Source organism: Carassius carassius, chromosome 18, assembly GCF_963082965.1.
Source record: "Carassius carassius chromosome 18, fCarCar2.1, whole genome shotgun sequence".
Classification (NCBI taxonomy): Eukaryota; Metazoa; Chordata; class Actinopteri; order Cypriniformes; family Cyprinidae; genus Carassius; species Carassius carassius.
The window spans coordinates 22,481,301-22,540,444 of NC_081772.1; the positions used below are offsets into that span (position 1 = coordinate 22,481,301).

The following is a 59,144-nucleotide window of genomic DNA, read 5'->3' on the forward strand; positions in this document are numbered from 1 at the left end:
CGCTCCAGTTTTTTATCAACATTCCCGCCCAGGTGCCGGTATCCTATGACCATTTATACAGGAGCAAGAAAGCACATTACCTTTTTTTGTCCTTGGGGAATGAAAAGAATGACAGTCCATTCCCACTGTTGGAACAATTGCTGCACATCTACGAGGCATTTTCTTTATTTCTAATTTATGCTATGATCATTGAAATATTTTTGAGCGGGATATTGACTGGATTATTTAAGGTTGTCATACCATAACCTTACCATGTATATAAACACATTGAACACAAGAATAGAAAAAACACTCAAATTACATTTATTCCCATGTACTTTTTACAATACATTTATAACGATATGAAAATAAAATTGCCCGCAGCAAAATATAAATACAGTACACAAAAATTAACTTCGACAGAAAGTCCTCCTTAAGATAATGTCAGACATTCCAGAGCCCGTCTACATTAGACATTCTCTGGACATTCTCAGACGGGCTCGAGCTCTTTCTTCTGATTCTGCTTTAGCTTCAGGTGCCATCAAGTGTGGTCTGTGGTCGTAATCAGTCGCAAGTCCGTCACTGACCAATCAGCATTCATTAGCAGAATGCTAGCTTGTTCCGGCCAACAAAGGCCCCACCTGTAAGAAATCGAAAGGACATAAGTACTGGTTCATTCAACTTTCGACCTATAACCTATGTTGAACTTGCAAAGCCTACAATAAAATCTGAGATTTCTCAACGGCAATCGGGTGAAAGAGACACATTTAGCCGTATAGCCCCATTGACTCCCATTCAGTCTGCACTCGCTCGCGATCACCCCCAGTGGAATTCTAATGGAACTGCAACCAAAATCAATACAATGGGGCTGAATAGGGAGTGCCAAGGCTCTCCGTAGACGGGCTCTGGTAATACGAAGAAATTATCACTGAACGAATCAGTGAACGATTCTGAACGAATCATTTTGGTGAACGAACTGAAAATGAACGAATCTCTAGAAAGAATCATAATTTCCACCACTAAGCAACATTCAATTAAACAGAGCTTCGTGAATGAATCATTCGTTGATTCAAAACGCTGATTCAGTTTCAATAAAACGGTCTAAATGATTCGTTCACGAATCGGACTAAGTCCGTTCGCGCAATAGCGAGTCTATTTTTACTATTTTTAGAAATGCTAATTATATTATATTTAATGAGCTGGCTCAATGAAACATGAAAAAAAGAGGAATCAATGAGTCTTTTATTTGAACCGGATCTTTAAAACGAAATGTGTGAAAGAACCGATTCGTGGACATGAGTCGGAGGAGCATGTACCGGAAGAAAAAGCTATAACCTTCACTAATTACTTCCAAAGAGCTCTTCTGTACTCTTTGTTACTTCTTACAAGAGAAAGCAACAAACGTTTTTAAATTACAGTGGCGATATATGTAACAGTATACATTTTATAAAATAATTAACTCTGCTAAACTGTCTGAGATCAAGAGCAACTGGTGTAACAATCATGACTGACGGATTATTTAACCAATCAGAGAGGATGAAGACAAAAAGGAGACCCAATAGTTTTCATCCTTTCAGTGTTTATACTCGAAGGGGCGGAGCTTGTGTGCAGAGAGTTACTTCAGCGAGGCTCTATAGCGTTTGTTAAGAGAAGTGTCAAACGTATTTAAACCTCTTTTAATCTCTACCAAACCCTTCAGACTTGCACGATGAACAGCATTATGATAATGGCAGCACGGTGTCTTCGATCGGACGCGTACAGAACCGCGCAGAATAACGTAGAGCTGCTGTCTGGTTGGGCTCGCCTCATGTCCTCCTCTTCAGCGGCCCAGAAGACCCTGGAGGAGATGGTGAAGAAGGACAAAGTGGTGGTCTTCATAAAAGGCACCCCTACACAGCCCATGTGCGGCTTCAGCAACGCCGTCGTCCAGATCCTGAGAATGCACGGGGTCGACAGCTATGCTGCTTATAACGTGCTGGATGATCAGGATATCAGAGAAGGTCAGTGCCTGGTGATTGTGGCATGAAGGGTTTTGAGTTTTTACCAAACTGGAGTTTAATACTGGTTTGAATGACAGTATCTCATAATGACGATAAACTTCCTCATAATTCTCATAATATAACATTTAGAAAAAAAAAAAACGGCAAAACTAACAATTATGAGTTAAAAGTTGTATATATATATATATGACACACACACACTGTTGGGGGTAATACATTACAAGTAATGCGAGTTACGTAATCAGATTACTTTTTTCAAGTAACTTTTTCAGATAAGTAGCAAGTTACTATTTATTGATTTATTTAATGTAGTCCTAAAATAAATATTAATATCCATTAATTCATCTCACTCACAAAAAATAAAATAAAAACACGGATTCAGTATTCCTCAAAATTAATAAAAATAATGCAATTCAGAAAATGATGCAAACCTGCAATAATTAAATGTTAAACAACACAAATATCTTGTATGCATTTAATCCCATTCTATAAACCAATGTCTTTGCTTCTGACCTTCGATGATCCAGTTCAACCATACTAATATGCAAAAATTACTCTAGACAAAAATTTTTTACAATTGTGTTTACATTTCTTCTTCTGGATTCTACTGTACGGTCGTAAATTTACTTTCCCTTCAGCCAGAGGTGTGTTAATTTTACTTTTGGCGTGAAAGGGCTTTTATATTTGCCAAAACGTTTTTTATTTTAAAAACAAAAAAGCAAGCCCTATCCAGATTTAAAAAAGTAGTGTAAAAGTAGCGTAAGGCGTTACTTTCCATAAAACTAAGTTATAATTCATTACTTTTAAAAGTAACTTTCCCCAAACCTGTGTGTGTGTGTGTGTGTGTGTGTGTGTGTGTAAATATATCAAGTCAAGTTCAAGTTTGTTTATTTCTAGAGCACATTTACTTCCGGTTTTAAGCCGACCAAAGTGCTGTACAGTAATCACGACAAAATACATACTAACCAGCTACGTCACTATCAGCAATCAAATATAGTGCATTAAAAGTTAGTTCAAGTAAATACACATTAAAAGTAATCACGATAAAATACGTAATGTACCAACAACGTCACTATCAACAATCAATTAAAGTGCATAAAAAGATAAGTTCAAGTAAATTACACATTGAAAGCCACTCCAAACAAATATGTTTTTAGAGCTGTTTTAAACTCTGATAAAGTGGAAGCCATTTTAAGATGAATAGGAAGATTATTCCATAAAGTGGGGCCCACCACTTCAAAAGCTCTATTTCCCCTCTTTTTCAAGCGGGTTCTAGGTATACGAAGGAGGGATTTGTTTCCTGATCTCAGTTCTCGCTTTGAAGTATATGGGTGGAGTAAATCCGATAAATACGATGGTGCAAGATTATTTAAGGATTTATAGACTAATAATAAAATTTTATAGTCGATTCTATATTGGACAGGTAACCAGTGAAGGGATCTCAAAAGAGGTGTCACATGATCAAATTTTTTGCCACCTTTCAAAAAGCGTGCTGCTGCATTCTGAACAACTTGTAATCTCGAGATTTGATTCTTGGAAATCCCATAATAAAGAGAGTTGCAATAATCTAGCCTGGATGTTATAAAGGCATGAATAGCAACTTCAAGATAATCATTGGATAGGAAAGATTTAATTTTGGAAAAAGAGCATAGATGAAAGAAACTAGAGCCCACTACCGAGGCAATTTGCCTATCAAATTGTAAGTTGTTGTCTATTACCACACCTAAATTCTGAACCTTTGCTGAGATAGTGAAATTTAAAAGATCAAGGTTAGGTAAATATTTCCTTCTTATATATATGTGTGTGTGTGTGTGTGTGTATATATATATATATATATATATAACATTAGTTTCTCATTATTAGGTTTTAAGTTATTCCAAGAAGGTATTATTATTAGAACTTTTTTTTTAAATATCACACAGTAATCAAAAACTCCTTATTCCTTATAAAGAGAAAGTTTCTCATTAGCTATTTAGTCACCTTTATGAGATATTAATGAGAAACTAAGTTGTCCTTTTACGAAAGTATAGTTACAATGAGAAAATAATATGCAAATTGTAAATAATAACATTGTGAGGAATAATATAGTTTAGTAATTGTTATGAGACATGAAACATAGAAACCAAGTTATTTTATTTATTAATTGTAATACTGTTTTATTATAACAAGTTTTATCATAGTAATGACTTACTTATATGAACAATAATTTAACAATAATTTGAAACGTTATTATGAGTAAGTTTCTGTAAAGTCATTATAATAAGCAAGTTTCCCACTTTTTATGAGAAACCAAGGCATTGTTACATAGGTTTCTCATGATTGAGATGTTTAGTCACTATTTTGAGATAATAATGAGAAACAAGTTATTATTATAAGAAGGTTTCTAATTATGAGACATTTTACTCCCTTAATAACGACTTGACATCTATTATTATCAGAAAGTTTCTTATTATGAGACGTATTTCTATTAATTAATTTTCTATTTCGAGATGTTAAATAGATTAATTATTATGAGAACATTTTCCATTATTACAACAGTTTGTCATTGTTACAAGGCAATCACTTGACATCTCAAAACAGTAAGATGCATAATAAGACACAAGTTATTTTAATTTGATTTTTTTTTTATTATTTCATGAGAAACCAGGGCATTATTACATGAAAGTTTCTTCTTATTATTATATGAGATGTTTAGTCATTATTGCAAGATATATAATGACAGTTTCTCATTATATTTTTTCCTCATAATATTGACTTACAATTGAATTGTTACAATTGAGAAACTAAGTATATGAGAATGTTTCTCATCATAATTACAAATGTTCTCATTATTATGAGATGTTCGGATTTACTGATTTTTAACTTTACGTATAAAAACTGTGGAAGCCCATTTCTGCTACAGTTGAGTGAAACTCAGTGTAACTTTGAAATGTGTTAGTTTGGTCAGAACAGCAGTAGTAGGTTAATGGCACCAGCTGTCCAGTTCTGCCGGCTCTGATTGCCTTTATCAGTCCTGTGCAGCAGAAAGAAAGAGGTGTTAACCCTGCATGACTGAGGTTAGTTTCCAAACAGTAAAGCCTAGACTCTGACGTGCTTAAGTGGAATTAAAAAGAGAACAGTCATGCTAAATAACACTACTGACATGTGACTTTAATTTTCCCAAAAAAGGAGTAAAGACTTTGTCCAACTGGCCGACGATTCCACAAGTGTTCTTCAATGGGGAGTTTGTAGGCGGCTGCGATATTCTTCTTCAGATGCATCAGAGCGGAGATCTGGTAGAGGAACTTCAGAAGCTGGGAATCAAATCAGCTCTCCTGGATCAAGAAAAAGAGTCCAAGTAGGAGTCTAGTCAACTTTGGGATGATTGTTCATTGACGTAAACCTCCCAAAGGTTTGACTTGACATGCCGAGTCCAAACTGTCTTCAGATTGCTGAAGGAACTGATGTCAAACCTCCCAAATTCAGAAAAATCACTGTAAAAACACTTGACATAAATTACCGTATTACACACAATAATTGTATTTTAGATGTATCTCTTTTTTTTTTTTTTCGTCAATAAAATATTTTAAAGCACCCATTGTTTGAAACTAAAGCTGCTGGGTTGGGTGTGTCACAAGATTATGAATTCTGTGTATCTGATGTTATTACAAAGAACATGCTTGTTGATTCAGATGTAAGGTATATTTGTCAGGTGTTATTTCTTGTCTAAAGACATGATTAGAATTTGTCCTACCAGAGAAAGAGAGAGAGGGTAATTCTCAACACTTGTGTGCCAGTAACTTGTGTAAGATGTTCTAATCGTGTGGAGCAACAGTATCTATTTAACCTTAATGGTGAGGCATTTTTTAAGAGGTTTCCAAATGCAGTTTTCTGAGATAAAATACATGAACAGCTGTGAAGTGTGAAGAGATTCATCTTATTGTTTCAAAGGTTTTGTATTTCAACTCCTAACCCTAAATCTTAAAAAGCAGTGTCATTGACAAAATTTGGAGTCTGATAAGGGCATTAATAAAGAAACGGGTGTTAAATGATGGGTGTGTGTATTCATGCACACAAACACACACATACAAATGCTGACATAATATGCAATACTAAATTTTGTGTTAAAAAAAAATGCTAGTGTCTGCTAGAGTATGCAATAGTATTTTACAGACTATTAACTTGAAATTCTGAAATGTTCATTAATTAAAGAATAGCAAAACGTCCGTCATTAACAACAGATTACTGATGAGTGTCAATGAATAATAAAAATCTAGTAAGAATTTAGTTTTATTATTTTAATTCAATGTATTTAAATTGTAAACAGTTGTATATCAATTGTTACTATTATTATATTAATTATACATTCATGTTGGATTCATTTGGTTTTTGAAAACCAAGAAAAGTTTATAAATGGAGCTTCAAGGGGGAAAAATTTGAATGATTAATTTTTGCATATTCCGTTTATTCCGGAGACTTGCACCACACAACAAACTAATTTTGCTTGTCATAAAAAGGTAGAAATAAATGCTATTTTAAGAGACTTGTTGGCCTTGACACTTAAGTTATGAGGGTAAGCTTGGATCAAGGATCTCTCTCTCTCTCTCTCTCTCTCTCAAATTCAAATTGTGTAAAATAAAATTACCAGATATTTGTATTACATTATGCCCCAGTATCAAAATGTTATAGTCATCATAGAGGTGGTGTATTCAGTTTTTATATCTATATTACATTTGTAATATATTTGTTGATGATTTAATAGATTGAAATGTAGAAATGTTTTCTACATATATATATATATATATTTATTAGTAAAAGATGCCTGATTTACTAGCTGCAACAATCTTGCAATCCTGCATTCACCGTCCTCTCAAAAGCCTTCATATCCCAGCACTCCTTTGCTTCCCTTTAAGCTGGTTGCTAGGCAACACCAGGTTTTCTAATATAAGGCAGAGGAAGCAGTGAATGCCACTATATTCTCCAGGTGAATTTGGTTTGCCAACAGAATTAGGTCATCGGTGCCCGTGCCTGAAGAGTGTCTGACACCTCTGCTGTAGGTAGATGTAGACAGCTGAGACCCGAGCAGGAAGAAGGTACCACAGCAGCTGTCAGAGCTACATCTTCAAGAATACTCAGGAATGGAAAAACTCCAAATTTCCATGGTGTTAATATAAACAGTGGTGCCAGAACGTCCAAGACCGAATCCCTAGCTCGACACTTGTGGCACACAGTTGACTGTGCTCATCTGATTTTTGGAAGATGTTTTTCTGGAAGAAATCGAAGATGGGAAAGAAATGGTGTAAGCATCTCAGTTATAGCCATAGTCAACACATACTGTGTGGAGATGGATCTAAATAGGCCTTTGTCTATAGGTGGGCTAAGGAAGACCAAACCTTGGAGTCCTGGAACATGGTAAGACAGAATTTTCCACAGTCTTTCCCAGATAAGGCGATTTAAGGTGAGGAACTTTTCCAGATGCTGTGTCAGGTAAGCACCTCACGTTTTAAAGCAGTTGAGATCAAATAGGTTGAACTACAGTAGACACTAGAGGTCAGCAGTCTACCTTACATTGAAGTGTTTATGCAGAATAAGGCCTTGCAAACAAGAGATGTACTGTGTGAGTTAGTGTAATGCAATTTAATGTCCATGAAAAAAAAGGTCTGGCTGAACCTTTTTTAGAACTTCTATTTTTTTTTTTTTTTTAAATAAAGGGTTTCGAAAGGTAATTTTGCCAGCAATGCAATTTTGGGCTCAAAGAACCTTTCGGTTCTTAAAAGGAACATTTTTCTAAGACATTTTAATAATCCGAAGAACCTTTTTCCACTATAATTAACCTTTTGTGCAGTGGAAAGCTTCCATCGATGTTAAATGGAACCATAGCTGCCAATAAAGAACCTTTATTTTTGAGGAACCCTTTTAAGGGATTTTTTTTTTTATCTTTGTACTCAAGGAACTTCAGATACATATCACGTGCTTCAAAACCATTTTTCTTATTATGGTGTTATTAGATGAACCATTGACAGTTTGTCTTGCAGCAGTTTTCATAGAACTGTCCTCCTTGAAAAGGTTCTTCAGTAGTTTGGCACAAAATCTCACACCAAGAAGTTTGAGTCCATGTGTTGGTTCCTCCATTGTTCTTTTCAGGTTCCCCCATAATCCAAAGAGGTGCACATAATGTGAATTAAGTACATTGTGTGGTTGCCAACCATCCCTTATTAGCTGGGATGTCCTGTATATTGGGCTTAATATTCATAGAAGAGTGGCATTCAAGTCATTGTTTGTATGAATTGCAGTTTAATTATTTAACAAACTATTGGATCGGTTAAAATAGTTGTTATGTGCCCCTTTTGCTAACACAGGGTCTTACCAAGATGACAGTACCAAATATTCAGAAAATGCAAATGTTATACATTAGTATAACTAGTATACATTCATTTTAGGACATAATTTAAACAAGATTTCATGACATAATAGGTCTATAGCTATTGCACTCGGGATGTCCTAAATGTATCTTTTGTTATGGCATAATTTATGAAAGCTATCTTTCATAATTTCTTCTCCTCTCGGTGTAAAAGGGATCTGTCATTCTCATGCAGACTGGCTTCAGAAAGACACTGACCCACCAGGCCAAAATGCTGAACTATGTGATCATCCATCAATCCTCTAGACCACAGAAGAGGGAGAGCAGGGAAGAGTCCATCCTGGCATTTCTGGGGATTGTTGGGACCATCCTCAACCTACTTGTCATTATTTTTGTCTACATCTATACTTCTATCTGACACAAGACTGTTGAATATTATATTATGTGGATGAAATATGATAGACCCTAGTCTGGTTTGGTACCATTTTTATTTTTAGAGGCTGTGTGAGATACAAATAAAGTGTGTTTAATGGATTGTGCTGATGTTTAACCACATACTGATTGTTCAGTGAGCTGGTGACATAGGACCTTACTGTTAAATTCAATATGACATCTAACCTTACTAAGCTCTTTTAAGACAAGTAAATTATCATCCCAGTTAGGCAGGTTTTCTCAGTTGTTTCAGGTAAAAAGACTGTTTTCCTATTGTTTCCGTAGTATCTGAAGAATCTAAATTGTTGTGAAGGAGATTAATGGTTATTATTTACTGATCACTGTGGAGCTCACTGAATTTATTTTCCGTTTACTGCAGTTGTACTTTGTTGATCTCCTTTACTTCAATAGAGATAAACAGAATTTTGAAAAGCATTAAAAATGAAATATTTTTAACAGTGCATGTCTGTTCGTGAAATACTATGCCGTTTTACTCTTTTTATCCTAAAATAAACAAACATGCACTTTTATGACTCCATATTCACTGAATTCATTTAAAGGGATAGTTCACACAACAATTAACTATTATAAGTAGACTTTTGTAAATAGACATTGTTTATTTACATATAAAAGCAGAAGAATTAAAAAAGAAGTTCTGTGAGTTAATATTATAATCACAGCTGTATGGTTCAATCAGATTCCTTTTTTATTTATTTATTTTTTATTTTTATTTTTTCAATTAGATTCCACCCACCTCCACTCCAAATAATGTACAAGATTGTTTACATTATCAGAGGTTGATTGGTAAAGTAAGATTAAAGATGAATATCTGTAAATCTTTCTTGATGTTTCACTGAGCAACTGTTATCTCAAATATACAGAATAGGAGAGAAGGGGTTTCCTATTAAGTTCCTCCCCTGTGAGAGTCAGGAAGCTGGGTATCAGTGCAAATGGGTTAATTAAAAGAGATGTGACACCATCTTTGCATTAACGTATCCCTACTGCTCTCTTATCATTGTGATGCATCAAGCCCAGGAGCTGAATGATGGAAACACAGAGGCCTGGTGACAAGCCTTCAACAGCCTGAGAAACACAAACAGAAAGAGAAGGAGGTGTTGAAGGAAGGAAAAGAAAATGAGTGGGAGAGAGAGAACAAAAATTCAGTTGTCAAAACTGCCTTTATCACTATCATTTTGTCAACATTTGTGATTATGTGTGATGTTACAGATGTTACTGTACAATGACATGGCATATTAATTTATTTAAACAGCATTAGGCTTATGTGTTGTACTGTACTGCAAAAATACAAAGGCAAAACAATGACATGATAATCTGGATTAATATGCATGGCTGTTATATAATTAAGTACTCATTTAACAGGGTTGCCAACTAGACATGGGAATTTAAATAATTATGGTTCCGATTCCTCTTAACAAATCCAATTGCTTAACAGTCCCATTCATTTGCCATTAATTTTTGGGAACAAACTGGCTACTTGAAGAAGAAAAATGCTATTCCATAAATTAAGAGATAATTCATACAAAAGTAAGCCTACAGGTATAATGAGCACAGCCCAGTAATTGGCCTTGACTATATATTGTCTTGATAAAAAAATGGCTTCTGTTTCTTTATCCAGAAGTCTGTATTGGGAGTTTGTAGGTTTGGTGAGCAGGTACAAAATTCCGTGAAAAGGACGGGTTGCTTGTAATGTAGTAACTGTAATGTAGCCTAATTATGACAGTGAAATCCACTCATTGAACTTTAAATGGGAAATGTGCTTTGTCTCACAAGCAAATGTGCTGCATTCATCCTGAAAAGTGGAGCAAAACATGGCTGCAGTTTAGGTCATAAACCCCGCCCTCTCCATGTAAACGTCTCAGGTTACGAATGTAACCATGGTTCCCTGAGTAGGGAACGAGACACTGCGTCCTCTAGGGGCAGCTATGAAGAACTGTATACCCACGCCGCCATGGTGAGGGGAGTGCAGGCCAGAATCATGGCGAGCACTAAGTACCAACTCTACCATTTCCACGGGAGTTGCCCCTGGGACGTTTAGACGGCTGTCTGTGACAGTACTCCTTACGGCCAAAGGCCTAAGCTACATACCCAACTTAATGGTCAGGGCCTCGGCCCAGGGTAGAGCTGAAGGCTTGGAATCAGGAAAGATTCCTTTAAAGGGATACGACAAAGAACCTAGCATTTTCTACCAAGTCTTGCCTGTCACACAGGGGCTACCGCTAGCTTACGCATAAGCTTGCTGAAAGAGCTGTCTCAACAGTTCTCTAGTAGCAACACCCTGTTTAGATAGGTATCCGAGGATACACAGGTGGAGTGGCGCCCAAGATGAACAGGGCTTTTTCCAACTCAAGAAAGGGCACGAAGCAACCGTGCAAATCCCTCACCATATAGGATTTTAGAAAGAATGCAGAATACTAGCGTGCGAACTTACCACAGTGTGTATTTCAGAAAGTGTGCAAAGACTTCACGTGCACACTTTTCATAGGATGGATTATTAAATACTGTTCTAAGGAGATGCTCTCGTGGCACTCTGATAGAGCAGCTCATATATGGAATGGTGCATCTCAAAACAGTATGATTGAGAGTCATCAACTCGATTTATGGAAACAATACTGGAGCGCTCTGGGGAAAATAACAGAGAACTCAGTCTCATATGAGAGGAGAACTCAGAGCTCAGAGTGGCGCGCTCATAGCGACCCTTTTTGGAAAAAGGGGAGCACTGCTAAACTACCATGAGAATCGCCCAAATAGCCCCTCATGTTGAGGAAAGTGATGCTTGAAGTGTATAAATAAATACACACTGGCTGAATGAAGCCGAAGGAACCAAAGTCTAATCATCTCAAGAAAGGGAACGAGGTGGAGCGCGTAACCCTTACCATACAGGATTTCAGAAAGTACACAGAGTCTTGCGTGCACGCTGACTCATCTGGATCACATCCCTTAGGTTCTGCTTACCTCCACATGACCACGATTCCTCTTACCCCTGCCCGCAGGTGGGGGAGGAGCGCGAGTCGCGACACTAGCCTTCTGTGCCCGTCTTTGATCCTCAGATCGAGACAGGCCAGGAGCCCTATGTTGTGTTCTGGCTCGGACCTGGACCTTCGTGGAATGAAGAATCTGAAAGCAGCAGAGCGCGCCTTCGTCTCCCTGAACTTCTCAATCACTATCTCAAAGGAAATACCATAAGTTCAGAAGGCGAGACCTGAGTATAGAGAAGAAAGCCTTTTCTTTCTTCCCGATGTCTGCCAGGTTCATCCACAGACGTCTCTCTGCTGCCACCATGGCCGCCCTAGGCCCACCCATGGCGGAGGCGGCCTGCTTGGTAGCATTGAGAGAGGTCCGTGGTGCGGCGCGGCTACCTGATCAGGAGAAAGGCCCTTGCCTCCATCCAGGTCTCTTAGCAGATCAGCCCGATATGCTTGAAGCACCACCATCGTGTGTAAGAAAGCCACAGCCTGACCTGCTGCTGCGTATGCCTTGCCATCTAAGCTAGATGAATTTCTGAAGGGGCTTAGATGGCAAGGAGGGAGCTTAAGAGAGGATGTCTCACCCGCAGAAAGATTTTTTTTTTTTTAGCTCTTTCTACAGGGGGCATCCCCTCATAGCCGCTTTCACGCATTACCTCGTTGTCGGCAGATATACTCTAATGCCGAAACCGAGGGATGCGAGAAGAAAACGGCCTCTTTCATTTCTTTTTGATATCTGTATGGAGATCATGCAGAAATGGAAGGCTCACCTGGCTGCGCCAGGTCCTGAACTGCGGGAAGCAGATGACTGCCTTTTTTTTCCCTTTTTTTCAGAAGAGAGACGAATGAGAGAGGAGCTTTTTTTTCCTTGAAAAAAAAATGCTCACACTGCATGCTGATTGCCTCCTCAAAGACATCGCATGCGTGCTCTTCACCCTAACAAATGACGCAAAGATCGCGTGTGTCATCGGGTGTCAAATAACGCCTACACGGATGCACACATTGTCTAAACGCTTGCTAATAGTCGCCATTATATAGGGAGAAAGATCGCTCTTACCAGTTCTTTTAGATGCACGCTTCAAACAGAACAGTCAGTGAAGACGAAAAAGAGAATGACGTGTTCTCCCGGTGCCTGTTTATAGTCGCGCCGGTAGTGACTTCGGAGGCTGTAGCCGGCCAACAAGTTGGTGTTTTGTGAATGTATGCTTCAGACATCGGTCACGACGAGGTGTTACCCATAGCGGCCCCTAGAGGATGCAGTTCAAAGTTCCCTTGAAAGGGAACTAGTTGTGTGTTTTTATGTTCCTGTGGCTCAATGGTAGAGCATTGTGTTAGCAGCGCAAAAGGTTGTGGGTTCAATTCGCATGGAACACGTTAGGTAAAAAAATTTAGTCTGATAAAATTTTAGATAAAAGCGTCTGGCAAATACATAAATTTATAGACCAAAAAAAAAATTTCTAATTACACTTTAAATACATTCTTATCATGCTGAAAGAAATTTTGATTTTTTGTTTTGTTTTTTTGTGTGTGTAATGAAACCAAATGTTAAAAAAAATATAATGCATTTTAGTGACTGACGCAAGTGACTATCTTTTTTATAGCTGCAGGCATACTGTATGTGTAGTGTTTTTTGTTGTTGTTGTTGTTGTTTTGCTAGTTTACAGTGTGGTCACCTGCCATCATTGACCTATAAATCCCAAAAGGCATACATGTGTTACGCAGAAAGAATGAAGAAACTAAAAGAATCCAAGTGTGTTCCTTATTTTGAGTTGGCAAGCCTAGTTTTAGTGTGTGACCTTCGATCAAGATTCACAACATTAAGGTGCTGTATGTGTTTTTTCTCTGAAAATAGCATTAGTTATGTTGCTTGAAACGGCAAACTGGTATTTTTTACAATATTATTGTAATGTCTTTTCTTAATTATAAACACACTAGTATAAAGTTTTACTGTTTACTACGGTGCCCGTAAGGTGACTTGTTCGGTTTGCTTAGTTTTGTCGTGTTCCCTCAACATAGCATCTCGAGGCCACGACATAAGGATGTCGTTACCTCGACAAAATGATCTCGTGGCCACGACATAATATGACGTTCCCACAAGTTAATATGATGTTCCCACAAATTAATATCTTGTGGTCACGACATATTATCACATTCCCACGAGTTATGATGTCGTGGTCACGACAAAACTAAGTAAACCGAACAAGTCACCTTACGGGCACCATAGTTTACTACACTTTGATGTTATTTGTTATTTCACTAAGGTGGATAATAGAATCGCACATTCATGGAAAACAGCTTACTCCCATGTTGAAAACGAAGGTATACAATGTCTATTTTTTTTTAAAACCTCAAAGTTAATATTAATATATCAGCTGGGGAAGCTAGTGATACATAACCATATTAAGGCAGATCTAACTTGAGCCAATGCACATGTAATGAGTTATTACCCTAAAGCTATTCAGCTCAATACCTACCCAGTGACGGTGATCAAATGGAAGGTGCTGATTAATAGTGGGAAGTCATCCATCAAAGCCTGTTTAGCCTTCCACTGAGAGAATGCTTTAATGTTGCCATATTGTCTGTACTTCACTGATTACTCGAGGTTTTAAAGGGATACTCCACCCCAAAATTAAAAAAATGGTCATTACAGTTTTTCTCAAATTAGAAATGAAATTCTCAAAACTACTTGTACAACCTCCACATCATCTAGTCATTTATACACATCATAAAACCAGATTATCATTCTTTTGAACAAGTTACTTTTGTACATTCATGCAATTGATTATGTACATTTATCTGCAGTTTCCTACAGTACATGTTTTATGTGCAATAGTTATCCCTCAAAACATCTAGTCTTTAGTTCATCGTAAAAGTAATAAAATCCAAAATGGTTCATCTAGTTGTCATAAACTGTCAAGCAATGTTTTTTTTTTGTTGTTGTTGTTGTTGTTGTTGTTGTTATTCACACATTATGAATTGTGCAAGTGAATGGTTGCAAGTGAACTAATGAAGAGAATGTAGATCAACCAATGATAAACTAGGTTCATCCCATGAATCTTCAGTTGGAAAGCATATACTGTATAGACAGAGGACAACACAAGAGTTACAAACTCTGATGGACTTATTTTTTATTTCCATCTTTGTGGCCATATTTCTTTTTCCTTTTCTATATCAGAATGGCATTGTGAAGGTTTATTTATTTATTTATTTTCTTATTTGATCAGACCACTAGTAAAAGTGTAACTGGGAATTCTATCCAGTCTCTTTCAGTCAATATCCCACATACAGTAATGTATAAATATGTACTTTTGAAATGGATATATGGCATACATAAGCATATGGCATACTGTTCAATACAGTAACTGTCATCCAAAATGTTGCCATAGTTTACATCAGGTAAAACTTACAAATGGCACTGTTATATTGACAACATGACTAAGCATTTTGACTATCTTGTTTGTGAACAATGACTCGAGGACTTTCCATTCTGATGGCACCGATCATACATTTGACATGAATACTTTCTTTTTTAGAGATGAACTAAAGATTTTGAGTAAGTTACAGGATTTTGCTGGTAATCTATTTCATGGTGCTGTTTGAACAAATTGTTTTGAGAAATGCACATACTTCTTTGCAAATAGTAAGGATGATTCGAGAAATGCACCAAAGCGACAGAAAAACTGTAATCACTTGACCCCCATGTCATTCCAAACCCGTAAAAGCTTCATCTTCAAAGCACAATTTAAGATACTTTGGATGAAAACCAGGAGGCTTGAGACTGTCCCATAGACTGCAAAGTAAGTTACTCTGTCAAGGTCCAGAAAAGTATAAAAAAAAGCATCATCAGAATAGTCCATCTGCCATCAGTAGTCAATTATGAAGTGACAAGAATACTTTTTGTATGCAAATAAAACAAAAATAACGTTGAATAAATATTCAACAATTTCTTTTTAACAGTCTCCTCTGTGTCTCTCCACATCACTTAAACTATGTACGCTCTTCTGTGCCAGCTGCGCCACAAGGATGAGCTGTTTTCTTTCAAAACATCCTTGTGGCGCGGCAGACACAGAAGAGCATACGCGCAGCATACAGTGATATGGAGAGACACAGCGGAGACTGAGTTCACCAAGTAAAACACATTCCTGGATCAACAGGATTCAAAGCTTGTGCATTCTTTAAAATATTTAATTATGGATAATATTAAAGACATTTTTATTTCACACATTTTTTACTTGCATTTTGAATTATGCATTACGTTGTGATGTAGTGTCAACACATCAAATTAGAACATATTCAAAATGACAGCCTTGGTCGCCATTCACTTTGATTGTGCAGGTGCCTGAACATTCTTTAACATATAATTTTGAATAAAAAATTTGACAATCTCATTCTACGGATAATATTAAACAGTCACATTTTGTGCTTTAAAGTAAACAGTATTCTCCAGACACTATTGATTCAAATTCTCCACAGAGTATGAACGTGCTGAATTCTGTATTCATCTTTTTCAATTATGACCGAAAACTCCAGCCCTGAAGGGCTCTTTATCTGAATAGTGTCCATTATTCTCTACATTTTCCACTCCAGTGATCATTTCTATGTGAAAAATACACATTTTCATTGTTACGGCACAGAATAAATGAACATTCAAAGTCAAATTACCACCGTGTGCACAACAGCTCTGCTCTGTCCCCTGTCCTGTCCTGTCCTGTCCTGTCCTACTTCCCTGGTGCTGTCATCATCGTAGACTCCATCTGTTGGGAAAAGAGATTTTGGCATTAGGATTTATCTGTAGGCCAAGTTATAAATCACATCTTGACTAGATGATAGCATGCAATTAGCAGCCAACAATGTGTGTATCTGTGCATTTTGGTGTATGGCTATGAAAGAGAAATAAAAGAAAGGTATAAAAGTATGTAGTTTAGATCTTTGGCACAGTAACTTAAGTTAAGTGATTAAGTATCTTGATCAGGCCGACAAGGGCAGACAAGGGCACTGTTCACAGTGTATGCAACTACCATTTGCCAATAGTGATGCAAATACACTTCAGTTTTAAACTTAAAAGATTCTAATGTGACTTTGGAATTGAATGGAGTGTTAAGTTTTTAATTTGGAGACTTTTAGTTTTTAAAAACGTTTGAGGACTTGAGAAAGAAGAGGCTTCATCTAATCCAGAGAAAATATTGTCCTTGAGAGAAAGAACAACTGCCAATAACTTATTTGATTTTAAAGCAAATTTACAAAAGTAAAAAAAAAAGAAAAAAAAAGCCTCTTTTAAAGCCTTTCTTTTTTGGATCCCCGAAACACATCTGATCTGCAATGACTTTGACTTAGCAAAGAGAGCACTGCATTTTACTTCATACTTCATTTTACTACATAATACATTATTTCTAATATTGGTTTGATGATAACATTTTACAACAAGATTCCATTAGTTAATGATAGTTAATGCATTGAACCTTTGTTCTTAATTTTGTGAAGAAAACTTGTAAAATTCAGTTTGCATTATCGGGAAAATACAGATAGATACAGTAGTATCAACCTTATTTTTAACATAAGAGAGGGCGTGTGCATTTATAATTTAACCCTCTGGGCTTCTTCGTAAATGGGTCACACTTAGCTTCCTCCCGCCCGAAAACGGGCGAAGCCTTAAAATTGTACTTTACTTTTTCCCAGGATAACCAATCAAATATATTTTTGTTCTATAATGTTTTCTGATTATTATTTAGAATTTTTAGATTTTTTTATGATACTTTGCATTAATTATATAATTTTTATGAGCTATTTTTTCCATTAGAATTAATATATCATTTTTTATTTTATATTTATTTAAAAAAAAAAATCAATAAATGCAGCATTTCACATCAAAATAGAGTGCCAGCCTAAAAAAAAATGTTCCAGGAGAAGAACTTCATCTAGTGGCTTTAAAAAATAGCCACTTTTGTGTAATGTCCTGTACCAGCCTGTAGGCTGTCTATAGCTTCCTATATATCCTATATAGAAAGGCTTTTTGATTCCTTTTGTTGTTTTAGACATGATTTCTCTATCTTATTCGTTTTTTCTATTTAGATATACATTTAGATATTCTAAAAGATGATTACTTTATTGTCTTAACAAAAATGTTTAGATAAGTATCAGGTTTTGCATTATGATTACAATCAAACTATAGCATTTGGTTAGAAAGGGAACACAATGTGTGTGTGTGTGTGTGTGTGTGTGTGTGTGTGTGTGTGTGTGTATGTGTGAGTGTGTGTGTGTGTGCTGCATTTGAGCGAGAGTCTCTTTTTGTATTTTTTATTTATTTATTTTTGCATATTCTCAAAATTTGCTGTTGCAGTCTTACCAGTCTCTCTCTTTCTCTCTCTCTCTCTCTCTCTCTCTCTGTGTGTGTGTGTGTGTGTGTGTGTGTGTGTGTGTGCATTTGAGCAAGTTTTTTTTTTTTCATTTATTGATTTTATGTGGAATATTCTACAAATTTGCTGTTGCAGTCGCCAGTTTATCTGTGTATGTGTGTGTGTGTTTGTGTGCGTGGGTGTGTGTGTGTGTGGGGGGGGGGGGTCTTATTTGCACTCTTGATGTTCTAGAGTGTCACCCCTTCATTGCTGTACACTTTTTTTCAGCACAGTTGCTGATCTGTAGCTTGTACCACCAAAAGTTTCTCTGAGTTTTCCTATTTTTTCGTATTTCCCATTCATTTCCTATGTCGCCCGTTTTCGGGCGGGAGGAAGCTAAGTGTGACTTTTTTTTTTACGACCCTTTAACATATCAGAATCATCTCCTTGATTTTTTTGTGTGTTCATATAGGTAATACAACAAAAGTCACCAAGTTTCATCCCCATCCGATGAAGCAAAAAAATTAAACATTTCAAAACGTTCAAGTTTTCGCCCGTTTTCGGGCGAAGAAGCCCAGAGGGTGTGTGAGACTTCTGGTGTCTTTCGATTCCAGTTATTATTCCTGTACAAAAACATTCAGTTATGCTGCTTGATATTGCAAATTTGTTATCATATTTTTTAAATTTATCATGAACACACTGGTTTGAATTGCAAATAGTTTGTGCATTGTTTTTCTTAGTCATTTATCAATAGCAGCTTACATGCTTTATTAAACGCTGCAAAATAAAGTGGATACTGTACATCTGAAATGGTCCCATTTATATCAGCTAGCAAATCTATTTATTTATTATTATATTTTTAATCATAGCCAGACTCTCTGTGAAGAAAAAAACAACAATGTAATTTTCCTATTATTCAGGTACATGTTGCTTTCTAATGGATAAAATTAAGTTGTTGGCCCTTTTTACGTAAATTTCTCCACAGCAGATTTTGTTGACAGGCTTTTCCCACAGCATATGGAGCAAATTTGTGATTATTTGCTGTTAACAGTTTTCTAGGCCTTTTAAAATTTAGTGTTTATGGCTTCAATAAGTCTCACTATCCTTAGGGACTTGACCATATTATGACAGACTCAGGTCATACTGATCTCCATTCTTCCCACCATCACAGAAGGCAAAGCTTGACACATAAATATCTTACACAAGGGTAATAAGTACTCTATAAATTTAGTTTAATTATTTAAACAGCTTAATGTATTTCAGATTTCAATAAATGGCTGATTTGCATTAATTAATTTGGTTTAGAATGAGAATCAATCCTGATGGTTAGAGCTAATTGTGGATAATGGATCATATGGTACGTCCCAGAATATCTTTAGTTGCTTAAAATTCAACTGAATCGCACATGGAAACTGAAATCTGAATGTATCTACTGAGAGGAAACATTAAAGGTCAAGTCATTGTGTGATTAGCCATTTAAGTATAATACACTGTGGCAGGAGCATTTACCATCTGAAGCTCTCCGTTATTGAGAAAAGCTGCAGATTTTCTTAAATGGGCTATTTTGTTCTTGATATTTACAGATGTAAACCTGAACCTTATTTAAGAACTTTTTCTAAGGTGTGTTTAAGTTGGGGACGAGTTTTCTCGCTTCTAGCTATAGTGATTTGTAATTTGGTTTGCTGAAACCGTGGCGATGGATATAAGAGAGGCCACAGCTGCGGTGAGGTGAATTGCTGGATGCTTCCTCATTAAAGTCCTCATTAAAATGGGAACCGTCAAATACTGATTATTTTTTACTCACAGTGACAGAGACAAATCTGAGACATCTTTTAAACCCCCTCAAGGTTATTTTTGTTCTCTACTGTATGTAATAGTGTGCAGTTTAATTGTAGAGATCTGTGCAAAATCTTCATGCAGATAAAGGCATTCAAATGAACATACAACAAATGTAAACTAGTTTGATTCATTTTGGTTATATTTATGAACAAAATAATATAATATAATATAATATAATATAATATAATATAATATAATATAATATAATATAATATAATATAATATAATATAATATAATATAATATAGAAATTACAATTTTCTATATTATAGAACAACAACAATAACAAAAGGGTGATTCCACTGGGATCACTAAATTCTAAGTAAAAGTGGCTTTAAAAGCATGCTTAATTCTAATGCTTACACAATATCGCAGTAATGCATGAAAATGCACAGAGGATCATAAAAAGTAGGTTGAATCATCCTATCTTATTAGTTTATCTGCTGTAGACTACTAGATTAATTAGTGATAAACAAGGTGAAGACAGTTTAAAATTGGGTCATGGAGATGCAGCATTTACAAACACCAGAGGGATGATGTGTATATATTCAAGAGTTTACAGGGATCAAGAACTCATCACGATCATCCTAACTATGCATCATCTGCTCAGCATCATTTTATTTTGTTATACGGGCTGTGAAGAGGTTTTACCAGTACTGTCAGAGGAAGGATTACACTTTACAAAACAGGGCTTTGGGTAATATAAAAGTACATTTGGAATTATATAAAATAAGACATAAATCAGAATGAATCGAGCAGCCAGTCCGTGCATACAGAACTATCACATTTATATGCAAGTGTGTATAAAGTGTATTCAAACACAGGTGCAAAAAAAGAAAGCAGCTATTCCTATAGCCTCAGGATTCAGAATTTGTTTATGACTCATGTCATTGTGCATTATTTCCACACTTAATAGTCATCATACACATCAAGAACTATATGACCTATACCACAATCACACCAACAAATGACTGGAGAGTGAATAGTATAGATATTGAAAACACTGGATAGCATTATCAAGACACAAGATACAGTCAACGTAATTTGTTTCTTTTCTTAATGTTTTCTAATAGTTTGTATTTTTAATATAATATAATATAATATAATATAAATGTGTTCACTTTCCATGCTTGCAGTGGCATTCGATCTACCCACCCACTCAGACAGCACTAATTAGCAGAACAGTTTCTTTAAACTTCATTCTTGGAGGTCTGTTGCTATGAGACAAACATGTAACCAGAAAATGTGGCCTAACCTGTATTGATAGCTTAAGGGATTTCCGGCTTATACATGAATAACTGATACGCTGTGAACTGTTATTCTGAGGACAGTTGCTGTGGGCGTCACAGCGCCTCCGACTCTCAGCTCAGATGTTTCAGCTCAAGAATTTATTCCTCTGAAAAGATACGTCTACCTCTCCTTTTCTGCAGTTGGACTTCAGGGTGGATTATGTAACTGTTTTGCAAGTGGATTCATATTTGTCTTTTTTTTTTGTTGTTTTTCAAGCATTTTGTTCTGACAGAGTTTGTCTGGGAGTTCAACAGCTGTCTGCTTTGATAAACATTCTCCATCGCTACTGTAGTGCTAAACAAAAATTCCTCTGGAGGATCCAACATCCATCAATATTCATTGTCATAATAGAGAAAATGATGTTGGCATCTAATGGTGTTTTTGTATTAAATAAAGGTGAATAGTGAAATGATTTTTTTCATATTTCAGACATTTGAGCATAAAAACCAGTCTGATAACAAATGTGGACCTATTAAGTTAAATTATGCATTCAATGGGAGGACAGCCCTTGAAAGTAAACTTTAGCATACTTAAAAAAAGTGCTTACTATGGAAAGATGTACTTCAACATGAGAAATGTTTATAATGTAGGTAACCAAACAGTTTACAGTAGCCATTGAAATTTACATTATATGCAAGCACAGCTTCTTTAAGACAGTTTTTTTTTTAAAGATTTGAAGTACACTATTCAATAAGCACATTTCTTTTTCAAAAGAAAGCACATCTAATGTTTGTTTGTTCATCACACATCAATGCATTTTTGGGAGGTAATGCTAACCTCATCCTGAACTCTGTGGTCAAATGTGTGATGGTTCATCAAAAGTACAGTGATTCTGTCCTCTAAACCTCATTAAACTGCCAGGAGAGTGGAAATTTGGTGCTCACAGACTAGAATGGTGATTACCTCTTGCATTTGCAATTCAGATTACTGCCATGCCATGCACAAAAGAGTGAGTGTGACAGTTCAATAATAATCTTCCATTAACAGTTTGTGGATACATGTATCAAGTGTTGCACACCATCAGCTTGTCAAAAGTGTTTGCGACTAGAATCTTGAATCAGGAGCTGTTTATTTATGTGACATCTCAACTTCCTAACATAGGTTAGATTGAGATTATAGTTGAGAAAGGATTTTTTTACAAAGAATATAGATATATTCTGAGCTTGAATCCATATTGCCTTTGTTTACTGTGAGTGAAGGTCTTAAGAGAAGCAGAAACTGAGCACGGTGGCAGATGATCTCAAGTGTGTGTGTTCCATAACTCCATGTTCTGCAGTAGTTAGAAGGTACCAACATCAGCTGACATTGATGCCAGATGAATTACTCATAACAGCAGCAATATCTCACCCCTTGCTGATTATTTGCAAACCTTTTGCAGGTTTCAACATTTTATTTCATGGCAGCCTGTTGTTCATAACATAAAGAATCCGGAATCATTAAATATTTGTCACATTCTGGCTCCCTTATTAATTATAAAAGGTTTTAGTGCATTTGGCTTCATATTATTCAAGTCTCGTTCCTGAGCACTCCATCATGGACAGCAAGCCTACGTTTACCCTTCTCCAAGCATGTTTTCCTTTATCTCAAACTATGATCATATTTTTAACTGTTTTGTTTAGCCACTTGATGTTAGATAATGTGTTTCAGTGATATGCTAAAAAACAACAACGTCTACGTTGATTTGGAATGAATAAATCTCCAGCAAATCCATAAATAAAAACAAATTATCATGAATTTTTTATGTGTGTGTTTTTTTTTCTCTCTCTCTCTATATATATATATATGTAACAGTCATATTTGTGCTGTCGATAAATCTGACATGGCTGACTTCAAATGAGCGATTTTTACTAAATATTACGAGCTTATAAATGTGGCGCATCTACAAAAGCTTGTCTAATGGTTTCGAGACGTCACAGAAATAAATGAATATGAATAAGACAAGCACTCTCCCCCTCTCTCTCTTTCTCTCTGCTCTTGTTTCGTCTCGTCGGGTCTGTCTCATCCTCGTCTCGCTGTTGATCCGTCTCTAAATGATCGCAGACGCACATCAGATGTTGAGGATTCATGTATCTGGAGGCTGGAGCTGAACACGACGATGTCATTTAGATGTAAATAGGTTACCCCGGTGGACAGAGACGACACGGAAAGCTAGCTTACCCGACCATCCTGAAGCTTTAGATATTGTTCTGATAAACAAATCATCATGGATTTGTCATTTATGGCCGCGCAGGTAAGACATTTCACGCTTTTGTCTCGAGTTATAGATACAGATGTGCATGAAGTGATAGAGTCAGTCTGAACTTCACGTGGAACTGTTTGTTGAAGTCAGAATGTACAAATTCCAGCTTAATCATTTCAGCAAAACTAATTTAGATATATACTACTGTATATAAACCGTGGGGTCACAAACTATACAGACGAAATTCAGAATACTGGAATCAAAATCCAGTTTATAGGCTGCATAAAATAATAATAATAAGTTTTAGGATTTTAGGATGCACATTCTGCACAATTTTATGTCACTTATCAAATAGTCTACGTGTGTATAGGCTACATTTGTGCACAAGCTGCTTTGTACAAAAGGTTGCATGGCACTTTCTCAAATCATGCTGGGGAACATACTGTATATCACCAGTTTTTAACAAACCTGTGGAGTTCATGATAAGCCAAATACAAAATACAGTCTTCTTAGTCACCCTAAAAAAAAAAAAAAAAAAATTTTATTCCAAAAAGCTATATATATATATATGTGTGTATATATATATATATATATATATATATATATATATATATATATATATATATATATATATATATACATACATACATACATACATACATATATATATATATATATATATATATATATATATATACATAGCTTTTTGGATAAAAATTCCCCCCAAAATATTGACTAGTAATTACGTATATGTAATTATAACGTACAAAAGATACTTTGTTTATTATTTCATCCACACACTTTACCACCAGTATCAATTCACTGCAATTAAATCAGTCATACACAAATTTATATGCAGTTCTGATAGTCTTAAATATAATCACAAATTATTGCATTTTATAGACCTTTGGAATGTGTATGCAGCGTGCATGATTCAGAGAGTAATAAAAATTAAGAAATGATAGGAGCAACTGCAGCCTTTGTAATGAGCTGTAGAGCAATTATTGGTGGAAGGCTAATGGGAGAGAACAGCAGTGTTCAGGCGTTATAGTTATGTTCATTTCCTTGTGTTTCTCTTGGCAGAGAAAAAAATACAAATAAAATCAAAAGTATAAATTGTTTCAGCACTGCAGCAGAAGAAACTTACTGAAAAGGAAAATCTTAATTTCAACCTATAGCAACAACTTTCTGGAGTTCGATAAAAAATTGCTCTTTTATAAGCGAAAATGTTTCGGATGGGGATTTTCTTGTAGGCAGACGAACAAGACAAGTTACGCTTGGAGCGACATCAGAAAATTGCACTGACAAAGCCATTTAAATGGATGTAGCTAAGCGAAGTGAACAACATCATTGCAACATCAGCCAGGGGTGAAACTAAACAACCTTCCCCTCTTACTGGATGAGCTATAAAAATAACTTTAGGTGTGTATCACAGACTAGATTGTGCTGCATATGGATTTGATCTAAGGCCAGACAGAGATAGGTTACAGGCCATCAAAGAGTGATCTCTCCATTAGTGTTGTCTTCTCTCAGTGTCATTTCTCCTGACAGCCAGGAGGCAGAAGCTTTAATATTAATGGCTGAACTAACTTAGAGCCAAGCCAGGGTTCAAATTTGCCTGCCAGAACAGTGCTGTTCCCTTAGAATAGACATTACCCTCATAAAGTCATGTCCAATAGGTACATTTTGGTTTGACTGATTTCTGATGCCAAGTCTGATCTATTTCAAAACAGGCAAACTGGACTGAGTTCTTAGTTTCTATATGCTTGTGACTTTCAGTGGAGAGTTGTAGAGTTGAGCCAACTCATAATAAGTGGCAGTTCAAGGCTAAATTATTTTTTAGTTCGGTTTCATCCCTCATTTGTGCCCTTGATGCAAATGAATCTTTGGCTTTATGTGTTTTGACAGATGCTAAAAGATGGCTGTGGTTTCTCAAACGGTCCTGATTGCTGGCAAGATTTCTATTAATTCTCCAACTTCCCTCATTAATCTCATATAGCCTTGTCTCTCAGGATTTAATTGATTTGCTCCATTTTGCTCAAATGGTGCGGAACAGTGACCCTATTTTTTGGGAACGAGCTAAATTATATCAGTGGTGTTACAAAAAAGTTATGCAACTACTTATATTACTGATAATGCAGAGAAAATTAATTGAATTAAATGTTCAAAACAGGCTTTCACAAATGCTTTAGAAGTAGCATTTTAAGGCATCATGGATTTACTTGTATTAATGCAAATTTCACAAATAATTTACAAAGAACCCAATGTTTCACAGGTAAAAAAGAAATGGAGCTGATGGAACAACAGCAAACTATTTGAGTAAATCAACATTTAATTTGAACTAGTATATTGACATTTTTTAACTAGTTTCAATGAGTAAATACAAAATTATATATATATATATATATATATATATATATATATATATATATATATATATATATATATATATATATATATACAGTACAGACCAAAAGTTTGGACACACCTTCTCATTCAAAGAGTTTTCTTTATTTTCATGAATATGAAAATTGTAGAGTCACACTGAAGGCATCAAGGGCTATTTGACCAAGAAGGAGAGTGATGGGGTGCTGCGCCAGATGACCTGGCCTCCACAGTCACCGGACCTGAACCCAATCGAGATGGTTTAGGGGTGAGCTGGACCACAGACAGAAGGCAAAAGGGCCAACAAGTGCTAAGAAGAAGGTGTGTCCAAACTTTTTGTCTGTACTGTGTATATATATATATATATATTGGTCATAACTTCTGGAGAGAAATAGAGCAAATGTTAGTCAGCTTTCAAGAGCACATGTGTTGTCCACCTGTGTCCATGCTGTCAAATGGAATAGACTGTATACGCTATTGTTGTCAAAACTTAAGTATGCTTTAGGCTTAATGATTATCATGGTACTATTGAACTCAATCGCATGTTGAATCTCCTATGTGGGGTCTAACAGTACACATATTTGTACCGGAAATTTTCTTACGGGTCTTTCGGTTCAGTAGACATGTGAACCATGACCAAAAGACATGAACCCAACCAAATTCAACATTGTTGAATCCACTGCACCAGTGAAACCCCACTGGAACTTCTCCTGTGCAGAGCTAATCGAACCTTCTATTGGCCATGAGTCGTGTGTCTTCTGCCTGGGTCACGCTCATGCAGAGGTGGCACTTAGGTGGTCCAACTCCCCCCACTGCGGAGATATGAGCCTCCGGACTCTCAGGCTCCATGTGGCTATCATCCAAGGCAATGAACTCACCCAACTAGACCTTCCGTGCTCTTCCATTGCAGCCTCTTTCGAGCCAAGGAGGAAAGTGCCGCGAGCTTCTTATGTGGATCTCTGCCCCTCTCCTGAGACACGAGATGTGGTGTCCTTTGATGTTATGGCGGGCTCTGAGGATGATGCCATTTTGGTGGCAACGTCTGTGAAGGAGGAATGGTCCAAAGCCTGTTGGATAACACTGCACCTCACGGCAGTATGATGACCTCCATCATGATTATGTTGAGTTCCTACGCGTCCTGTCCAAGGTGGTTGATGAGCTTGGTATAGAGTGGGTACCTCCTGCCGAATGTCCAGAAGCCGTCTGGACAAATGGTTCATCCAGTTGGAGCGTGGCTGAACAGACACCCCCCAGATGCCTGGTCCCTTTTTCCCCGAGGTGCATGATGAGATATCGAAGTCGTGGAAGGTGTCGCTCACCAGTCGAGTGCACATTCTGGGATCCTCCCTCCTGTCCTCTGTAGATGGCATTGACCAAGTGGGGCATGCTAAACTCATAAGATGTCATGACTAGAATACTTAAACACAGTAAAAGTTTGGCTGGTTATCACAGGTCAGCTAATCTGGAAATACCATAAATACACCATTTGCCTCAGTTATGTTAGTGGAAATTTTTTTACAATTTTAGCATGCATCTCAATATGATTTATCCTAGTATAACAAAATGAAAAATATAAAGACTTTAAACATTTTAAATAGAGATAATTGTTTTACCAAGTTAAGTTTGAGGACGATTCTCACAAAACTTTATTTTCTGCAATAATTTGTTAAGATAAATTAAAACATTTTTCTTTTTTTTTAATTTGAATAATTCACAATTTATGTATACAGTGCAACAGCAAAAACAGTGAGGAAAACATAAATGGCAAATTTGTTCAGAGCATTCTCTATAACTATAAGTCGAGCTGCAGTACCAAACAGGACCACACGGAGATGCCAACAGATCACTATACCGGTCACCTTAACCTGATTGTATATAGATAAACACAGGTCCATTAAGAATTATTAAACAGAGCAAATCACAAATTAATAAAGTAAATAAAAACATTCTGAATTTGTTCTAAAATTGTTCTAAATCTAAACATCACAGTGAACAGTTCCTCTTGTCAGTGAGTGTTGATACCCATATGTACTGTAAATAATCACCACTGACCATTGTAAACTTGTATAAAAACACGTTTCTTCAGCGAGTATCCATTATAAAACACTTGACAGATATCCAAACATACTGAAATGTCCTTTTGCAAAAAAAACGAACATACACAGTCTGTTTATTTGCAAGCTAATTTTAATGGACCCGCCAGTGTCTATAATATTGTACAATTCCTGTATGTTCAATTCAATTCAAGCTTATTTGTATAGCGCTTTTTACAATACAAATCGTTACAAAGCAACTTTACAGAAAATTATGTTTCTAAAATATTTAGTAATAGCTTATAAGTGGTGACTGTCAGTTTGTGCACGTATGACAGGATTTGCAAAAAAAATTATACAAGTCGTAGTCAGCCAGATGATGAACATTATTAATATTATTAATAATTAATAATTATTATATGATGCAGTCACACTTGTAGCAATATTTGTTAGTTATGTTGTTGATTCAGGGTTAGCATCATCTGGGGTCCTCTGAGGGTCAGCATCAGCTCTTCTCAGGTGTTCTGGATCCAGACTGGAGCTTGTGTAAATCCTAGTTACTGTACCACGGGATGTAAATGCAAAACATAGAAACAAATAGAGACATCATTAGCATAGCTGCTGTTCCAACAAAGTAAAATTAATTAGTTTAACCCAAGCTAAAGAATAAGAATGCACATTTGATCAGATACAACTATACTCACAATTTAAGATACATTATTCAAATGCTTGGCGAAAGAGATGCGTTTTTAATCTAGATTTAAACAGAGAGTGTGTGTCTGAACCTCGAACATTATAAGGAAGGCTATTCCAGAGTTTGGGAGCCAAATTTGAAAAAGCTCTACCTCCTTTAGTGGACTTTGCTATCCTAGGAACTACCAAAAGTCCAGCGTTTTGTGACCTTAGGGAGTGTGATGGATTGTAGCGTGGTAGAAGGCTAGTTAGGTACGCAGGAGCTAAACCATTTAGGGCCTTATAGGTAAGTAATGATAATTTGTAACTGATACGGAACTTAATAGGTAGCCAGTGCAGAGACTGTAAAATAGGGGTATTATGATCATATTTTCTTGACCTGGTAAGGACTCTAGCCGCTGTATTTTGGACTACCTGTAGCTTGTTTATTGAAGAAGCAGGACAACCACCTAGAAGTGCAGTACAATAGTCCAGTCTAGAGGTCATGAATGCATGAACTAGCTTTTCTGCATCACAAACAGACAAAATGTTTCGTAGCTTGGCAATGTTTCTAAGATGGAAGAATGCAGTTTTTGTAACATGGGAAATATGATTTTCAAAAGACAAGTTGCTGTCTAATATAACACCCAGATTTTTGACTGTAGAAGAAGTAACAGTACATCGGTCTAGTTGCAGATTGTAATCTACAAGATTCTGTGTAGTGTTTTTTGGTCCAATAATTAATATCTCTGTCTTATCCGAATTTAATTGGAGAAAATTATTGGTCATCCAATCTTTTACATTTTTAACACACTCTGTTAGCTTAGATAATTTAGAGGTTTCATCTGGTCTCGTTGAGATATATAGCTGAGTATCATCAGCATAACAGTATTTTCTAATAATATTAATAATATTACCAAGGGGCAACATGTATATTGAAAATAGAAGGGGACCTAGGACGGATCCTTGTGGCACTCCATATTTTACTGATGATAAATGAAATGACTCCCCATTTAAGTAAACAAAATGGTAGCGATCGGACAGGTAGGATCTAAACCATCTTAGAGCCTGCCCTTGAATACCTGTATAGTTTTGTAATCGATCTATGAGTATGTCATGATCTATGGTGTCGAACACAGCACTAAGATCAAGTAAAACTAGAAATTAGATGCAGCCTTGATCTGACGCAAGAAGCAGGTCATTTGTAATTTTAACAAGTGCAGTTTCTGTGCTATGGTGGGGCCTGAAACCTGACTGAAATTCTTCATACAGATCATTTTTGTGCAGGAAGGTGCTCAATTGAGGCAGACACACTTTTTCAAAAATTGTAGACATAAATGGAAGATTTGAAATAGGCCTATAATTTGCCAGTTCACTAGGATCTAGTTTTGGTTTCTTAATAAGAGGCTTAATAACCGCCAGCTTGAATGGTTTTGGGACGTGACCTAAAGATAACGACGACTTAATAATATTGAGAAGCGGTTCTTCGGCTACAGGTAACAACTCTTTCAGTAATTTAGTGGGTACAGGATCTAATAAACATGTTGTTGGTTTAGATACAGTGATAAGTTTATTTAGCTCTTCCTGTCCTATATTTGTAAAGCACTGCAGTTTATCTTTGGGTGCAATGGATGAAACTGAAGTGTTAGATGCTGTTCAATCTACAACATGTTGTATGTCATTGTAACCGTCTTTACCTCCATTACAATCTTCAACCATCACAACTTTACTGGTAAGATACTGGTTTGCTTTATTCAGGCCACAAAGTTGACTTAAGCTTAAAGATATTTAATAGAGTGTTAGGTCCCAGCTAGTGCTGGGCCTGTCTTTGTTGTTTTTTTTTGTTAAGTTTTAGGTATGTCATTAGTGGGGTGTGGTCTTTTCACCTGTGGCTCATCATTGGGCCTATAAGAGCTCCAGCGCGGCGGATCTGGAGGGCGCGCAACGATGTGACGGCACTTGAATGAGCGGCTCCTTTTGGTTTTGTTATTTGTGTTGACATCGTTTTTTTTTAAGAGGCACATGGCGTGGTAATTAGTGAAAAAGAATGCACAGCCGTGGTTGTAGGTCTGGACTGATTGTTCAGCCCTGCACCAGCGGTATTAGTTGCTTAAAGAGACTCGACTCTTGGGAAAACACAGAAGTGTTAGGGTTGAGTTAGTTGGCGGTATGGGATGTTGATGGGGAGATTTGGTTATGAGCCAGATTGTATCTTATCATGTCTAAGGATTGGTAATGACATAGTGTGTTATTTATCGGTTACTGTGTTCGTTTGGAGGTCGTGAGAGATGACTTCTTTAGAGGATTTTGTTAGTTCCCCGTCAGGAGAGAAACTAAATTTGTGTTCGAAGAAACAGTTGTGGGGGATTGTAGAGAATTATAAATGGGTGGGAATCGATAAACGTTTAAAAAAAAAGATGAATTGAGAGGAGTGGTCAAGAAGAAATTGATTGATTGTGGCGTGATAATTGAGGTACCAGGCACGGCTTGTGTAGGATCACCATTTGCGATGAGTAACCAATCATTTGAACAGCGGAGAGAAATGTTAGAATTACAGCAAGCTCATGAAAAGGAAATGTATAAACAGGCTACGGAGCGTGAAAGAGAACTTAATGAAAAGGAAGTTGAGTTGGAAAAACTTAGGGTCGATGATTCGACAAGGCAGCGTGAATTCGAGTATGAAAAGCTTAAGCACGCATAAAGATTGGATTTAGACCGACAAACCCAAGATCACCTGTTACAAATAGAACGATTAAAGCACATGGCTGATGGAAAACTATCAGCAGATGGATATGCTCCGTTTATAACAGATGGGTTCGTTTCGTTGCCGAGGGGTGGTAATAATGTACCTGTTAAAATTTTGCGTGACACTGGTGCTTTGGAATCATTTATTTTAGAATCTGCTTTGCCGTTTTCAGCTGCCTCAAGTTTGGGAAAAAGTGTTCTGGTTCAGGGAATAGCACTTGCATGCATGGCTGTTCAGCTGCACAAGGTTGTGTTAAAATCCGAATTGGTAAAGGGTGAGGTAGTTATGGGGGTGTGCCCATCCTTGCCAGTGAAGGGAGTTGATGTGATTTTGGGTAACAATCTGGCTGGAGAGCGCGTGTGGCCAGATGTAGCGCCTTTACTGATTGTCGCTCCACTAGCCATTGACAATTTGTGTGACGTTGCGGCCAAAGAGTTTCCAACAGTGTTTTCGTCATGTGCTGTTACTCGTTCTAAAACAAAAGCGGTTTCTGATTCTATTCAGGGGAAGGTTGATCAAACTCCTTTACAAAATTCCTATAATTATGATGTTCCTGTTCTTTCTCTTTGACCCTATGTTGGCTACCTTATTTGATGCTGCTTTGTCCCCAGATGAGGTGCAAAGGGCAGCCACCGGATATTTTTTACAAGATGGGATGATGTTACGAAAATGGATGTCCCATTTTTGTTAACGGTCATGTGTCAAACTACCCGATATCCCGCAGTTTTTCCGTTATGGAAAATTACTACCAAGGCCATAGTTAAAGCACTCTCACAATTTATTTCCATTTTTGGTATCCCGAAAATTATCCAAAGTGATCGTGGAAAGAATTTTACCTCCAAAATGTTCGGTGAGATATTGAAACAGTTAAGAGTGCGACATCAACCCTCAAGCGCATACCATCCCCAAAGCCAGGGTACTCTGGAGTGTTTTCATCAGACGCTGAAAGCTCTGTTGGGTGCCTATTGTACTGAACTGGGTTGCGATTGGGAAGAGGGAGTTCCGTGGCTTCTCTAGGCAGCCCGAGAAGTAACTCAATCTAGTTTAGGTTTCAGTCCGAACGACCTGGTTTTCGGGCATAAGGTCCATGGTCCTTTAGCCGTTCTGCAGGATAATTTGAAGGGAAAGGAGCCTCCAATAAGTCTGTTGGACTATGTGAATGGGTTTCGTAGAAGGTTGTTTTTGGCTGGTCAAACTGCGCAAGAGAATTTGGAAAGAACGCAGAAAAAAAAGAGGAAACAGTTATTTGATCGTAACTCTGAAATGCGAGAATTTTCTCCAGGTGATCAGGTTTTGGTATTGTTGCCTTTACCTGCTTCACCATTTCGGGCAAAATTCTCGTGGCCATATACTGTCACTCAGCGGGTTTCGGAGTTGAATTATTTTATTGCTACGCCCAATCGAAAGAAGTCCGAACAGCTCTGTCATGTTAATCTTCTAAAGCTGTATTTCTCTCGTGATGGTACAGAATCCATGATAACTGCCGTGTTAACAGTTTCCGATGGGGCCTGTATTGTGCTGTGGGAGACTGAGGATGTTGAAGCCCCTGCAGACTGTGTGTTGCAGCCTAGATTATCCAATTCGGCAACTTTGTTCATATTGGATAGTTTAATGATCCATTTGTCGAGTTTGCAGCAGAGAGAGTTCATAAAAATAATACACGAATTTCCATCTTTGTTTAATGATACTCCATCGCGTACTCATTTAATTGAGCATGATGTGGATGTTGGTGATGCGTTACCAATTCGTCTACGTTTTTATCGTGGGCCAATTGTAAAGCAACATGCGTTAGAGGCTGAAGTTCAATATTTACTGAAAAATGGCTTAGCAAAACCATCTTGTTCCAGCTGGGCCTCTCCGTGCTTGCTGGTGAAAAGTCTGATGATTCTTACCGACTTTGTACAGATTACCGTAAAGTAAACAAAGTCACAAAGCCTGATGCTTTTCCCCTTCCCCGGATTGAAGACTGCGTCGACCAAGTAGGTACCGCTAAATTCGTTAGTAAATTTGACCTTTTCAAAGGATATTGGCAGGTGCCTTTGACCTCCCGTTCGCAAGAGATTACGTCATTTATAACATCTTCCGGACTATATTCTTATTCTGTTATGAGTATTGGATTAAGAAATGCGGCGGCAACATTTCAAAGATTAATGAACCATGTTGTGCGGGGACGGGTGGGTTGCGCAGTTTATTAAGATGACGTGATTATCTATAGTGATACCTGGGAACAGCATCTGGGGCGAGTTCAGGCTTTGTTTTCTTGTTTGGCTGAAGCTCAGCTTACAGTAAATTTGGCAAAATGTGAATTTGCAAAAGCAACTGTGGTCTACTTGGAAAGTGAGGTCGGGCAAGGTAGAGTGCTCCCGTTGCAAGAAAAAGTACAACCGGAGGATGGAGAAAACTGTGATTGGAGCTGTTTTTTTTGGCAGTACTACACAGAACATGACTGACGCTGATTTGACTATATATCCAGAGACAGAACAAACTGTCTAGGACAGTGACAGCTGTGGTTGAATTTGATAAAGCAAAATCCCACCCTTTTGCACTTTGGTGGTGTCGCCCTGTTGTACAATTGAAGAAATCACCCCTGATCTGCCTGCAAAAAGCATTGAAAGTCTTAACACACTCCTGTGCAACATCCTGATTTTTATTTTATTTTTACGGACTGTGACAGAGTGTAATTTTTTTTTTCATGTTATTGTATACACTCAGCATTCAGTGGCTTCTGAATCCATTCCAGCATTGCGAGTGTGGAAAAAAACATCATTGTGCCTGTGCACCTCTTCATCAGTCTTTGAACCTCAACACGTGCATATTGGCTTATTTTATTTCCCCACTGACTCGTGGCTGCTTTTTGACTCTTTACCCATTTGTGTGATGGCTTTGCTGAGATCTAGCCTTGGGTCTAACTGTAGACGCTGACAGTGCGTGAATCCCTAATGTACACTAAAGGTTTGTGGGCAGTTCTCCTTTGGGACAACTCTGTACTAGCAATACTCTACAGCAATAATAAATGCTTTAGCTTTTTTACCCGGCTCTTGACACCTTTTGTTATATTCAGCCATCTCGTTAATCATTGCATTTGCATTTTTAAAAGCATCTTTGACATTGATGTATATTTTTTGTGTGTTAGTTCTCATGCTCAATATATCACCTATTGTTTAAGTGAATTGGTTCACTTGCTCTTTTGAAGTCTTTCTCTTAACTACAGTTATGTGACACCTGCCAAAACTGCAAATTCAAATGGGCAAACTACCATATAGCAAAAAAAAAAAGCTGTAACAAAATAAAATAATAATTATATATTTTTTTGTTTTGTTTTTCTGGAAAGGTAGAAAAAATACTTATTAGAAAAATATAATTTGTAATATTTCAAAGGATGAAACAGTTGTAAAACAGTGGCCATATTTGTTGTTGTATTTCCAATTTAACCAAACTTAATGTCTCAGGTTACTTATGTAACTATGTTTCCCTGAGTTGGGAACGAGACACTGCATCCTCTAAGAGTCGCTATGGAGAAACGCCTCATCGTGTCCCATTTCTGAAGCATACATTCAAAAAACACCAACAACATGTTGGCCGGCGACAGCTAATGACATCATTACTGGTGCGATTATAGTATAAATAAGCGCCGAGAGAAAACATCATCCACTTCTTCGTTTGAGCCTTTGTCCAAAGCATGGCAAGAAAACTAGAGGACACAGTGTCTCAATCCCTATTCAGGGAACCATGGTCATTTAAGTAACCTTTGACGTTCCTTTCACGGGAACTTTGAACTGTGTCCTCTAGGGGTCACTATAGGGAATGGTATAGCCATGCCACCATGCTGAGTGGAGTGGATGCCAGAATAACCAAAGCTTTAAGAGAGTTGCCCCTGGGACATTAGATGGCTGTCTGTGACATTATCACTTACGGCCAAAGGCCTAGGCTACATACCCCAAAAATGTACCTGTTAGTCCCATACTCCTTGCCCCTGGGATAGAGCTCAAGTCTTGGAATCAGGAATAAATTCCTTTAAGGGTATATGACCAAGAGCCTAGCATCATACCAAGTCTTGGCCTGTCACACAGTGGCTACTCCTTGCTCTCCTTGAGCTTGCTGAAGGAACTGCTTCAACAGATCCCCAGTAGCAACACCCTGTTACAGTAAGTATCTATAGGATACATAGGATGAGTGGTGCTCAAGGTGGAACTGGGGCTTTAACCAACCCCAGAAAAGGCACAAAGCTGCTGCGCATAGCCCTCACCATACAGGATTTCAGAAAGACCACAAAGTACTAGCGTGCAAACTTACCACAGTGTGGATTTTAGAAATAATGTACAAAGACTACTCATGCACACTTACCCTAACATGGATTTTAGAGATATCATTCTAAGGGTCTCTCGTGGCACTCTGAAAGAGCAGCCCATAGATGGAAATGGTGCATGCCAAGAACAATATATTTGAGAAGTCACCAACTCGATCTATTGTATAATGCTGGATTGGTTAGCAATAAAATACCTAGCTGAGGGAGCAACACACCCAGCTCTCAAATGAGAGCGGGGCTCAACCTACAGCATGATCATTAGAAAACAAAAAGTAAGTGTACTGCACATAGCCAAAAAACTCAGCGCATCAGGGAGGCAAATGAAGGGCCTATTTCACCTGATGCTGCTGGTTACAGGTGCTCTGTGAAAACAGAGAAGTTAACTCTCAAGTGAGAGGAGAACCCCAAATTCAGAATATGAGTGGCATGCTCATAGGCAACCCTTTGATAAAGGGGAGAACGGCTAAATATTACCACGAGAACAGCCCACGGAGCGAGGAATCCAGTTTAAGCCAAGTCAGAGAAAGGGAACAAGGCTATTAACGTGTAACCCTTACCATATAGGATTTTAGAAAGTCTTACTGTGCATCAACAAGTAAGGTTATCACTGCAAGTCGAGCATCCGGTTTCTGAATCCAGCAGAGGGGGGGTGCTCACTGAGGACCTACCCTAGAAAAGAACAGAAACACACAGGTCTCGGAAAACACTGCAAAGAAACCTGCAGATGAAATACACACAACAACCAGCATAGGAGACTAATGCAGAAAGTTCCTGCCTAACCGAGAGATGGTCAGGAGAGATGGTGGTTACAGGGGAATTAGGAAGGGGAAGATAAAAGCAGATGTTAATCCCCTGAGTAAAATGAGTAGATATTCAAGTATCACTCTAATCTAGATGAAAACACTAATGTCTCGTCTGGATCACATCTCTTATCTTGCCTACCTCCCTTTGACCGGCGATTTCTCCTACGCCTACCTGCAGGCGGTGGAGGAGTGCAAGCCCTGACACCAGCCTTCTGTGCCCATTTCTGATCCTCAGATCAAGATAAGCCAGGCATCCTGGGTTTGTATGGGCTCAGACCTGGACCTTCATGGAACGGAGGATGAGAAAGCCACTGAGCGTCCCATCGCCTCCCTAAATTTCTCAACCACTGTCTCAACAGAGGTATTGAAAAGTTTGAAAGGTGACACCGGAGCATCGAGAAGAAAACTGCTCTCTTTCTTCCCAACATATGCCAGGTTCACCCACAGATGACTCTTCATTACCACTATAGCCGCCATGGACCTGCCATAGCAGAGGTGGCCTGAATAGTACCACGGAGAGCAGGATCTGTGGTGCGGCACAACTCAGCTACTGTACCTAAAGGCCCTTGCCTATAACCAGGTCTTTCAGCAGATCAGCCTGATATGCCTGAAGCACCGCCATTGTTTGCAATGAAGCGACAGCCTGACATGCTGCTGCTGGGTATGCCCTGCCATTTAAGCGAGAAGTAAAGTGCTTAGATGGCAAGGAGGAAGTTTGCCTCCCCCATGGAGAGATAGCAGGCCAGCTTCTCTTCAACAAGTAGCATCTTTTCATAACCATTCTCACGCATCCCTTGACGTTGGCTTAACTAGTTTGCTGGAATATGTGGATGCTGGACGAATTTTTTTTTTTTTAATTTGTGTGTAGCATAATGTGGTTGTCTGAGAAGGACATTATATAAACCATCTGTCAAAAAACTGCAGAGAGATCCACACTATACATTTCCTATATAAACAAAAGGAAATTACTAATAGGGAGAAATTTCCTGTCAGGTCCTTTCCATGTTCTCACCGCCACGCAACGCACAGCATGCATGGAACGGGAGCTAAACACGCTCCACCCAACTGCTAGATTACCCAATAAATCAAGCGCGAATAAAACTGCTGCCACTAATGCATCAGTATTCATGCAAGAATGCACTCATGCAAGCACTGTCTACAAACTTGGGTAAATGGTGAAATACTCACAAACCCCTTAGTAGTCGCGTGAATGTATCACAATGAGCACAGCAGAGCGCATCCAATTCCCTCGAGAGCTGAACGCGCTTGCTCTTCACCACACACCCCCACAGCATGTGAGCCGTGTGAACTGCAGGTATCAGAGCAAAGCCTCTGGTGAGAAACATGCACTCCTAAATGATGTATGCTTCAAAGAAAACAGTCAATGAAGACAAAGAAGAGGATAACTACAGTCGCACCGGTAGTGACGTCATGAGCTGTCGCCGGCTAACATGTTGTTGGTGTTTTTTTAATGTATGCTTCAGACACAGGTCGCAATGAGGTGTTTCCCCATAACAACCCCTAGAGGATGCAGTTCGAAGTTTTCTTGAAAGGGAACTGTTGTTTTCATAGTCTACTCTATAGCATGGTGTCCAAACGTGTTCCTGGAGGCCACTGAGGGTAAATTTGCACAACAACATTTGTACTTAAAACAGAAAGGTTTTTCCTTTGCATATTTGTAAAGTTTCACGTTCAAACGGCAAAGATGTCATGCAGATCCATGAAAACTACTAAAAATACTGTATTATTCATGCCAGGCCAGTAGTTGGCAACTCTATGCACCTGCACACATAGGCAAATACACATGCAGATGATTTTCATAGTTCACATAGAGATGATAACAATATTGCTTTCAAAATCTGTGTAACTCATTTTCAAACAATTGCATTTTCAGGCCCCCAAAACACGGTGTCATGTAAAATAACAGCCAAAATGGATGATATATCTTCTGTTTTTTGTTTGAAATGCTGTTGTGTAAACACTCCCTGCCCTGTTGAGTTTCACGTCAACCCCGATTAAACACCTGGACCAGCTATTGAAGGTCTTCAGATTCACTAGAAAATTCCAGGCAAGTCTGTTGGCGCTGGTTTAAGCTAAACTCTGCAGGACATTTGCCATCCAGGAGCAGAATTACATTAAAGTAGTAGTAGTTTTACTGTTTAGGCGAAACTACTACAGAAGACAGTGATAATCTTTTAATTAAGGTTAATTCAGGTTATTTAAGAAATGCAGTCTGTGACACTAAACTTGCGAACCAAAACAAGTTCACAAACTGCTGATGGGGAAGTTCTTGGCGTTTCGGCCAGTCGAACAAATGCCACATCACCAATCTGGAACCTCCTCCTCAGTGACCCGAGTGTCATTCCCTGCTAACTGAGGACAGTGATGCCATGGGCAAATGTGTGCCCATAAGCATGATGAAGGCAGTGGGATTGGGGCCGGAAGCTTGTTCATCCCTGCTATGAATGGAAATGGCACTTCAATGTAGATAATGCTGTGTAGTTCACTGCACATTAATTCATTTGCTCTATTCAGAGGATTCCTTCTCTCAAAGGCACAAGCTGATGGCTCACATAAGGTATTTTTCTCCTATCTCGAGTTTCATGAGCAGCATTCCTACATGAGGTAATACCCTTATGTAAGCTGTCACAGTTATGAATGCATTTGAATTTGAGCTGGAGGAATTTCATCTTTTCAACTGGACGTATTTGGGATTCATCACATTTTTATGTGAGGTCAAAAGATTAAATATTACAAACACACGTTGGTCATGCTAAATAAGATTTGCATGGTCTTTGCTAATTTCATCTTTCTAATAAATATCACTAAGCTTTTTAGTGGTACCTTTAGCTTTGCTTTTCTCATTTTCTATCTCCATGCAGTGTCTAGGAGATACTTGTGGCAAATGCCTTTATCTTTTCGCGACACAGAGGCCTCTGAAAAGATTTCATTTTTAGCATGCAGAAACTCATTAGTCAACATCAATTTGTGTTATCTCAGCACGGCTGAATGACTGAGGTTATTTTTTCTTTTTTTGATCTTGTTTAATTTCCTAATTTAATTGTGATGCTTAAGTTAACAGAAAGTCAAGTGGTCACACTTCATTGCTCTTCAGAAACTCTATTATCATTCTCAAGTGGATTATTATAATAGATATGAGTATTGTCAACTGGAATATATTAACATCTCTTCAGAATGTTTTTTATATTAAATGTTACATTAAGATTCAGAGCATTCATTTACATAATAGAATAGCTTGTTTGCAATCACGTGATTCTGAAGCGCGAAATTTAGATATAAGTGAAAAGCAGGATGGATGAGAGTCCCAGCTGTACTGGTTTAGACACTATTATAAGAGAAAGGTATAAACAGAAATTCACAACACATGCTGGATGTGATCCTAATGTTATGAAGAGGAGCAATTTTTCATCTAAATTGTAAATAATAACAGACCTAGATGGCGGCGCGAACACATCGCGAGGCTCAGCGTCTCTCCAGTTTTTGCAATTTTTCAGTATTATTCCTGCTCATCTCGGGTCTGTTCATACTGAACAGCTTTGCTTTAACATCATACACCCGACAGGAGCTTTTGGATATCGGTGAGGACTTTTCCAACAGTTTTATCACCAATCTTCGACTCATCCCTGAGATCGCTAGAACACCCGAGGCTACGCACTCTACCCGGCCGGGCGGAAGTGCTTGTAGGCGGCGTCGAGATCGTAAACAAATGGCGGGGGAAGCGGGGAGGTCTAAGAGTCAAGCTAAAGCTAACACCGCTCTTTACCCAGCATTTTTCTCGCTAATGTGCGGTCACTGGTGAACAAAATGGATGAGTTACGACTCCGCATCACCCACAGTAAGAGCTTTTTGTCATTGTCATGTCATGGTTTTCACAGAAACATGGCTACACAGCAACGTACCCAATAATGCTATTGAGCTAGCCGGACGCTACACACTCCGGGCAGATAGAACGGCAGATGACTCCGGCAAGACAAGAGGTGGTGGATTGTGCATTTATGTCAACAAAGCTTGGTGTACGAACACTGTCATTGTTGGGAGACACTGCTCAGCTAACCTAGAGTTTCTCATGGTTAAATGTAGACCTTTTTATCTGCCACGGGAGTTCACTTCCACCATAATAACCGCAGTCTATATTCCACCGGATGCTAATGCCAAGCTTGCTTTGAACGAACTTCATGCAGCCATTAGTAAACAACAGACTGCTCACCCGGAGGCTGCTTTTATTATCGCGGGTGATTTTAATCACTGCAAATTAAAGACAGTGCTCCCCAAATTTCACCAGCATGTCTCCTGCCACCCCAGAGGAGACAAAACTTTGGATCATGTTTACACAAGCATTAATGGAGCTTACATCACGACCCCCTCCCCCACCTCAGACAGTCTGATCACCTTTCTTTGTTTCTCACCCCTAAGTATTCACCCCTCATCAACCGTGTGAAGCCATCAGTGAGGACCATCAAAGTGTGGCCAACTGGAGCAGACGCTTTACTTCAAGACAGGTTTCAACACACTGACTGGAGTATGTTTGCTTCTCAGGCTGCCTGTGGCTCTCACACGGACATTGATATCTACACCTCCTCTGTACTGGATCACAACAGAGAAACGGATAACAACATATCCTAATCAGAAGCCATGAATGAACGACTTCTGAAGGAGGTGCGACTTCTGCCGAAAGCCCGCAACACTGCCTTCAGGTCAGATGACGCTCAGGCCTACAGTAAATCCAGGTCTATAACCTGAAAAGGGGCATCAAAAAGGCTTCTATGCTCGCTTCAACAGCGACAACAAGGAGACGGCCACCAAAATCACACACTCAGCAGACCACCAAACCCTCAAACTCACCTCCACAGATGTCCACACTGCATTGAGCCGGATCAACGCACGCAAGGCTGCTGGCCCAGATGGAGAAGACTGCCTCCCACGCACACTGGACCAACACCAATTTGCCTACCATAGGAATAGGAGCACAGAGGATGCAGTAGGCACAGTGCTGCACTCTGCACTCACACACCTGGACCATAACAACACGTATGTTAGGATGTTGTTTGTTGATTTCAGTTCAGCATTTAACACCGTCATTCCCTCCAAGCTGACCACAAAACTTGGAGACCTGGACATTAACACCTCCCTCTGCAACTGGATTATGGACTTTCTGACCAACAGGCCTCAGCATGTTCGGTCAGGCCACACCCACTCCATCACCATCACACTTTACACTGGCGTACCACAGAGCTGTGTGCTGAGCCCATTCCTTTACTCCCTTTACACCCACGACTGCAAGCCTGTGCATGGATCCAACTCCATCATTAAGTTTGCAGACAACACCACGGTGATTGTCCTCATTAGAGACAACGATGAGACTGCCTACAGGGAGGAGGTACAGCACCTGGCCACATGGTGCGCTGACAATAGCCTGCTCCTTAACACCAATAAGACTAAGGAGCTCATTGTGGACTTAAGGAAGAAGAAAGGAAGCACGCATGACCCCATCCACATTAACGGGATGGTTGTTTAACGTGTCTCCAGCTTCAAGTTCCTGGGAACCACCATCTCGGAGGAACTGTCCTGGGCCACAAACACCTCCAGCCTGGTCAAGAAGACTCACCAGCGCCTTTTCTTCCTCAGGACACTGAAGAAGAACCAGCTGTCTTCATCCATCCTGGTGAACTTTTACCGGTGTACGATCGAGAGCATCCTGACCAGTTGCATCACAGTCTGGTATGGGAACTGCTCAGTGGCTGACCGCAAGGCACCGCAGAGGGTGGTGTAAACTGCCCAACGCATCACAGGGACACCACTTCCTGCTCTTGAGGACATCCAGAGGAAACGCTGTCTACGATGAGCTCGCAGCATTCTCAAGGACTCCTCTCACCCTGACCATGGACTGTTTAACCTCCTGCCCTCCGGGAGGCGCTTCAGGAGCCTCCGGACAAGGACCACAAGACTCAGGAACAGCTTTTTCCCTAAAGCTGTGTCCTTGCTGAACTCTGCCCTCTGACACCCCTCAACACCCCCCACACCACACACACACAGACTCCTCCCCCTCTTCAACACTACATCTGACTGATTTATTTATTTATTTACAACAAGCAAAAAAACAGTAACTTGTTATTACTTGCACTACTGTCTGTTCATCCAGGAACAGTGAATAATCCATTTGCACACTGAAATATTTTCTATGCACTTTACTGTCCATTGCAATAGTGTAATTGCAGGTCAAAAAATTTGCATATTGTGTAAGTTCATTATTTTCCATAATGTAATGATAAAAATTAAACTTTCATATATTTTAGATTCATTGCACACCAACTGAAATATTTCAGGTCTTTTATTGTTTTAATACTGATGATTTTGGCATACAGCTCATGAAATCCCAAAATTCCTATCTCAATAAAATTAGCATATTTCATCCGACCAATAAAAGAAAAGTGTTTTTAATACAAAAAATGTCAACCTTCAAATAATTATGTTCAGTTATGCACTCAATACTTGGTCGGGAATCCTTTGGCAAAAAATGACTGCTTCAATGCGGCGTGGCATGGAGGCAATCAGCCTGTGGCACTGCTGAGGTGTTATGGAGGCTCAGGATGCTTCGAAAGCGGCCTTAAGCTCGTCCAGAGTGTTGAGTCTTGCGTCTCTCAACTTTCTCTTCACAATATCCCACAGATTCTCTATGGGGTTCAGGTCAGGAGAGTTGGCAGGCCAATTGAGCACAGTAATACCATGGTCAGTAAACCATTTACCAGTGGTTTTGGCACTGTGAGCAGGTACCAGGTCGTGCTGAAAAACGAAATCTTCATCTCCATAAAGCTTTTCAGCAGATGGAAGCATGAAGTGCTCCAAAATCTCCTGATAACTAGCTGCATTGACCCTGCCCTTGATAAAACACAGTGGACCAACACCAGCAGCTGACATGGCGCCCCAGACCATCACTGACTGTGGGTACTTGACACTGGACTTCAGACATTTTGGCATTTCCTTCTCCCCAGTCTTCCTCCAGCCTCTGGCACCTTGATGTCCGAATGACATGCAAAATTTGCTTTCATCAAAAAAAAAGTACTTTGGACCACTGAGCAACAGTCCAGTGCTGCTTCTCTGTAGCCCATTTCCTGCGCAAGCCTGTGCACGGCGGCTCTGGATGTTTCTACTCCAGACTCAGTCCACTGCTTCCGCAGGTCCTCTAAGGTCTGGAATCGGTCATTCTCCACAATCTTCCTCAGGGTCCGGTCAGCTCTTCTCATTGTGCAGCGTTTTTTGCCACACTTTTACCTTCCCACAGACTTCCCACTGAGGTGCCTTGATACAGCACTCTGGGAACAGCCTGTTCGTTCAGAAATTTATTTTTGTGTCTTACCCTCTCGCTTGAGGGTGTCAATGATGGCCTTCTGGACAGCAGTCAGGTCGGCCGTCTTACCCATGATTGCGGTTTTGAGTAATGAACCAGGCTGGGAGTTTTTAAAAGCCTCAGAAATCTTTTGCAGGTGTTTAGAGTTAATTAGTTGATTCAGGTGATTAGGTTAATAGCTCCGGACAAGAGAACCTTTTCATGATATGCTAATTTTTTGAGATAGGAATTTGGGGTTTTCATGAGCTGTATGCCAAAATCATCAGTATTAAAACAATAAAAGACCTGAAATATTTCAGTTGGTGTGCAATGAATCTAAAATATATGAAAGTTTAATTTTTATCATTACATTATGGAAAATAATGAACTTTATCACAATATGCTAATTTTTTGAGAAGGACCTGTATGTTCATATGTTCATAGTTCTGCCTATAGTGTACATACACTTTTACATAATCCACCTGTATAGTATGTTCATAGCACACCTATCTGTATATCATGCTAATAGTATTTAAAATCTGTAAATTATGTTCATAATACTTATCTGTATAGTTATTGTACATATTGTAGACCTTGTATATTCTGTACTTACTGCTTATTGCACTTCTGGTTAGATGCTAACTGCATTTCGTTTGCCTTGTACCTTACATGTGCAGTGGAAATAAAATTGAATCTAATCTAATCTAATCTAAATACCTGCCTACCATTGAGACGGTGGATGTACCCTAAGCAACTAAACCTGATTGCAAACAATCTATTTCGCATTTATATGAGGGATGCAGGATATAAGTCACTCCTGAAACTTTGCTTCATGTAAGTTACAGGGTATGTGTCCCCTGGTCCTGTTAGCAGCATGCAAAACAAATATTTTATTCAAATTCTGAATTGATTATAGACTAGAAAGCGACCAAATAATGCTTCCATATAATCACTAAAAAGCTGTCATGCACTTCAATTTATCGCAAACTCACAATTTTCCATTATAATCAATCTAAAGTCCACATATAATATCTTATTTACATCGTGTCGTGTGGCTGAATGCATGAGAGTTGTTAATCATAGATATTAACATTTTCACACACAAGCATTATCCGACTCGGTTCCTCCCGAACGCAGACGCAGGTTTACAAGCCACTGTTCCCTAAGTTTTTCAGTCAGTTTCTTGCCTTCCCCCCACTTATGAACAATAACATTTCCATATGCGATAAAAGCTCCTTGTGGTTTCTCGGGTTTGACTGATTTGAGCCTCCATAAACTGTGCAAAACATAAATATTTAGCATAGAAAAATCACTTCCTGCCTTCCAACAGCATTTCATGCCACAGCAATGACATAATGTCTAAATAACCTATTAGCTAAATATGAGATCAGTCCAAACCAACACTAGGTCTTCTAGAAATTCGTCCAGGTTTTATTTATTTATTTTTATTATTATTTTTTTTATTTTTTGTGATCCTCTCTCTGTAATATGAAGAGTAATTGTTATTCTGTGGAAGAAGAGCTTTAATTAGAGAGTGCAGCCCTTGGCTTGGATAGATGAGGCCTGTGTTGTGTCTTGCCACATAATGTAAAACAGTTTTTAGCATATGCCACTACAGTAACATAAGGCTAAATTAGAGTCTGTCTTTCTGTATGATTTATAGGATGAGACACAAGAGTAATAGAGTGGGAAAGGCAGCAGTCTTTGTCATAAAGACAGAATTAAAATGTTAAATCAATACACACAATTTCCTTTTCCTGAACTTACTTAACTCTTAAAAAGTTAAGTATATGTGAAATAATAAAACTAACCATACGTGTCTAAATATAATTTAAAAGTTTTATTTTCTGTTGATAAACATTAAATGAACATGCCAATTAAGTAGACAAACATTCAAATGTATTACAAATGTATTTGAATCAATTTAACATTTTAAAAATCTGCGACAGAATGGGTAATAATAAAGACAGCAAAATTACCATAAGCTATAATGTATAGTTTGTGGCCAAATGTTGGTTTGTAGTTGATAAATGTATACTATCCAAATAACTAACTAGATTTACCTTATTGTAAAGTGTAAAAGTGTTTATTTGTTTTTTTTACAATAACTAAAGTAGCAGTGTTGAGCATGTACAAACAGAGACAATAGATTGAAACTGTGCTTCTTTTTCACTATTACACTTTGTTCAATTAAGGAATATTAGTTTATTTTAATAATGTGGAACATACTAGTAGTGTAGCACAGCTATTATATTATATAAATGTTATGTTTTTGGTAGTTGCAATTACTTTGAATGATCAATTCACTGAATAATATTAAACAGAATATGTAAAAACTGGATACATTGGACAATTCTGTAATTTGTAAAAAAAAAAAAAAATAGAAAACCTCGGTTTTAAGGGTTGGTTACAGACACATGATGTGTTTAAAGTAAATTAGTTTTATGTTAGTTTGTCTAAATGTTCTAACAGTTTTGTCTTAGCAAATAACTACAACAACAATGCTTCAAAAAAACTAAGTGCCATCTATCGCTGTAAATCACCTGAACACAAAGGAGTTTCACAGTTTCTGTCAGGGATTTGCATATCATTTCTAAAGTTTAATTGACAGCATATGCACATGTCATGCCTTTGGTAGAGGATATCTTATGTATCCAATCATAAGCTTAAAGGAAACATCCAGAAAGGTGCTTCATCATTCTGAACTTTCATTCAAAGTTTATTTGAAAGAATAAATCACTATGGCAATCAGTCATTGGTAGTGATGGATTGCCACTCTTAATCAAATCTCACACTGCCAGCAGTTTGCAATTCAACTGGATAGTGACTGGCAGGCAAAAGCACTGCAGAAGATATGTATTACCATAGTGAGTGAATTCAAAACTACGACACATAAAAAATTAAATAAATAAATCGGCCATTGTCCTGTGGCTCTGGAGATTTATAAAGTCAAATGTTTTCCTGAACCCTATATCCTCTTTCTAGACTAGGATTCACTATTCTCTCGCCCTTTCTTTAATGTGTGGGTGCCTTGAAGGCCAAAGTGCCAGTGAAACCCTGACTGCACCTTAACTAATAATAAAGCAGAGATTCATAAAGAAGTTGCTGAAGGAGATTTTCCAAAACTGGAATCAAGAACAAAGAGCTGCGGCTATGAACAGAAAAAGAGGATTTTGTCTTAAAATTGTGACATTTGAATGGAAGGAGGGCAAAAATAGCTGTGAGGCCTGCTGTACAAGGAGCGCTCTGTCTTGGGCACAGCGATAACACGCATCTGGAAGATCGAAGCTTCATCATACGGACAACGGTCCGTTCTTGGTACAATAAACCTCTATCGGTATAGTGTGGTGTGTATGCGTCGGTATTATCATATCTAACATTATTCAAAAACTGAGAATAATCTAGGAAATTGAAATAGATATGTTATACAATTAAGGGAGAGTGTGGTAAGCCAAGTTTTAAATTGTCCTTCAGGCAGTGAACAATGACAAACGATGATGATGATTTATAAGAAAGCATGCATACACACATACAGCTATCGGAATATGAAGTCTCCATGAAGATGTTGTCCAGAAATACATCTTGCCAACATATTTAGGCCTGAATAAGATTTGTATATTAATTGCAAATGAAATTTCCATCCATTTTATTTGTTTGTTTATTTGGATCCCCATTAGCCAATAACAAGCTAATGGCTATTCATCCATTTGGATGATTTAAGTTTAATATAAACAAATAAACTCCTATTTGCAGCTATTAAAATTACTTGAGGACAAAGAAAAAAGAAGAAAAGAAATCCACAGAAAACAGAGGCTAAACGCATGACAAAGGAAGTAAATACAAACTAAAAGTCCAGGAAACCGTTACAGTAACAGGTCATACCTGTAATAGTACAAAATGTGTGAATGTGTAAATACACAGTGACCATGTAACTGAATAAATTAACTTTTTTACATTGAACAGATTTTTGCTGATTCTAAACAATCTGAATAAATACATTTTGACAATATGATTATTTAAATAATGTAAAATAGATGCAAATAGTAAATAATACAAATTTATATTTTTGCTGATTATTGATTTTATTTTGCTCTAAATTATGTATATTCAGAATATTTTAATGTTAACATTTTGTAATATTATTTGCAATAGTCCAAGCTGGTCATTTGTTTGTTTGTTTGATGAAGGCAGTGCTTATGATAATTATTAGTTGCTCACACGGCTTTCCCTATATTTTTTTTTTTTTTCTTCATTGATTTTACATTGGAAATTCACCAACATGCATAGTAGAATTGTATTTATTTTTAATTTTAATTTTATTTTTTCTAACACTGACACATTTAGCTCTCCCTCTACGTTCTTGTTCTCCTACAAAAAGTAAGAGAGCTGATTGGAATGTTTAGGTTGGAGAAACTTAGCAGAGATTGAAAATATCAGGACAGGACATTAGTGGTTTGTTTTTGGTCCATGTGACTAAGGAAATTGCATAAGAAAGCTTGGGCAGCTACAGATATTTTACTGTTTAAGTATGTGTGCATTTGTTTGCATTCGTTATTTCATTTTTATTAGGTGTCCCATAGTGTCTATTTGCTACTGTGAGCCTTTGGGCTCTTAGCAGTTGTCCTTTGAATCCTTCATATTGAGCTCAGAGGAGAGGCATCAGGAAGCATGGGAATCATTAAGAGTTAATGCAGCTCTCTGAATGGTATTAAGCTCCAGGCAACTCATTTCAACCATTGCCTGTGCAATGAACAGATACTTTTGAGTTGATGTGACAGTTGCATTGTATAAAAGTCTTAAAGGTTGATATTCACATAGCAATTTTTATTTTTTATTTTATTTTTTAAGATGTAAAATCCATGACTGTCATTAAAAGTTAAAAACCGTTAGATGAGAACGAGGTCATGAGAATATTGAGAACCTTTGAATGTGATTGATTTAAGTGGAAAAAATGCAAAAGAACAGCTTCATTTGACAGTGAAGTGCTCTCTTTGGTTTAGAGTTAATAGGGATCAGTGTTTGATTCATGATATATTGTGTTCAATTCATATATTACTTTTGTAAAATTGTATTTCTTAGTCATTGTGAAGGAGAATTGTTCCAAATATAAAAAAAAAAAGAAAATAAAAAAAGTTTATACATACAATGCAGTTCAATACAGCTTTCAAGCAATGGTGAAAAAAACACAAAGTTTTGTGCACTGTATTCCAAGTCTTTTCAATCGACTAAAGCAAATCGTGTGACAAACATAATATAAGTTCTTATTCACTGACAGTCTTTTAAGATTGTAAAAGATTTAAGTAAGATTTGTGAGGTGAATCAGTCTGATTCATTAGCGAAACATTCAGGCTGTTTTTGTGCACTGGATCAATTGATTCATTGAAACAATTAAAATCAAAAGAATCGTTTGTTCACAAATCAGATAAAGCTTCTCTGATTGAACACACTAGCTGAATCAACACTTAAATATCAGCCTGTGTTGCAAAGAGGACTGTTGAGAAAAATCTGCACTCAGACAATGTCCTTTTCTAAGAGTGTGAAATTTATAACATTGGGGTTGAAGTGGAAAAGGTTTTGTGCTGATTTATTGAATAGTTCTATTATTTATATGTCTGTTTTTATGTTTCAAAAGGATGAGAGAAGGTTTTTTTCTCTTTAAAGATTGATGGAGTTGTTCTGTCCGTGAAGAGGAGCAGCAGGTGCAGTGCTGTATCGATTGCTGCTCCGTTGCCTCTGTTTAACACAGACTTCACTAATCAGCCAATTACTGACCTCTGAGTCATAAATCAACTTAACATCTCAAAACAGTTCTGATTTTAAGTCATATGAAAAAAACTATCATTCTGCTCTGCTTCCTTGGTCTTTATGTAAGCTTGGCAGTTTGACCATAATTCAGCTGTTCAAGTGTGCTGTTGCCTTTAGCAAAATGGAAAACATTGCTAATATCAAAAATGCAGAGCAGCATGACATAAATAGTTATTGATTGTTTATTCAATATAAATATGTATTCAAATTAAAAATAAATTTTCATATGAAATGTTACACATTTTTGTGGTATAGCACAGAAAACAAACAACAACGAACTTAGAAACTTAGAAATTGCTAGTAAACTTCACAAGTAATGGCAAGTAACACAGTGAATTAAAGGGACAACAGATCAACCAAAAATGAAACAACCAAAAATGAACATTTACTCACCCTCAAACCATCCAAAATGTAGATGAGTTTGTTTCTTCATCAGAACAGATTTGGAGAAATTTAGCAATACATCACTTGCTTACCAGTGGATCATCTGTGGTGAATGGGTGCCGTCAGAATAAGAGTCCAAACAACTGATAAAAACATCACAAACGATCCACAAATAATCCACACTAGTCCATCAACTAACATCTTGAGAAGTGAACAAGGATCTGTCTTGTATGTGTGAAGTTTGCAGCTTGTAAGGATGTAACACCTCAAACCACAGCATAGACAGGTGTGCATGTCAGACTGAATAGAGAGGAGATGAATTGGCCATCACTGGGTTCTTTGTGATATTTTTACCCTGGTGGTGAGAGCCTTTTCATCTCGACTCAGTGGAGGCTGTCAGACTCTTTACTGCCCCATGCAGGTTTTGATCAGCCCTGAAACAGATCAGACACGTCTCTGGAAATAGCCAAATAGCCAGAATTGTTATTCACCCCCGTTCATGTTCACACTTTAATCGTCAACATGTAAATCCGTTAGACACTTTGTTGTGAAGGTTATGCAAAGACTGCTCTGCTTTTTGAATTACTAAAATTTGTTTTTTTTTTTTTTTTTTTTTTACTGTGAATAATTTTCAGTGAATAGTCCAATTTGATTTATTAACACAGGTGGGAAATATAAAACAGTTTTATAAAACATGGTTTATGGCTCAAATCTTCCATACAAAGAATTAGAAAGCCCCAGGGATGCTTGTATAGCCATAGGGAGATAATTTGGTATATTTCTTGCTTTTGAAAAATTTCAAGTTACATTGTCACTTGCCAATTATTATTTATTAATAATAATAATAATAATAATGAAAGTAGTCATAGCCATAGCCGTAGTAGTAGTAGTAGTAGATAGTGAATAAATTAACAGTGAATAGTGAAAGTAAATTAATTAATCATATTTTACCTGTTCGAAAATTCAAAGCAACCTACAAATCATTTAATGTGTATACTTTATCAGTAGTATATTTTCAGTAATATAATAGTTTATCATCTACATCAGTAATGCAAGTCAGTGCACTTACTGTACCCATTTGAGGTACAGTATGTCCTTTTTCTGAACAAAATATAAATTAAATTAAAAGTAAAACTTTTGGTGTCATATTACTAAGTATTTTGTGTGTGTGTGTGTGTCATATTAATGTCATATTATTATTTGCAATAAATCTAAATGGAAATAAATCAATAAATCAAAACAGAATGTATAGGCCCATTGCATGGTTCATGGTTCTTCTATGGCATCGCTGTGAGAACGCCATTTGGATCTTTTATTATTAAGAGTGCAGTGTATCTCGAGCTGTAATTGTGCCTAGCAGGGATTTCAGTGAGACTCTTGTAAGATGTCTATAAAACCAGACCAGGATGCACATCAGAGTGTTACTGATGTAGAAGAGGGAATCATTCGGTTGCATGATCATCTGTCTGACCTCTTCTCTTCTCCATCATCAGATCCCTGTGATGACAGGAGCCTTCATGGACTCTTCGCCTCACGATGACTACAGCATGGATCACTCTCTCTTCAACTCCTCTGCTAGCGTCCACGCCGCCGCTCTGGCAGCTCACAACCAACAGGAGGAGCAGCAGCCCATGTCCCGGGACGCCATCTGGCTGTGGATCGCCATCACCGCCACCATCGGGAACATCATAGTGGTTGGCGTCGTCTACGCCTTCACGTTCTGACCTCTGGAACGAAACCAGCTGAACTTTGGAGACATATTCGGCTTTGAGTCCCCCAAATATAGGGCCCCTCATCAGACGAACAGTGTCTGGAAAAAAATAATAATCTACACCTTTTTTTTGTTGTTTATTTGTTTGGTTCCAGAAATTATTTTTGATTCATTGTAAGTTTCATGTTGAAAACTTTTTAACTAGATTGTTTATAGCTAAACAAGCGTAACGTGAGGAAAAATGACATATTTCATTATTATTACAATTTATTTTTTTCTCTGAATGACTAATACTGCCAGACTTTTGCCAAATAATTTGTACGTTTTTGCTTTTAGTATGTAATGACAAATGTTGTTATTAAGCTTTAAATGTCTAGAGGGCAAACACTACTCTCTGAAAGTCATCCAGCAACCTTTTTAAAGCGGCGATTACAAAGTTGAAATGAATCCCAAACCCATTTTGGAAAGGTAACCATAAAATAATGTAAATACAGGAAGTGCAGTATGTAAGTGCCCAGAACAGGAAATTAAACCTTTTTTTTATTATTATTAAAGAATTTTAACCTTGGTCAGAATCAGAGATGACAAGCGATGAAAGCACTTATTCATGGGGCGTTTATACTCATTGGTTGATTTATTTATTTATTTATTTTGTCTTTTTATTTCACCCGAGCATATGACAATTTGGAGACAATCTCTTCTCTTAATTCTTCGCATGGTAAAACCACCACTTTAGTTGATGAAAGGTTCAGTTTAACATTTAAGAAATACACCACACAATGATTTTAATTAAAACCTGCATACCAGTGAATGATTTTATACCAATAAATCATTTCTTTCCCTTAGTTGAGGGTGACAGGTCCAGCTTGTATTTAGAAGCCTTGCTTTTAATGAGCTCAGCATAAAAGGTGGGGTTGCTATGGCGACTGTCTCATGCTGTCTGGGAGAAAGTGGCTACGACTTCCCACATCACACACCTGCAAACATCTTTACTGCCTGCTGGCACAAAGCAACTGTCCAAACAAACACACATTTCTAAAGAAACTAGATGACAAGGTTAATCCAAGTTCTCCCAAAAATTTAATTTGGCTGAAAATCTAATCGCCCTCAGGCCATCCAAAATGTAGATGGGTTTATTACTTCATCAGAACAGATTTTTTAGCAATCTGAAAATTTTGAAATTTAGCAATACATCACTTGCTTACCAGTGGATCCTCTGTGGTGAATGGGTGCCGTCAGAATGAGAGTTCAAACAGCTGCTAAAAACATCACAATTATCCACAAGTAATCCACATCACTCCAGTCCATCAATTAACATATTGTTTCTGAGAAACAAATTAATAATTAAAATATTTTCTTCTTCAAAATGTTGCTTCCAGCTAAAATTTGGTTTCCTAATATTGCTTTTTCCAGAAAAAGTCACCGTCTGAATCAGGAGAGTAATATGCACAGCTCAAGCAAGCAAAAAAATAAATAAATTGAAACCATTCCAAACAAATATGTTTAAGCAATGTATCCATTACTTTGGATTATGACTTGATGATGATGTTGTTATCAGCTGTTTGAACTCTCATTCTGACGGCACCCATTCACTGCTGAGGATCCATTGGTGAGCAAGTGATGTAGTGTTACATTTCTCTAAAATTCAAACTGGCGTCCCATCATATGATAATGCTCGTCTTTTCAGTAGTGAACAGCAGAAACACCTTTTATTTATTTTTTTTAAGATCTAATTCAGTTCTGTTTTAATTCTTATCATGTAACTGTCAAATGTTTTACAAGACTTCTATAAGTCAACAGGTGTCCTTTAAGGTGTTTGACCAACTAAAAACAAGAAGGTTTAGAAGTTATTTCATACCAGATGTACTTTACATACCAATACTTTTCACTGCAAAACTTGAAGGACAATTACTAATTGAATCGATATTGACCAGAAAGTTTTCAGACTGTGACGGTCACTCTATTGATCTGATCAGTGGACTTCGGACCTTAATTAGGCTGACTGGTATAATGAACCAGTTTTAGCTATGGTTCTGTGGGATGAAATGCTCTGGGACCAAGCCGAGATGATCATCAATCATCTTCTCTGTAGTGGATTGCACTAGGAAATGGAGTTGAATATATGCTGAACTGGAAAATCGCCCTCACTTTATCATTGACTTTGATTTATGGACTGGGAGGTCTCATGTCGGTATGTAAAAAATACTTAACAGATAAACTCTTAACTGCCACGATGAAGTTTGATGAAGAGCTGATTGTTAATTTTGGTTTATAATACACTTTAATTAGAAATACTATTGAAATGTCTTTCAAAGTCTCTTTTCGATTAAGTAAATAAGCTGCATTTTGCTGGTACCATTGCAGTTCCTAATAGAGGGACATATGTTATTTAGACTAGCTCAAATCACAATCTACAAACCACAGTAAACCTTCATTTAGAAGTGTGCTGTGAAGTAACAAACAATTTTCTGCTCAGCAAACAATGTTGATATTAAGATTCTTAGTCAAAGTCCTGTCTGTTGTTGTTGAGAGGTCTTTATAGAGGCCTACAATCTATTGTAGAAAATGAACACTGGTGTTCTGCTTCACTTGCACTGCAACCTGTTTCTTTTTGTATTGAAAAACTACTGTTGAATTAAACGACTCGTTGAACACCAGCTGTGTGACTGTCATACACTTATGATAACAAATCTGCTTGTCTTTTTCTGACGGTGATGCTGAACAAAGCAAAACCTTGTCCCCTTATAACCTGTTTTTTTTCTTATCACTATATATAGCCTAATACTGTACCACAAATCCCTGAGACTTGCTTTGAGTTTGAAAATCCTTCAGAAGCCTCACTGAAATACTTAATATCATAGAATATTAACTATTGAAAAAGGGTGTTGTATAAAAACATCTTGAACACATGGAAATCATGGTTAATCAGTTTAGTGTATATACAGTATGTCCAGTCTTGAGTATCTTCATAAAAATAAACATATTTTGTTTTGTTTATGCAGTTGTTAATGCAGTTCTAAACAGATAAGCCTATACTGTTTCAAATGTTAAACCCACTTTTAGCCATTGTAAATTTTGCGGTTAAAAGTAAATTTGTAAATTATTTGAAACATTGTTTCAGAGAAAAGATAAATGGGTCATTTAATTAAAAGTGAGTATTTTCTCAATCTTTTCAAATAAAATTCCAGATTCTCAAATCTCCTATTTTAACCTAAAGTCACTCTGACAGTGAAGAATGGAATTAATATTGTATATTAATAAGGAAAAACTGGCCATCATATATACAAGGACAGAGCAGGAAGCCAGGGTGGAGCAGTTGGAACTGGAGCCCACTGGAGCGGAGCAGGTGGAACTTTCATCCTGCCCTGTCATGGCTATGGAGACCATTTAGGAACTCTCTAACCACTTCATCACAACCACCGAGGCCGCCATTAACCTGTTTATGTTCTTTGTTTCAGTCCTACCTGACCAGACTTGCTCTCCTGTGCCATCGACTCCACTGTGGTGGTTCTCTGCTCTGCCTTGGTGGGCTTCTGGCCCAGCTGTTCGGCTGTGGTGGTCCTCTGCTCCGCCGTGGTTGGCTTCTGGCCCAGCTGCTCGGATGTGTTGGTCCTCTACTCTGCCGTGGTGGGCTTCTGTCTCGTCTGCTCAGCTGTGGGGGTCCTCTGCTCCACCTTGGTGGGCTCCAGTTCCGCCTGCGCCGCCCCAGTGGGCGCCCCAGTGTTTGTTCTGTCCGTGTCTGATTTTGGATTGTGTATACTGCCTTTGATTCTCTGCCGCCCGCCAGACATCTGCCTGGTACTGTTATTGATTCTGGATATTCCTTTACACACTTGAAGCTGTTGGTTGATTACTACCTGTTTATACCATTCTATAATAAATTCTGCAAATGAATCCGAACGTCTCTGACTCCTCGAAACAGACAGGATGAGACGAGGATCTGGATGATCAGCTGAGACGTGACGAGGCTCTGGAAGTTCAGCAGAGACGTGATGAAGCTCTGGAAGTTCAGCAGAGACTCCACTCCTGAGTGGAGTGCCCTCTACTGGAGTTCATGGGCACTCCAGCTGATGATCGTGACAGTCCTTCTGATCACAAAAATAACACAGAATTTGCATCCTTATTTTTTTATCTCATGTAGGCTATTGTAAAATATTTTTCTGAAATGGGCACTGAGGTCAACCCTATGTTACCCTGGTCCAATCAATTTAAAATTTCCATAAACCAATCAGAGTCTAATCTCCCATTCCCTTTAAAGGGGTCATATGATGTAATTTAAAATGTTCCTTTCTCTTTGGAGTGTTACAAGCTCTTGGTGCATAAAGAAGATCTGTAGATTTGTAAAGACTAAAGTCTCAAATCCAAAGAGTATAACTATAAAAGTTAAAGGAGTCATGACCCACAATTTTCACTTTTCCACGAGAATCAATGTATGTTATGATTGCCTAACGATTATACACTGGCCAGGAAGCCGATATTTAAAAGTGAAGCGTTTGTTTACCTCAGGGTTTGTAAAATAGCCCACGTGCACGCGCACTCAAATACGAGATTTTGATTTCTTCCCCGTCAAGACGGGGCAGGATATACCATATATGGACACCGCAGCAGGAAGCTCGCCCCTTCCCCTCTCCCCCTCATATTCAGTCGAGAAAGACGCTGGAGTAGTGCACACGTGAGTTGCTCTGTGGTTGACTGCCAGAATCAACATGTAAATGTGTTTTCTCTACCAAGAACGAACCTAGCTATCAGAGACCAGTGGATTAAATTCATTTTTAATGACGCGGTTCCTTCAACCCTTCCACTGGCTTATCGTTACGTGTTTGTGCTAAACATTGTACGCCGAAATCCTTCACAAATTTGGGGCAATATCAGGCGAAGTTGGCATCGAAGCTCGGGAAAAGCGCCATTCCAACAAAATTCCCTGCAATTGAAACGGTAAGACTGTGTTTTTATTGCTCTTCTGTGTGTAACAAACAGCATCTAACTGCTAATGCAGCTATTGTATGCTATTGCGTCTGTCACTAGACAAATAAACGAAAGACTGGAGGTGAAGTAATTATTTATGTTCCCTGTAAACGGACTGCAAAAACGGACTTTTGACTGCATTATAATGATTTCTTAATTCAGAATATGATCAAGATTGCGTAGGTTGATGTGTTCGGGGAATTTGCCAGTTAATAGTAACATTTAAAGCCCCTTAAGTGAACGAAATGACTCGAAAAAAGATTTGTTCATTTTGATGAACAACTTTGAACAAGAGAGTCTGGCGTTGCCAGATTGGGTGTTTTTTCCGCTACATATTAAGGCCGGTTTACGGTGTGTTTTAGGTGGGTTTTCGCCTGGAAGGCTTTATAGAAATCTGGCATCCTACTGAATGAAGTTAAACTGAGAGAGCGTGGCGTTCACAGACACCAGAATGAACGACTTCACAGTAACGTTCATCAGGCAGTAATGCAGTACGTTCAGTTCATGTTCGCCCAAAATATGAACGAGTTCAATGAACGCGTTCAGGCACAACACTAGCAGGAGTATTAGCTTCGAGGTATGGGGAATGGCTGCTAACGTACTTTGCAAAAAACAAATGACTGAGATCATCATGAATTCGGTTATTGATTATTTATTGCCTAATGCTTACATGAGGCCCCGTCTAGTTTGTGTGTGTGTGTGCTCACGTCTTATATTTGTGTGTGTGTGCTGTGCTCACGTCTCATATGAGTAACTTTATGTGCGTAGATAGTTCATATACATGTATGTGTGACTAGTACTTAGTTTATATGCAAGCGTGTTTCATATGTGTGCGTGAATGAAGTTTGATTTAAGCCCTAAACGGCGCTGGCCGGGAAGCCGGTCGCGTTCATTCACAACTTGCGCCATGATGTCAGTTTGTAATGATATGCTAAAGCGTTACCTGCGGTGTCAACCCCCCTCCTTCCTGCAACCAATCAGCGTGCCCCTCATTTGCATTATTATAATGACCGTCCACGACAGCCAAAATATCGCATCAGATCTCGCGAGACAATAATGCCTACAGAGATAAGGGTCTGAGGAGCTCTGTGTTTATTTTTTTTCCAATTTTCTTTTTTAGAAGGGCCTGAAAGACTATAATACAGCAGTAGGTATCCAAGGTAATACGAGGGTATGACTCCTTTAAGAATTGTCCATGACCTCCTTAAATGCCTCGTTTAAACACACCCCCACATGTCTACAACACTGTGTGGGAAGATTTGCATAACATCACCCAAATAGGCATAACTTTTATTCTCGCTGCAGTATTGTTGTTGCCGTCATGTTGTGGAGATGTTTGTTTCATTGTGAAAGCAAAACTACTTTGCTTGGCCTTTCCAAAGAGGATGATATCTGCTTAGTCATTTCTAGAGCTGATCCGTGCTGGTCGCTGAGGAAATACATCAACTTCACACTGTGGATTGGGGGGTCATCACATGTGTCCTTTGTGAAATCTGACAGCCATTCCTCGCTCAAGCCTGCAGTGTGTGACGCTGTGTGATGCATTTTATGGAGGATTGTTTCCTGAACCTGCAGACTAACCTTCTATGGGTCTGTGGTCAAAGGCTACTCAAGTGAAGCAGTTCCAACTTTGCTGTCTGTCTGGCACTTCTGACTCACATCTTGTAAGTGCATAACTTGTATTTAAAGGATTTGCCACTTATAATTCAAACGCAAGTTTTGAGCACTGCATAGTAGCAATTGTTTTCAGTGTTGGTAAGTAACGAAGTAAAAATACTTTGTTACTTTACATAAGTATTTTTTTCGGGGATCTGTACTTTACTTGAGTATGTTTTATTTGCATATACTTTCACTTTTACTCCACTACTATATTAAAGACAACGTTTACTTTTTACTCAGATACTTGCCTGCTCCAAGTATTTATTACACTGATTTTACAAACCAATGAAAAACGTGTTTTTCTTTTGTAAAAAAGAACGCGCGAGCTCGCGAGTTAGCTCGAGGTGGAAGATGACCGCTAAAACAGGTGATAGTGCAGCTCTTGCTGCCCGCAATGATCCCGAGATTCCCGACAGGGATCACCCATGGCCTTATCTCAAGGATATGTTCAAATTCACTGAAGTCAAGGGAGATTCTTATCGGCTGAAATGTCTTCTTTGCCTGCCACGGGTGAATGAAATTTCAGCATTCAAAACTTAACCCTCGAATCTGAGATAACATATTGAGGTGAGTTGATGTTAATGTTGTTACTATTGTTAGCCAAGTGATTTCATATTGAAACGTGCCTTGTAAACAGCTAGCTAATATTAGTCAAGTTAGCTAACGCATATTGATGCTAACCGGCAGACTTGGGGTTGTGTGTAATTAAACCGTAAGCTGATGCTGGAGAGAATCAAGCTAGTAAGCTCAGCTGATTCTCCCTGCATGCTGACGATCAGTCAAGGATGATCCAGTCGGAGGTAGACTTGGAAAAGCTGACTAGTCAGGTTTGCCACACTAACGTTAGCTCAGTGTTTCCCAAACTTTTTTCTTTCGCGGCACACTATTTACTATGGAAACATGTCACTGCACACCACTGTGATATTAAACAGGCCACAAAATAACAGCAGATAACT

General features: G+C 38.0%; 2 protein-coding genes and 1 long non-coding RNA gene across 4 annotated transcripts; all 3 read left to right on the forward strand.

Annotated features, from left to right (window-relative positions):
* Positions 1–1,574: 1,574 nt before the first annotated feature.
* Positions 1,575–5,524, forward strand: LOC132091929 (glutaredoxin-related protein 5, mitochondrial-like). The gene is made up of 2 exons (XM_059498009.1): positions 1,575–1,979; positions 5,148–5,524. Exons 1-2 carry the CDS (start codon positions 1,688–1,690, stop codon positions 5,318–5,320), a joined length of 465 nt encoding a protein of 154 aa, XP_059353992.1. The 5' UTR covers positions 1,575–1,687; the 3' UTR covers positions 5,321–5,524.
* Positions 5,525–6,932: 1,408 nt separating this feature from the next.
* LOC132091930 (uncharacterized) lies at positions 6,933–9,494 on the forward strand. 2 transcript variants are annotated; one of them, XR_009422164.1, is made up of 3 exons: positions 6,933–7,257; positions 7,331–7,445; positions 8,534–9,494. It is a non-coding gene; the product is annotated as an uncharacterized LOC132091930 (long non-coding RNA). The 2 variants fall into 2 exon arrangements; XR_009422163.1 differs by having other exon boundaries at positions 8,555–9,494.
* Positions 9,495–23,146: 13,652 nt separating this feature from the next.
* LOC132092669 (uncharacterized protein C14orf132-like) lies at positions 23,147–52,600 on the forward strand. Its single transcript, XM_059499002.1, has 2 exons — positions 23,147–23,425; positions 51,347–52,600. Exons 1-2 carry the CDS (start codon positions 23,399–23,401, stop codon positions 51,575–51,577), a joined length of 258 nt encoding a protein of 85 aa, XP_059354985.1. The 5' UTR covers positions 23,147–23,398; the 3' UTR covers positions 51,578–52,600.
* The last annotated feature ends 6,544 nt before the right edge of the window (positions 52,601–59,144 follow it).

Excerpts from the sequence above, each read along its gene's own strand:
- LOC132091929 (XM_059498009.1), top strand. The coding sequence starts at position 1,688 with ATGAACAGCATTATGATAATGGCAGCACGGTGTCTTCGATCGGACGCG. Across the intron at positions 1,980-5,147 it reads TGATCAGGATATCAGAGAAG|GAGTAAAGACTTTGTCCAAC; the intron begins GTCAGTGCCTGG and ends TTCCCAAAAAAG.
- LOC132092669 (XM_059499002.1), top strand. The coding sequence starts at position 23,399 with ATGGATTTGTCATTTATGGCCGCGCAG. Across the intron at positions 23,426-51,346 it reads TGTCATTTATGGCCGCGCAG|ATCCCTGTGATGACAGGAGC; the intron begins GTAAGACATTTC and ends CTCCATCATCAG.